This window comes from Gavia stellata, chromosome 3 (assembly GCF_030936135.1).
Source record: "Gavia stellata isolate bGavSte3 chromosome 3, bGavSte3.hap2, whole genome shotgun sequence".
NCBI classification, from domain to species: domain Eukaryota; kingdom Metazoa; phylum Chordata; class Aves; order Gaviiformes; family Gaviidae; genus Gavia; species Gavia stellata.
This window is the reverse complement of record NC_082596.1, coordinates 74,808,182-74,880,270: the sequence shown is the minus strand read 5'-3', so window position 1 is coordinate 74,880,270 and position 72,089 is coordinate 74,808,182.

The window sequence follows — 72,089 nt, the reverse complement described above, 5'->3', positions numbered from 1 at the left end:
ACAACGTGTGATGAACTGACCTCAACCCCTGTTCCCCGTCCCCTGCGTTGCTCAGGGGGAGGAGGTAGAGCAAATCGGGAGTGAAGTTGAACCCGGGAAGAAGGGAGGGGTAGGGGGAAGGTGTTTTTAAGATTTGGTTTTATTTCTCATTACCCTACTCTGATTTGATAGGTAATAAATTATACTAATTTCCCCAACCAGAGTCTGTTTTGCCCATAATGGTAATTGCTGAGTGATCCTGTCCTTATCTCGGCCCACGAGCCTTTCCTTGTATTTTCTCCCTTATATTATCTCCCCTGTCCATCTGAGGAAGAAGAGTGATAGAGCTGCTTTGGTGGGCACCTGGCGTTCAGCCAAGGTCAACCCATCACAAGAACCATACGAAAAAATTATAGATGGATAAGCCAAAGCATTTTAAAATCTGAAAAAGAAGATTCGGAATGTGAGATGTAAATTCAAGCTTATCCCATGCAACTGAAAATTGACATGGTTTTGAAAAATACCTAATTGAAATAAATCTTTTTGTTAAAACACAGTCCAAATGCCTTGTGTATGCAAGTACTCCTTGTTGCTAAGGAACAGGATTTCTAAGAACGTAGAAAGATTTTTCTGGGCTTTTAAAACCGATGAAGTTGAGTTTTGTCCTTAGCTTGGTTCTGACAGCAGGTAAAGAAGCTTAATTGAAAACCTGTCCAGGATTTACCTAACAGCAAGCTTCTACATAGGTCAAGAAAAATTCTTCTGGAGTAACAGTTCACAAGTTACTTCTGGCCTTTCTTATTTCTGTACAGAAACATAGTCTCACTAGTCTTTGCTTATTTTGCAATACAGGTTCTAATTTCAACACATTTTAGCAGTCTTCTCTTCTATTCTAGCTTAAGTATTTCAAAGCTGAATATTGAAACTCTCAGTTTCAGAGATACACAGAATAGCTAGGTAGCAGCCCAAAATATTAACAAGCATCAGCACTGAGCTACAAGAGGTGAGGGAGAATTTTGCATACTTTGGCTTAACTTCCATCAGCCAGTTAGCAGAGTCTCCCACAGACTTGTACAACACTCTCCAGTACCTTCTTTCATTTAAAAACAAGTGTACTTCTTTTGATAAATAAATGTTCCTATCAGTTTAAGAGACAGTTGCCAGTTCTTGGCCCTAATTCTGAGGACACTTTTACTGCATTTTATTTCTGTGTCGTCTTTCATCTACAAGGAAAGTGCTCCTGATTACCATGAATGCTGCTGTGATAAGAATGTTTATATCTGGATCTTCACTTTTTGTTAAAATGACAGGAGATGTAGCTTTGAAGTAGATCTCCATATACCCTTTGTTTTACTTTTTCTCTGCTCAAAACAAAAGATTATTTTATGAGTTAACAGAATATTCTAGCCACTAATATCTATTTGGGATTTGTAAGGTTTCTCAGATGTGGGTAAGTTGCTTCAGAGCACTGCATGTGTTTTCACATTAAATCTCTGACCCTTTTGAGGTTTCCCTGTCACTAGTAATTTTTTCTGTGGAAAAAAAAAAACCACTTATTCTTAGAAACACAAGCTTTAAAACTTTCTCTCCTCCCCCTCACCCCTAAAACAGGTTATTTTTTTACTTTGTATTTCTCAGAGATGTTACGTTATAAAGAACCATGATTCCTGAGGTGTGATCAGTCTCATATTTCTCATTGCTCGTTCAAAGAACACCCCTGAAAGCTCAGCAAGCAGATTCAGCATGTACACAGGGTACAAACTCAGATGTTCAAAATAGCAGCTTACCAATGCAAATTTTAGTAGACCACTGATCAAAGTGACCCATAAAACTCTCTCTTCCTGCTTTTCATATTTTTTTACCATTAAAAAAAGCTTTCAAGAAGTGTTTTCTCATAGCTGTACTTTCACCTTCAGTAGCTCTTAGCGGAGGAAAGTAATGGGAACAGCATAGTTGCTTGAATCAAGAGACAACGTGTCTAATACTGCACTGTTCAGTCAAGCGGGTGAACAAAGAACGATAGATTATGATGAATTAACTCTATCGTGGTGCTGAATTCCTTTTAGCACTCCAACCAGTATTTCACAAAAGCTTACAATTTTTCACCACCTAGGGACAGAAACTGCTGTATTGCAACAAAACAACCAGCATTATCAGATGACAGACACCAATAGGTAACTCTGGAAACTGCCTATAGACTGCTCAGCTGAGACAAAAAGTTGTGAGAAAAGGAGGGAGCCGCTAGGCTCCCTGTCCTGAGACTCGACACAGGAATATCCAGTGACATTGGCAACAGAATAGGAACCATTGGGTTTGACAGCTAGAAACACGAAGTGCTGCATCGAGATGAGAAGCGTTAAGTTGCTGATTTTATGCTGTTTGGGAAGGAGAGGAAGATAACAGGCTTCTTGTGTGACTTTTGGGGGACTATTTTGCTGTTTGGATATTGGCTAACATACAGCAAGTAGTCTTAATTCTTATTTAGAGCCTCTAGCTGCCAGCATAATCTATGCATTAAAAATTATGTATGCTTATTTACCCAGAATTAGGCTACATAATTACTTCTTTTTTTTTTTTTAATTTTTTAAGGCAAAGAAGAAAACAAGTGATAGATAGTACTCACCTTGTTAAAAGAGTACATGCAATAATACACAGATTAACCCACTTACTTGTCTGAGCAACCAAGAAAAGGTGTTTGTGTCTAGCAAATGATACTTAAAGTATAGGCAGTTTCTGCATTGCAGCAAGAAACCACTGGAAATTCAATTCTTTGGAGGTACTTCATTCACTCATACTGAGGTCAATGTAATAATGGAACTTGCAGAGAAATCCCTGAAATTATGCAGTCTGGTTTTTCTAGGTAGTTGCAAAATAAAAAGGAAGGATGACCTTTTAATAATTGAAATAGTTATTGTTGCAGTTGGCAATCTGAAGTGTATCACAAGACTTTGATGATACAGGCTCATCATTATTTATAATGATAGCTTTGTTGCACAGTGCCTCTACCAAAGAAAAAGTTACCTTCATTGCCCTAAGCCAGTTTACAAACATATAAAACAAGAAAAACCCAACTAATGACTAGGAGTAGCAGATCAGCACACTCAAACCACTCTTTTTGTCTAGAGTCTCTTCACTGCAGACAGCTATTATGACGGAGTTGATTGCATTTTCTCAGCTGGAGACCTGACCTTTCTATTCTAGTTCTGATACAAGTTATTAAAGATAGAATAAACTGTGCTTCCCAGCCCCCAACTCCTAGCCTGGTCTCTCTTCCTAAAGCGTCCCAGCTGGCACTGGATCTCCTTGAATTGCCCCAACTCAGGCCCTCCTTCAGCTGTCAGGAACAGCAGCTAACAGAGCAAGGACCCAGAACCAAAGTGTGGATCTGGTCATGTTTGTCTAATAGATGTCTCAGGTGTCTGCTGAGGTGCATTCACTGGCTAAATTTCCCACACGGAAATTACCAAGCTAAAAAGTCCTGTGTTTTTACGAATTAAAATCAAGATGAGGGTTTTTAGTGTGGGGTTTTTTTTTAATGAACTACTGATGCTATCATGCATACTTCCCTAGTAATTTCTTATGGACCTGACAAAGCATTTACATGAATAACTGTAACTGGGGTTTCCATATACAGCTACTAAGCACTAGGAACCATCAAAGAGCTTTGGGCCAGAGTTGACACATCAGTGGTAAATGAATGGCCAAGCTGAGAACAAAATCATGTATTGTCTTCCTTATTTTCTAGTCTAACATGCACAATAGGACTTTGCTCTGTAAATCACATTTCAACACTTGTAGAACTAAAGAACCCAGGTTTAATTCAGTAAGCTGTCTGCAGGAGGAATTACCGCAACAGTCAGTACACCTCAGTTCATGAGAGCATGCAGATCATCTCTTATGATTTTCACTGTCACCATCTAGATACCCATGAGGTCAGATTCTCAGCTAACAAAGTTAAAAACAGCTGCTGATGTAGCTGCTCTACTCCTAGGGAATTCAGTCTTGAATACACTCACTAGTGATTCTGAGTTTAACTTATATTATGACTATTAATTCTTTAAGAGCTCAGAAATATGGTTTCTTTCAAATGTTTGCACAAGAAAATGCATAAAGACACCCAGGGTAAAGATAACTATAAATCAAAAAGTAAATCTAGGAAATGTAACTGCCTAGTATACCTTCATATGCATCTCCTGAGAATGGTTGTGTAGTAGATTTAACTTCCTATTACTAAACAAGAGGAAATGAAAAAGTCTGCAGGAGTAATTGAATTGGCTCAATTATTAGTGAAACAGTCAGAAGATACTAATCTTCCTTAATCTACTGAATTGGCAAAGGAGCTGAAGAACTGGCAAATTTGAGCTGGTTTGAAAAAATCCTCTGTTGCTTACAGAGTTCAGGATTTATTTGCTTATTTTCAAATATCCTGTGGCTAGATCCAGTAATTACAGAATAGAAATACTCTCAAAATCATAGGGAAAAACAGCCAACAAAATACCCACCTCCCTAAAACTGTCTTAAGAAAGAAAATGAAAGCATGCTTTGATTCAAAAAGAGGCTTCACAGCTCTCCAATGTGAACATCTTATATTAAACTGTTAGCTGCATGTATAAGCACCCTGAAAAAAAATGCGACTTGACTTCAAACATGCCAGGGACTGCCTGTTCATTTCATAATGTCCAACTCATGTTGGCTTTTGTTTCTCTTTATAAATGAGTAGGCCTAATCACACAGCTAAATTTTCATTAGCTGAAGTAAGAGCAGCAAAACCAGATTTTTTTTGCCTTTCCTTCCAGAAGAAACAGCTGAATTCAGGAGGGGAACATTTCCAGACAGGACTCTCCCTCTTCTATGGCTGTAAACCACAGTGCTGCTGAATTTGGGCAGGGTTGCCTACAGAGGCTAAAGCTGAACAAACCAATTTTTGGTGGTTTTTCATTTTTAATTTTTTTTTTTTTAAACTGTTCCAGAAAGCTTTTCCATTCCCACAATCCCAGAGCTTCAATGCCACCTGTACTATAAAAAAACTGTAAGTTGAAAGAGCATTGTGGGTACAGACACACCTGTGCCTTCTGTGTAGGAGTATCCGAGGCACATGACAAAAGTTCTGGGGATGAAATGGCTTGGTACTCCCCACATGTGGGTAACAGAATATAGGTTGATAATTTGCCCAAGAGACCAAAAAAGTATGTGCCTGCTCTTCACCACAGTCTGCAGAAAGGTATGAGCTTGTTTGTTGTAAGAATGGCAAAAAAACCTCAAATGTAGTCTTCTATGGCTACCCTCAAAATTACTTGCATGAACGTAACGATGTATCATCTTCCAACATAAGAAAACAAAATTTAAAAAAAGAAATCCACACAAATGGTTAATAGTCAAAAAGGGCATTTTTCCCATTCCATCAAAAAAAGCCAGATTCATGTATTACAGGGGAATCAGGAGAGCCAGGTAAGCTATAGATAAGCTGCGTGATATTAAGAAACAGACAAGCGAGAAAAGTACATCACAGGATAAAGTGAGTGAAATCACTGTTAAATGCTGCCCATGGAATACGGAGGGATAATGAATTACATTTCTTTCATTACAGCTCTCCTACCATATTCAGATAGGAAATAAAGTTTCCAACCCTAGTAATTGGATTGTTTGCAAGACACTAAAGATTCAGAGATTTCATTTCCTCTTCTTCCTGTACTGCCATGCTCTGAGAGGGACTCACCCCCAGAGAAGTGCAGATAATATTGTTGACAACACCCTCTCTAAGAGGGATTTGTGGTCTAACCTGCTTACAAAGTAAGAATTGGTGCATCTTCAAAGTCCTTCCCAGCCACAGGCAATATGCAAGTACTTGCCCTGCCGCTCTCGTGCTTATAGGAACTGCTGGCAGCCCTGTCACCAACAAGAGCAGGTAAAACCCTTGGCTGTATCTCTGATGTAAGAGCTTTAGTTGTATCAACCACTCTCACTCATTCTCCATTACTGTCTAAATCCTAAATTAATTATTTTTAAAATATTACTCATAGTAGAACAACATAGTTACAATTAGCAATATTTTTCAGTATTTCAGAAGCAGCGGAACCTCCCAAATGCTCTCTAACTTTAGAGCTGGACTGGTTTTAGAGTAGAAGTCACATGTCTAGCTGTTTACATTGCACCAAATCTCATCAAAGCCTGACCTCTGAGGACAGCTCAGAGGAGTTAATTTTCTTTATTGAGAAAGAGAGCACAGAAATGTATTCACTACACACTGTAACCACACTCAATTTTTGTAGACTTGATACGCCCACACAGAATATGGAGAATTAATAGTTCTTCTTCATGACAGGAATCAAATCAGCTAAAGCTTCGAAGTAGATTTAACTATAATTCCCCCCCCATCAATTAAAAGACCACTACAATAACATTTGTAAAGACAACCAAAAAGCTTTTAAATTCCAAAAGGACAAAGTTTTATTTAAAGGCTAATGCAAAATACGAATAAAGGTTCAAAATTGAGAAATCTCAAGTAACTTGTTCACACGGAATAGAACTACATGGGAGATAACGGCCCCTGCTCTTGCCCACTGTGTCAGTGTTGGTGTCTCCTTGCTTTCTGGGTTGATTTCAGATGAATCAATGACTTCAAGTTGCAGCAAATGCTACACAGTCCTGTCTTGTCTCTAGAAAGGTTATTTTCCTTGTTTGTGAAAACTGGCTCCCTAACTCTCAGCAGTCCCTTTTTCTCAATCTGAGAAATTTCTCAGTCCATAGGTTTCCAGACCCCTCTGAAGATGTTGTCCTCTACAGCCTGTGAAAACCTCTCTCTCTTCCTTAGCAATTGCTTCCACAGATGGAGAAATCCCACCTTCTTTCCATAGGCACTGACATGACTGTCTTTAATTTTTAATTTAAAGGAGCACATCATATGAACAGTGAATGAAGCATAAAAAGTCCTTTTTTCAGTTCCCATAAGACAAAAGGTCCATATATTCCCATATATTGCTATTACTGGCATCCAGACGTTCGAGACTTCTTTTTTTCTTTTAAGAACTTGCAGAATAACCTGTCTTGTCTTTTATCTTCATGACTTATTGGCCCCTAGAAGCACAGGTGCATGTTGGACTTTTTCCCCCCTAAATAATTTCTTCTTCAGGTTCAGACTGGTTCATGACATTCACCATAAGAAGTGATGTAGCTTCCTAAATGCCTGAAACTCTCATTCTGAAATCAAGTTTTGATGGCTGATCAAACCATTGTTTACTTTAATACACATAACACAGATAAAAAGCACCTTGCAATTTGCTTTTTCAGTGAAATCAGTTCTGGGAAGTCATCCTTTGAGAAGTGAGAGAAAATGCCTGATAGCTACTACAAATGAAACTTCCTACTACAGCCTTTTGATTTTTAAATATATATCAATATATTGCAGTACATGTTTCTTTTAAAAATGAGCTTAGTGTATTTGTTGACTAAGTGCAAATTCCAGTAATAATAGAACACGAAGGTGAACTTCAGGGAAGTTTGAGTTAATGGGGTTGGGTATTTCTGGGGGCTTATTTTTTTTTTAATTGTTGAGTGTATTACTTAAGTAAATAACAATAAATAAATAAAGAGTTGTATGGCTATCTCCTAGCCTTCCCCAGGCAGTATTTGCATGTTTGTTAATGTTACTGTAGATAGGATTTCAAGGTCAAGATCAGTTCAGATGGCAACAGATCAAGAACTAAAAACTGACCCAAGAGCTGTGTGATGGCTCCTGCCTGGATACAGTGACATCTGGAATATATGGAACACAGTACTCTTTTTAGGGGGCTGAATAGGAGTTAAAGTAGAAGATAAAATTGCAGGAACATATAAAGAACATAAAGCAAAGTAGACCATGCATAGATCTCCATGTCTTTGGTTAGATAAGAGAGTTTCTGAGGTGGTTTCTGAGAGACCTCACCAGGAAAAGAACCAGATAGGCTGTTGGAGGCAAGCGTGGAACACATTACAATACAGGAAAGTTGAAAAGAAAATTGTGACCAAGCTAGGAGTCTACAAAGTCCCTCTACCATTTTCATTAGTGATGTAGAGCTACTGGCATGACCGTCAACCAAAGATGAGCAGCAGCATCCAGAGCTTATCTGAATCATTAGGTGACCAGAGATTTATTTGAAGTCATAAATCCTCATACTCCATTAATCCAGTTTTACAGAGCAACTCCAGCAAAGTCAATGTCTTCTAATAAGTATGAAGCTGTCATAGCACAGTAGAGAATCAGGCCCTTTATTGTCCCTCACATTCTGACAGTCGGGCAGGTGGGGGAACTACTATGTTGCAGATTGGAGATTTGATATGCGGGCTTTGGCACATGCAGAGCATTTTTGTGAGGAAGCATTTTACTGTAATTCAACTTTTATTGTAAGTCATGACACATCCTTTCCAGCTAATTGCTCTATTTCAGCTTTTAAAATGAACAGATCTTTCTCTCTTATGTTTCAGCTCATATATTGTAATGATATTACTGTTACTGTTAAAGGTGACCTGAAAATGATTTTAAATGATTTGCTTCTTGCTTCTTCATTCATTTACAATGAATAAAAATGCCTAAGAGATTCTAGACTATTTCTAAAGCATATTTCCCCCACACACTCCCCCTTTCTATTTTTACTTTATATGTGTCATCTCTCACACTCTGCCTTTACTCAACTTAGGACTGCACATGATATATCCCTAACAGCCATTTTAAGTTGAAGAAGTAATAAAGACTTTTGGGAAAAGTCTCAGCTCTGTTCCATGACCTGCTATACAGGATCTTATCAGTGTTGTGCTACTCTGGGGAACTATTTGGCCTTCATCTTTTCTGCATTGGGCCTGAAACTCTGCAGTCGTGCTACTCACTTGTTAGATTCATCATTTTGTGATTGAAGATTTTGATGTGGATTTGCCTTAGAGACCAAGAAGCAAGAGTTGCTGTCAGAAGACCCGCAAACCTCTGTTGAATAGCAGGCAAGTGGAGCACCCATGTACAAATGCATCAACATTTAAAACAAAACAAAAAAACCCCACCAACCCAAAACCCAATTTACACCACAAAATAATACCTGTGAGCCTTATTAAGATTTTTTCTTTTTGTTTTAGGAAAGAGATTTCGATGCATTTCAAAAAAGAAGAGGTGGATTCTAACTTTGCAGGGAGAAGAAAACATCCAGAATCCACAGTTTTAGAGACTGCCATGCAAAGATGTTCTCTTGCCCAAAGCCAGGTCAGAGAAGCAGCTGCATGTGGGAATGGTGAATACTCCTTAATCTTTCATTTTATGTGCAGAATAAAGAGTTCAAACCAACTTCTAAAACACCTGAGCAACAGTTTTATTCTGCAAAGAAGAATAGAGTCCTCTTTTTCATATCTGTTAAACTGAAGCATTTACAAGATGTAAAGTCCCTGCTGGGAGTGTAATGTGAAAATCCACTCAGTGGTGCATGTTTCTTTAGGAAGTTAAAGTGCTAGCAACTTGATTAATTTAACTTCTCTTTTCCTGTCAACCCGAAAAGATGAGAACATTCTGAAATGTACAGTGAAAAACCTTTATACAAAAAGGATTTTATTTTGTGCAAAACCAAGTTAGGTGACATTTTTTCGATCAGGAACTATGCATGCTGTAACCATGGTGTATCACAAGAGCATGAGGCTGCTGCACTCAGGGACTATTTGAAAATCCACAGGTCGGCAAACATCAAAATGCACCTTCAGTTGCATAGAGGTGTTGCAGAGGTGAGTGGACAAACAGGTCAAACCACTGGAGTGGTGAGGAGATTGATGTATTCAGTATGGCAATTGGTATATTCAGTATGGCTGGTTCCACCAGTACAAAAACATGTAATCAGTAAGAAAGGTTCATCTTTCTCAGAAGAAATTGTTATATCCTGTTCCCAAGGATCAGACTTGTACCATTTTAAAAACTGTATCTTAATTTCAAAGGAACTATTCAGAGCAGCACAAGCAAAACCTTGAGCAGTAATTTTCATGACGTGAGTCAGGATAGATAAAACTTAGATGCTTGGCTCAAGAACAGGTCCTATCAAGTTCTAATGAGCTTATACTGTCATGACACAGTTTAAATTGTGCATCCTTTACAACATCCCTCTTCACGTTTTCTGGAGGGGAAGGAAGGCTTTAGTAAGGCTTTTGACACCGTGTCCCATAACACCCTCATGGACTAACTGATGAAGCATAGGCTAGATAAGTGGACAGTGAGATGGACTGAAACCAGCTGAACAGCCAGGATCAAAGCATTGTGATCAGCTGCACCAAATTCAGCTGGAGGCCAGTCACCAGCTGCATGTCTGAGTTCAATAATGAGTCCATTGCTGTTTAAGATTTCATTAATGACCTTGATGATGGGACAGAGCAAACCCTCAGAAAGTTCACAAATGATACAAAATTGAGAAGAGTGGCTGGTACACCACATGGGTGCACTGCCATTCAGAGGGACCTCAACATGCTGGAGAAATGGGCTGAAAGGAACCTCATGCAAGTTCCTGGAAAGGAACAACACCCATGTACCAGAACAGGCTGGGAGACAACTGGCTGGAAAACAGCTTTGAAGAAAAGGACCTAGAGATCCTGGTGGACAAGTTGAACATGAGCCAGCAATGCACCCTCATGGCATGGAGTCAGTCCCTGCCCCAGTGGGACCACAGCAGGGCTGGTCTCCAGCTCCACACAGCCCTGCCTGCTATGAGCCCCACTGAGCCAGGCTCACAGGCTGGCAAGGTGGCCCTGCCCAGCCAACCCAGGGCTGTCCCTGACCCCAGTTCCCTTCACCAGGCCTGATCCTGACCCTCACTGAAGGCTGATGTCCCAGCCCAGCCTCAGCTGTCCCCTCAGAGGTGTTGGCCTCATTGTGCCATGAGAAAATAACAGAAAAATAGAGGTTTCCCTTTTAGCCCAGCTTTATGTACCCACTTACACAGAGTTATCAGCTAGAACATGACTGCTTAAGACTGCCTAGACAAAATGCAAGAGATTTTCCTGCATCCTGAGTAGAATTCTATGATGCTCAACTTAATCTTCTTTTCCTCCCATTTACATCAAGCCATATAGCAAAAAGCAAAAACCCCTTTACCTACTGCTTATAATAAATAGGCTCTAAATATATTTACTGGGCATAAATAATCCTGCAGTTTTTACCCCAGAAATTAATTTTCCACCTATACTGGGAGGAGGAGAAGTCAAAGAAACAGTGAATATGGGTGAAGAACAATTAGACTTCAATTAAGGACATGTAGAATGGAAGATAGGGGAGAAGCGTGACATCCTTTACAAGGCGTGCGACTTCTTTTTCTCCAACATCAGTTCCTGCTCTTATGTTTCACCATATTTTTACCTTTGTGGGTAAGGTAGTAGACAAAGTTTAGCAGCAACTGCAGGTGCATTTAGAACCCTGTTACACTACTGGAGAGCTCAAAGCATAAGTTTTATTAATTTTTGCCCCAAAATATGACAGAAGGAAAAAATGACTGAAGTGTTTAAGTCATGCAATACTCAACAGTTAGAAAGAAGATGTGCACTCTCAGTCCAAAGTACAACACTGCCTTGTGAGGAAATTCAGTTGCAAAGTACTCTCTGAATACTCTCTCACTGTTTGACAATCAACTGAGATGCAGCAGCTGAGTATCTCAGACCTCTAATGAAAGGAAATGCTACAGTTCTCCAAGTCCTTGCACAGCCCCTGAAGTTGCACAGACACAAAAAATTCTGCAATAGTGGTGTTTGAGGACATTATTTTATTTCTCTAAACACTTCATAACTTTGATTCCTCTCTTCCAAAATACAAGAATAGTTGAAAAAAACTTCCTATAGAGTGAAATTTAAAAGTAAACTTTGGGTCATCAAAATGTTTCATTTCACCAGAAAAAGAAAAAAGGCACCCATTATTTTTTTACTAAACTCTTAAAAAACATGCACCTATTTTAAATGAAGCTAAGGTTCAGTTCAACGAGAGAAAACTGAAAATGTACATCATAAACTAAAAGTCTGAAGTTTATTAAGTATTTGAATTTTTAATACAATTAGATTTCTAATTGAAAATATCTGATAAGCTTTATTTCTATACTTTGCGATTTTAAAAGTGATGCCATGTATCTGTACAAAACTTTTCACAGTAAATCTAGGCATCTTCTAGAAACTAAAGTAAGTTGTAAATTAGAAATAGTGGTGATTTAGTACTTCTTAACTGGCCAAAGAAGCAGAACACACACACACACACCCCTCCATAATTGCTACACCTATTAACTACCACTAGGCAAATTTTGTCTTATCCTTAGCAAAATGAATAATAATATTTTTCTTCTTTTTAAAAAAATAACCACTAGTAAATATCATTTATTATAAAAATAGTACAATAGCAGAATATCCTCCTATGAGACGTATTGATGGCATTTACTGGAGATGGTGAATTCTGTTAACAATCATTTCTACTCCAATATGGACCTTTTATACTTCAGAACCCCAGGGAAGGGGGATGCATTCATAATAAAGACTAAAAAGAATGAGAAAACACTTTTTACAACCATTGAGATAAGTGTTGCCAGTCTCTTACTTACATTTAATTAGTTTTCCAAATGCCTTATTCAAAATCTCAGACAGCCTACCATCATTTAAAATCTATCATTTCCTTAAAGTATTTATGGGATTATACCGATGGCAGAGATCATTTGTCATCAAAGGGGTAAGATTAGACATGGAAATATAGTGCTGTCAAAACATATTTCAACAGCAATACACAGGAGTGCAAGTGCATAATAGAACTTTTAACACACTTCATTTTGGTTTTGATCTTCCTCTACTTAGAACGTGTTTCTTTGCTGACACTGGTAATAAGACTTTTAGACAGACCAGCAGTGCATTATACAAACAGTGATTGGAAAGATGGCAAGCTTTTTTTTGTTGGAGCATTTCCACCTATTTCTTTCTGACAAGGTCAAAAAACTCCTTTAATTCAACTTTACACTTGGCTGATGATGAGAAGTAGCTGTATGCTTTGACATAAGATAACCCACAGACGTCAGCATCAAGTAATAAACATTTCTAAACATTCCTGCTGATAACTGAATTCAGGGCAGTAACTGAGCAGAAATATCCATCTCTGTCAAACACTGTGCTTCCGAAGTGTTCTGCTAATCATTTGTAAGCACTGAGCATACAACTCACCAAAGTCTAATTCTATTGTTTGCATTTCAGACGAACAGTGATTGAAACAAACAAAAAGACATTGTAGAAAGTGTTGCAGAACAAATCTTTAGAACACTCCCTTCTAAAAAAAACCCCAAACAGACCCCCAAAACCAGAAACCAATCATGAAAACAAATACATGCAAATAATGAGTTCCTTTTCTTAAATCCTGCCCTTAGTGGCTGTTAAGAAAAGTTACCTGTAGAAGTGATGCACAATACGCATTGAGGGTGACACCTGAGGAAAAAGAACAGCAACAGAAAACTCTCTTTCCTCTCTGCTTCCTAAAGACTGACTTTTCCTATGTTCTCTGAGGCACTGTGATTTGCTTTATCTTACAGTTCTATTGGGAACAAAAATCTACCAAATATTATCTTCACCTTACCTTTAATATTACTTTCATAACCATTAAATCAACTGATTATTCTTAATAAATCTGAATCCAGGTCTTGCAGTTTCAATTTACTTTTCACTACCAAGAGAGTCCTTTCAGCTGAGCCTATACCATTTGCTAAGCATGTCCTTTGATGCGTATTATACTTTAGCTGTACTATGATCTAAATTATTAGCTTGTTTTTAATTTTCCTGATGTTAATTTTTTTAAACAGATAATAATACTATAGATGTAATTCTTAGCTCATAAACCAATATTGCATCAAGAAAGCACCTAAGACAAAGCTGCTATTTTTAAAGAAAAATCATTAACTTGTTTAGTTGATTTCTTTACCTAATGAATAGGGTGAGAATAGTCTTTCAGAATTTATAATGTGTGGAAAAGCATTCATGAGTTATAAAGAAGTGGAGTTTTCCAATACATTGGTTGCTAGCTCATCTACTTTCTTCTTTGTTAAGTAAAGAATTCCTTCAAATAATGAAAATAATGCACAGCTCAAAATAAGTTCAACAACTGCAATTAAAGTAGTCCTTAATTTCAGTATCAAAATCTTCAACTTTATTAAGACAGTTCATACTTTGTATGGATCTACCTTTTTTGTTGTCAATGGAGGTCCAAAAGCATATCCTCTCTGCACATAATCTTTCATTAAATGGAAAATCAATAGCCAGCTCCACACATGACCTGATCAGAGCAACAGACTTGCTCACCACAGAGGGGCATCTGAAAAGCAAAGCTGTGTGTTTCAGTCTGAGCATGGAGAAGGGCTCTGATACATATGAGCACAGCCCCCACATCTCACAACTGGGCTCATACAGCTATCAGTGCCAAAAATGTTTTCAATATTGGGTCCACCAGACCCTGGGAATCTTTGTCATTCCTCTGTTGGGAGTGACCATGAACAGTAATCTCATAAATGCTACAGAAACCTAACTAAGTTAACCTAACTTCCTTAAATGGGTGCATACACTCTTAAAAAACCCCGAAACAACATACCATACAGGCACAAAAATTGAAAGTTAAAAGTCAAAACAGTGATTCTGGCATTCTTTACAGCTGATAAAAAAATTGAGGATTTGAAATATTTTCATACATTTTCAGACTAAATTTTTTCTGAAAGACCTCTTCCACTTTTATAACACTTTGCTCCCCTAACTCTTCTTTCCCTCTCCTTTTCATTTTGCTATGGAGAGGAGGTGCAGTTCAGAGATGGGAAAGATAAATAAGGGAGAATAATACGACAAAATTAAAGATTGTAAAATCCTATATATTACTTTAGAAACCATCTTTACCTAATTCTGAAGTAGTAAAAGAAGCAGTAAATCAGAATTTGACGCAAGCCTATATGCCATGCATCCCAGCCTTCGTGTTAGGGTTCTTTCCCTTTAATTGTATTACAAAAGAAGTCTTCTATTTGATACATTCTTCTCCATGCAACAGCTGCACAAGTTTTAGACTTCTCATTCATTTACAGTGTATAACAATCGGATTTATGTAACAGAGGTTGGGAGAAGCAAATGAGAAAAGAAAAATGCACAAGTTTTGTAGCTCTTCTCCTATCAGAGCATAGCTAGATCAGTCTTGCATAGTCTCACAAATTCATTGCTATTAACTGTTTTACTGATGTTCTCCCTTTCCTAAGAAAATGATAAAACAAAGAATTATTTTCTCCACTCTTGAAGAAAAATAAAATTTTTTCAACCCTTTAAAGGGGGACCCATAAGTGGCATCTTGGCTCTAGCACATAGTGAATCGCAACCAGAGCTATGATTCCCTAAAATACAAGTAATTCTCTATTTTACATTCCACCCACTCTGCAGCAACTCTACAGCACATCCTACAGAAGCCTGCATCTAGGGTAGCCCACCAACTATTTTCAAGTTCCAAATATTACGGATATTTAGGTGTATGTAGAGTGAGATTTTAAAAGATTCTACATTATTCATTACATTAGTAACTTTTAATCAAGGAACTCATCAAGGAAGTAGGGCAAGGCCAGTCCAGTCAACCTGATGCTGATTAGCTCACGGATGTGTTATCATGAACTTTCTCAAGAGGTTTTGTTTGGATTTGAGAGCAAAATTATTCCTAGCATCAAACCATGTGTGTCCTTTTTTTCCTTGTTCAAAGCTCAAGCTAGCAACTGTGATTAGAAAATGCAATACAAATACTTCTGAGGAAACAAGATGAGGGGAACAATTTCATGATTTCTCACTGACATCAGCAGGCCTACACAGAACAGTGCAAACTTAGGTGAGCGAGGCTAGGTAGAAATGGGGGATCTTTGCCAGGCAAAATTTCTGTTTAGATAATTCCATTCTACATAAGCATCGACACTTTCCAGACCAAAAGAGTTTCTTCCACCTCCAGAAGGACAAACTTCTAATGTGCTACACGACTGCAGACAAAAATGAGATAAAATAAGATTCTGTCCTCAGTCTCCTAAGTTTTTAGGCACCTTGCAGATATTGGCTATATTAAAAACATTTGAAATTGTAATCATATTTATTGGATGAACCTCTTCAAATCACATGATTATTTAAAAGACAATGCATACAAAAATATTATTAAGTCATCTCATGACAGGTCTACAAAAGAAATCCTTTCAGCAATATTTACAAGTGTAAAAAAGGTAAGGAAATTGGAAAGGTAATAATCACTGGCTGAAGCAAGGCTTCAGTGTAGTTCTGGCTGTAGTTCAGCAGACTTGACTATTTTCACTTATCTACTTGCCATAGCTTCCCTTTCAGGTTACCACTCCACCCTAATAACCTAGCATAAATAGTGGTATAGTTGCTCCCTGACCCCTCCACCAAGTGAGCTGACAGAACTGAGCGTACATAATTCTAATAGTAGCCGGACTGACAGGAAAGAAGTACGCACCCAGGTGTCTTGACATATCAAGGCAGAGGGCAGGCAGTAACCCACCTGCACTCAGCTACAACCGCAACAGGACACCTGACTCCAGTCTTGCAGAAAATAATGCAACTCTCCTCCCAGTCACTCCAGGCTCTGTGATCCAAGGCCCAGTTTCAATGCAGCACAACTGTGTAACCTTGGTTCAGACTTCGGTGACAAGCTTCTAAGTTGCAAGAGTAGTGAGAAACCAAACAGACTAGAGCCACACCAGGTAAGAAAGGTAAAACTAAAGACAGATGCAAGAGTGCTGAGACAGAGGTGGTCATTAGCTCAAGGATTCCAGAGGAAAAACTAACACAAATGGTACAAAATGCTAAGGAAAAAAGCAGATAATTGGAAAACTGCTCCTCAGCAACAGTGATGTTCAGCCTGTCCCAGGGATCAATGGAGACCAGGGATCAATGGAGACCAATCTCCCCCTCTGACTGATGACTACCAGGCTAACCAGACTCATCAGGTGATTTACTGGAGGATGGCAAGCATAATAATCATTATCCAGTATCTCAGAAGTACCTATTAGGTAAAAATTAGTTAATTACTTATTGTATCAGATAACAATTATTACTTTATATCCTTAAACTGGGAAGATCTGCTTTGAACACAGTAAAACATTTTTAAGAAAGCAGATAGAAAGGGTAGCAATAAATAAGTTATAGTTGCTATTTGTACCTATCCAGCTGTGAGGCTGCTTAATGTAAACTTGGTTAAAATTGCCAGTATCAATAGCACTTCATGGTTTGAACAATGAGGTTGAAAACTCAGTTTCAAGACAATCAAAAACTAGCAGCCTTTGTATTTACAGTAGTAGCTTTACTTGAGAATTTCTTTTCTCTTTTGGACTGCTGGAAATACATTCCATTTTTCAATTACAATATACATGAGCATTCGTGATAAGGCAAAAGGCTATATACTTAGAGAATCATAAGAAAAGTCATTAATTCAAAAGGGTCTTTTCACATCTGCAAGTTGCTGCATCTTTCAGACATACTGTAAGAGGGCAGAAAAACCCAAACCCATGAAAAAAACCCACACACACTTGGCCACCCTCCCTAATATTTTTTATATTCCAGAAACATATTCCACCAAACAAAAACTTTTCCAAATGTCACCAATACTTCTTACTCAGGAATTTGGGGGTGCTGAGAACTGTAATGCTTGGCCCAGAAGCCATTATCAGTCATTCACAGCAAGACAAATCCATTTCAGTAAGCAGAAAATCAAGGGAAACCATGGATTTGTATAGCTCCTGCTACATCTGTTTAATTAGGATTGCTCAAGACAGGAAGCTGCACCATATACACATGATGCAAATTGAGTACTTGGCTCCATCCCCTCCAGTACTTGAGCCTCTGCTATTAAAAGCTCTCAGCACCCAGAGAAGTCAGTCTCCCTCACTTTCAGGGTGATAGCTCCTCTGGTACACTCTTTTCCTTCCTGAGACAAGGCACAGGGAACCGCATTGTATTCCTGATGAAGAACACCACATCCATTTTCCTCCTTTTTCCTGCTTTTCACTCCATCCCCATTATCCCTAGTGCTGCTCTCATCTATGAGCAGAACTTCAAGATAATGAAGGAACAAATAACTTTAAAAGACCTTAGTTAGTGGTTTCATCCCTCCTCCTTCTCCCCTCCATGCTCTTTGGATGTTTAAGTAGTTGTATGTTCTGCTTAACTCTTTGTTGCCTGTGGTTATCTCTGTCTCTCACTGTCAAGGACAAAAAGACATCTTGCAAATATGAAAGACTGCTAATACAATGTTTTTACTTCCTTTTATTCTACAATACTTCCCCCTCTTTAAAGACACAAAACCTGCTTGCTCCAAACGTAAGTCTTAAAAGATATCGACAGGTCGTTCTTTTGCCTTTCAGCTATAAGTACACTAAAAATATGAGGCCTGTATTCCTCCGCTCTTTTATTTCAGTGCTTTAAGTGTTTCTCATGATAAAGCAATAAAGTTTTATTCTTTTCGCAATTTGTTTCTGGTCTGCTGAGAGAAAATAAAATGTTGCAATATTTACCCCAAATTAGCTGTAATAACACGGTCTAAAGACTGTTTCACCGTAGTCCATTACAAAAAACTATTTACAGTATTTTATGTGCTACACTGTTATTCTCAATTCTCCCCCTTCTCCAGAAACCAAGCTAACAATCTGCATAGCTTTTTAACTTACGAAACCCTATCTGAAGGAGCACAGAGCTAACTTTGTCACAGTACCCCACCATGAAAGTCCAAATCGAGCCTAAATAGCTCATTATATCCCCAAAATAGCACGCAAGAAACCATGAGCTAGGATCACCTCTAGCAAATCTGATCACCTGGCCCAAATTAGAAGATAACACATTTACAGCTGGTCTGACAAAGAAATAGCCTTCGGCAAGCATCTGGAACACGGCCTCAACTCGTATTTCCAAATGATCAAAGCTACTCTGAATGCTTTTGGTAGTAAAAGTGTTTTATAGGTTGTTTTCATATGAGTTGTCAAACATGAAAACATACATAAAGAACTTCTAAAAGGGTGTGGTACACTAATGTAGTTATTAAGGATACAAAAGTAGATACAAAGATATGTTGAGCAAGAAAGGGATGCCTCCACATCCCTTCCTCTACAGAGATACTAAACCACTCATGACACATTTACATGTATGGCATGTTATATATATTATAAACCATTTTAAATCACTGTCCCATCTCCCTTCCCAGCACCTTTCTTCTAATGACATATCCTTCCCTTTTGCTTATCCTGCCCTCTCATTTCATACATATGCACTCAATTTCTGAATTGCCATTAAAGTTTTTTACACCATCCTTCAGCTGCTCCCCTGGCTCTCTCAAGTGTAAAAATCCATAATCTCCATTACAAGCCTCCCACACATTACACAGTTTTTACTTGCCTGCATCCATCCATCTATTCTAAACCAATCCGAGATATTTTTTTCATCATTTTTTCATCATTGCTTAGCAAGCTTCTTGCATCAAGGTGGAAATGCAACACTGTCCTTGCACAGCACGTGCTCCCCTGGTCTTCATTTTCACATCCTCTGTGTAGGCAGAGGTTGTAGAGACTGGGATTCCCCTGGACAAGCTTGTCTTCCAAGACCCAGCTACCCACAGCTGCTTTGAATAACTGGCACACCTAGCCTTCTCCAAGGAAGAGAGAGAACATTTCTCTGCCAGACATGCTGGTGTCAGTGCCAAGATGAACGCACAGTTTGGCTCCCACTGAGTGGCTGGACCCCCACTTCCTGGACTTCCCCAGCCAGACGTCACTCCAGCTGATACCTCCAACAAGTCATAGCTTTTGCTGCTCATCTTCTTGGGCTGGGGTTGTTCAGCCTGGAGAAGAGGAGGCTGAGGGGAGACCTCATCGCTCTCTACAATTACCTGAAAGGAGGTTGCAGAGAGGTCGGTGTTGGTCTCTTCTCCCAAGTGATGAGTGACAGAACAAGAGGAAATGGCCTCAAGTTGCGCCAGGGGAGGTTCAGATTGGATATTAGGAAAAATTTCTTTACTGAGAGAGTGGTGACACACTGGAATAAGCTGCCCAGGGAAGTGGTGGAGTCACCATCCCTGGAGGTGTTCAAGGAACGTGTGGACATGGCATTGTGGGACATGGTTTAATGGGCATGGTGGTGTTTGTTAGTTGATGGTTGGACTTGATGATCTTACAGGTCTTTTCCAACCTTAGTGATTCTGTGATTCTATTCCCCTGGTATCAAGTTGGCAAAATAAATTGGCTGCAAGAGACATGTTTTTCCTGAGAAGTATGAGCGAACAGCAACAAAAACAGAAATAGAAGAACTAAGAGACACTGGTTGGACAGTGGAAGAAACAGAAAGGCCAAAACCAGATTTGTCTTGGAATTTCTCATGCGTCTTCAAGTTATAGTCCACATTTCCTTCCCACAGGGTATCTACAAATTGTTCTTGTTCTCATCTCTCTCTTGAATATTCTCCAAGATAGCAAGGAATATGTGCTCGTGTGCGTATATACACCCGTAAGGAGTACTTCAGAATAAAAACTGAAACATGAACGCTCTTTCACAACATGGCAGTTATCCTCACAGACTGATATATTGCCTAGAAACGTAGATGTTCTGTGCAAAGGGAATTCATGTAAAAATTAAAGTGCTATGCACAACCCAAAGGAACATGTCATAACATCACCCATAACCAACAGTCAGAAGCATAATGCATTAGTTGTAATGTTTTATGGAAGAAGTGACTGGGAAGATACTCAGGGAGCACTATGTATGGTAATGTAAGAATAAGTATTTCAGTGGAATGCTCGGTGGATGAAAAAAAATGCATGGGCTCAAAGTGACAACATGCAGGGCACTCTTGCATCCTTCTCATTTCAGGAAAATTTAGGTTTTAAACAATATTCTGGGTTGAATCCCAAGTAGATGAGCCTAAGAACCACAAAAAACCAGGAATATTTTGCATAAAAGATTTCAAAATAGACATAGACAGCAATACAAACTTTAGATGCTAATCTCGTAATTTGTTTTGCCAGGGCCTCTAAATTCTCTTACTTGGTTTGTTTTTAAACTAAAATTTAAGCCACTTTGTGAAACCTTAATTTATATAGTCAGTGAATTCTCCTCCTGAGTTAAGTCAAATTTCCTCTAGATTCAGACGTATATTTCCTGAAGATGTCTCTGGGACCCATCTCTATGCTTTAGTAAATAGCATTGGGGGTTACTTGATATCTCAAGAGGCAAAGCAGCAAAGTGCTAAATCTCTGCAAACGGAGACAGTTGCTCTACCACAGAAGTAAAGGCCAAGTTTAGCACTAAAAATCCAGTTGGTAGCCACTTTGTGTCTATTCTGCAACTCTACTGCCTTGCTGTCTCTTCTCGCAAGCATGTAAGACCACTGTAAAGAAGAACAGAAATATCATGCATATAATCTTTGCCACCATAACTTATGGATGCTGCTGTCATCTTTCTGACTTTTAATTTACTCACTTACTTAGGAAAAATTAGGAGAAATAAACACTCTCTAAACAGTCAGTTCATAACAGAAATAGATATTTATGACATCTCATAAAATCATTATGTGATTTGCTAACTTGAAATTTAGATGCCAATTTGACCTGAACTAAGCTGAGTTAAAAGCAATACCATAAACCCACTAGTTCAGAATTCCATTGCTGCTAGCATCAGCACATGTCCAAGGGAAAAGATTTTTTTAAAAAAAAAAATCAAATAAAAAAAATATCTCAAGTTTCAGAGTTTTTTTTTCCCCTGGAAGTAGCTTTGATGAGTAGTTCATGTTACACCACAGGTCTTATCAAAGATAAAACTGAACTTGGGGCCCACAAATCAGTGAAAAGCTCTTTTGCTAAATCTTGAAAGGTAGTGGTAACCCAAAGAAAAGCCTTAGTCATCACCAGATAGTAATTTAGAGCCACACAGACTGAAATCTAATTGCTCTCAACACTCCAGTAAGAAACAAGTATTGCAAGCAATGCATTATTGTTTAAGAAGCATTTACTAAAATTATTTAGGCACCGTTATTTTGTCTCCTAATAGATGGCTGATTCATCCTGATAGAGAAGCCTTTTTTTTTTTTATTCATTTATGAACTCTTTACCTTTGTTTTTATTCATAGGCAGATTTTGTACATTTCTTGAAATATGAACCATCTAATTTTATTGAAGTATTAATAGCTCATGTAGCCACCCCAGCAATCTGTGAAATGGGTGACCTACATTGAACAAGGAGAACTATGAAGAAAGGAGAGTTTTGCCACCTAGATCAACAGGGGATTAGCAGTGCCATTGAATCATTTTACAGCATGGTTTTGAGTAAATAGATTTACTTTGGGAATGATAAGTGCTCTTTTATTAAAAGGGTACTAAGATATCCTTTTAAAAAATATTACTTTCAAAGGGGAGTGGACTGGAATGCTTACAGTGAAAGGTTTTGTGAACAGATTAAAAGGAAATTCTTGAGTTTTTAAATTAGTCCTTGAAGTACAGTTAAGTTACTAGAGATTCTTTAGGGAGTTCTTCTGAGGATTTCTTTTATTTCAAGTCATTCCAGCATAAACATAGCATTATGAGTGGATTAAGTGAGTGTTCTTTTGCAGATAAATAAGCATAACAATCTCCAGTTGCTCTTAGACAGAGAAAAAACCTGTTCCATATCAAGTTTGTACATACGCAGGAAGTGATTATGTCCCACAGAGTTCATGCCATCTACAGTCTCATTTACCGTAAGCCCTAACTATTAGACTATTCTGAAGGTTGTTTATTGTAGAAAGAGACAGTGCAGCAAGTATGTGATTAACTAAAGCCATAGCATGAGAGATATCATAAACACCCTTTTAAGTAACATGCTGAAAATTGAAAAGATATTGTTCATTGAAAGAAAATACAGCCTATTGAATAAATCACAGAATCACAGAATCACTAAGGTTGGAAAAGACCTGTAAGATCATCAAGTCCAACTATAAAAAAAAAAAAAAAAAACAAAAACAAAAAAAAACCACCCACAAACCACAAAAACACACCACAACCCACACCAAAACAACCCACCCACACCACAAAGCACCATGCCCATCAAGCCAAATCCCACAATGCCGCATCCACACGCTCCTTGAATACCTCCAGGGAGGGTGACTCCACCACCTCCCTGGGCAGCCTGTTCCAGTGTTTCACTACTCTCTCAGTAAAGAACTTTTTCCTAATATCCAGCCTAAACCTCCCCTGGGGCAACTTGAGGGCATTTCCTCTTGTCCTGTCACTCGTCACTTGGGAGAAGAGACCAACACCCACCTCTCTGCAACGCCCTTTCAGGTAATTGTAGAGAGCGATAAGGTCTCCCCTCAACCCCCTCTTCTCCAGACTGAACAACCCCAGTTCCCTCAGCCGCTCCTCATAAGACTTGTGCTCCAGACCCCTCACCAGCTTCCTTGCCCTTCTCTGGACACGCTCCAGCACCTCAATGTCTTTCTTGTAGTGAGGGGCCCAAAACTGAACACAGGATTTGAGGTGCGGCCTCACCAGAGCCGAGTACAGAGGCACGATCACCTCCCTGCTCCTGCTGGCCACACTGTTTCTGATACAGGCCAGGATGCCGTTGGCCTTCTTGGCCACCTGGGCACACTGCTGGCTCATCTTCAGCCGGCTGTCAATCAACACCCCCAGGTCCTTTTCTGCGGGGCAGCTTTCCAGCCACTCGTCCCCAAGCCTGTAGCGTTGCATGGGGTTGTTGTGGCCAAAGTGTAGAACCCGGCACTTGGCCTTGTTGAACTTCATCCAATTGGCCTCGGCCCATCGATCCAGCCTGTCCAGATCCCTCTGCAACAGCTGGGGCAGCACAGGGCTCACTGCAGAGCGAGAGCACCACAGCGGAGGCGGCACAGCGACTGACGGCACTCCACTGCCAGATAAAGGTGTAAATGCAGCCGGAGAAAAATGGCCTCCGGAGGGGTCTGAGCAAACCCTCCCGCATGGAGGCTGAGAGGAGGCATGGCTGTGGCCTCCCAGTACTCCCCCAAGAAGGGGGGATAAAGATATTTTTATTCCATTACTTTTTAATTAGAAACTACCAAGATTTCCAAGAACCCAGACCCTTTCACAATGACACCAAAGGCAAATCTCCTGTAACAGTCAATGAAAACAAGACCAAAAGCAGTTATGTTATTTGTGGCTGGTATGCTAGGCCACAGGCTGATAACCTTCAACAGTTATCTAGACAAAACTTTGCTTTGATTTCATAAGATTCAAGCTTCAGAAAACACCCTGCGAACAGGTCCAATATGCATTAATCTAACCAAAAAGCAATACTTATCTCTAAACAAGAGTGTCACAGCCTTAAAATATCAAATTCTATACCTTACTTATTATTATTATTGACATTATAATTAATATAGACTACGAATCAAATCTTACGTAACCACAGTCGTAATGTTTACAGAACAGATGAATGAAGGGCTATGGGACAGCTGGAAATATTTCCTTTTGCAGTTGAAAGGCAAACTCTTTAGAACAGATGTTGTGCCTATGAATATTGGCAAGTGAAATTAAGTAAAAAATATCCCATGCATCAAAATATTTTCAACATTTGTGGTATGACACTAACACAAATATAACTTAATCTTTTATAGAAGACACTTTCTAAATATTTAAGGTACAACCTCTGACAGGTTGAGAATAATGGTTCAGGAACAGGTTGACTGACAAATAACTCCAACTACTTTATAAGCTTCTTGGGATGCCTTATGTATCTTATCAAAGAAAGCTAATGAGATTTCACACATCTCAAATAAATGGGAAGGTGTGGAATCAGACCATATAAATAGATAACTTCGTTAATGCAATCCACTTTAAACAGCATGTAGTATGATAGGTGGTGTTTGGGTTTTTTCTGCATGACTACATTAATTACAGGATTTGAATACGTAATTTATTGTTGCTGCTCAGGCATAACAATTGCCTTTAGTTTTGTGTCTGTTTATCAAATATATCTCTTGATGATCAACCCATATTGATGGATTCAAACCAAGTGGTTAAGTTTAAAATTTGGATGATATCTCAAAATGGTGTTCTTTGGTATTGTCCGTGTCCTTTGTCATGATTGATGAATTTACTTCTATATCTTTCTCGTGTACTCTCATGCTAAGTTATAATAATGATTTTCTCCTTAGTGAATCCACTGAAGTAACCTGATATAGCTAATCATTTTTCCACCCCTCTAAATTGAACAAGAATCTGAAGGAGGTGGGGAAACAAACCCCAACACCATCACCAAAATTATCACTACCACTTCCCACCTACATCTGGCTTTGATCTTATACTGAAATAGCTTCCTCTGGGCCGCTAAGGTTGGCCAAGTTAAGCCTTTTTGTGAGCTCTTTTACATACAAGCTCTAACTTTTCCTGGATAACATCCTGGAAAACATTCTGGAATACTTCTATACTCTGTAACCACAAATTCTGAAGTCACACAGCTAAGAAGATAACTAAAGATATTCTTTTTCTCAGTAAGCAAGCCACATTTTCACCTCACTGTTCCTTGTTTCCTTTTGAATCCTTCAATCCCAGGACAGGTCAGTCAGTGCTGCTGAAATCTGGAGTTACTTCTGATCAAAACAAAGTTAAATGAGACCATTTCCTGACTGGATGAAAATATGCTTCACATCATAATAAAGTTTTTGGATTAATTGAAAACCCTTGCTATATCTTCATTAAGAAATGCCAAACACCTGGGGCTACTGAGTGCAGTAGCACTGAGTGCTCAGCACTGAATAAAGCATATATGCTTTATTGCTAAGTGTGGGTTTCAAACTCTAACCTATCTGATAGTCATAAATAACTGTGCTTCTTGCAATATTATCAAGTTTGCCAATAAAATACAGTGTTAGTGAAAGGGGGAGATACTGCAGATTGCTAATGTTCAGGATTAAAGGAGTCCTGCTGTAACAAATGCATCCCCATGTTCAATGAGTAACAAGCACAACAGAGTTAAAACTGCCCTACATTGATTCTACCATGAAGGCAAAACAACTACGTTGCAACACTGTAAATCCCTGTCTGGAAACAATTGCTGTCTGGAAGCCAAAGCCACTGCATTCTAGTGACTAGAATTCAGTTTAGCCTGAAGAGACAAAGGCTGAATACAAATTTTACACTGCCGGAGCTCAATACTGAGTATAGTCAGCCATGCACACTTTTGCTAATACATAAAGAGGAGGGAGGAAGTGTGAAGGCTCATGCAAACATCTTACATCTATTTTAGGATATCCAACATACAAAAAAATTCCAAAAATCCCACACATTTGTCAGCTGAAAATAAAAATCCTGGACTTGGCCTGGTATTTGCCCAGAAACATGAGTTTCCTTGGGATCAAATTGTGACTTTAGACATAAATTAGAACCATGCCTAAACGAGTCTTCTTGTGGTTCATACATTATATCACTGTATCATATGAATGGTTGCTGCAGGGAGGCACTCGTAGCTAAGCTCAAGCTAAATAAGGCATCTATATTGTCTTACACACAACTGATCTGGAAAGATATTTCACCCTTCTCTATTCCCAAAGTAGAGACCTTCCCCATCCACTTATGTTCATTGCTAGATGTTCAAAGCCATTGTTGTTTCCATGACTGCGTAAATTTTTGAGTTTTTGGAACATTTTTCTTTTTTATTTCTCTCCGTTACATACAGCATTTATCACTGATATATATGAATCATAGAAGTGCTTATAAGTCTGAATGAGAGATACGCACTCCTTTTACTGGTCAGTTTTCAAGCAAGACTCATCTTTTTACCTAGAAAAGCATGAAGTTTGTGAGACAGCCAGGTACAAACATACAGGTGAGGAACCACAACGAAATATTGTTAATGGCATTGTGGCAACTAGTCAAACATTTTAAGCAGCGGTACAACACAGAGCCAAAGGCAAAAGTTTAACTTTTAACAGGAGTAAAATAGGAAGAAAAAAGAAAAACTGTCAAACAGATAGGGAACAGGAAATAAAGAAAAAAGTTGACGGTATTAGGTTCTTCACAAGACATACAGAAACACCTATTTTTAGCAGATACTAAATACTTAGTTTAAGAATTTAAGAATTTTTTTTTTTTAATGGGTAACTTTGGAAATTTTATCCTGTTTTATCATGAGATTCTGAAAAGAATTCCCCTTCCCTCTCTGCCAGACCTAAAGGATATTGAAATAAAACATTGAATAGAACAGGTAAGTGAATTGCTGTTTGGTCATAACAGATACCTAGTTAGTCTCCAAAATATATAGAGATCTGTGAGTTATTGATAACTGGAAAAACTGGCTTTTAGAAAACACACTTAAAAGCAAGATGTGTGAGGTGTCTTTATGAGAGGTAGGCTCTTGCATAAACTCAGGATTTTCTTAGAAAAATGTAATGTTATTGTAATTAATTGATATAATTGCTCTTATAAATTATATATTAGTGTAAATCTCCATATCTATATCAACATTCTTATTCTTAGATCAGCAGATCTTAAATTAAGCTAATTTGGCAAAGTGGTACAAACTCTTCCAGATCGAATTTCCCACACAACATCTTTAATGCTGTAACTGCAGCTGCAGAGTAATACCAGTCCATTTCTAAAGCAGACAAACATTACCATTTGTAAAGCAAAACTAGGTCCATGGAATTACTCAAGATAATATACTTTCATCTCAACTCAATCACAGTGAATCTGGTCAGGCCTGCTCATGGGCTATGTAGGGTTTTCCTTCACTGCTCTAAGACTACTGTGAAGACAGTCAAATTACTGTTTTCTTAATAAGTAAGCAAAAACAGAGGAAAGAAGATTTTCTATACGTGCTTTGCTCCCCATTTAACTTTCCAAAAGATAACTGTATCTTTGGCTTACTTTGGAATGGCAATTAAAACAAACATCATATGTTTATACTAGAAGAATGTCTTTAAAAAAATTAGATTTGCAGTACCAGTCATACCCTAACAAAGTTGTATTTTAATGACAGTAAGTTATGTTATAGTTATGGTACATTAAGTTACAATATTATTTAAATAAAGCTAATATATTTTTCATTGGACATAATGCATGCATATTGTTGAATAGCTGTAAGAAACAATTCTTCACCTGGGGAGCTATTCAGCAGATCAGAAAGTTTCAGCTACATCCAGCTTTAGATAATGTACATACAAGCATGCTGAAAGGAAGTAAATCACAAAAGGTCAGTTCTACGAAGGCACAGGTTTTTTTCTGTAAATTGCATAAATTTTCTAAAAGTGCCCATTAGTTTCCATTGTTTTGGTAAACCACTTAGTACAAAACTAAGTATTTTAGGACACAAGTCTGAAAATAGAAAGTCAAACATAAAATTTTAAATAATGCAGTTTCTGCATTACATGCAGACTTAAATAGCATTAATAGAAGATTTGCAACCAGCCTCTTGTTTGATTTTTTAAAGCAGTTTGTATCAATAAAAATGAAAGTGAGGAAGCAATTAACCAGTTAAGCAGTGGGTTCTGGCAGAAAGAATAATACTGCAACAATAATCCCTTCAACAATAAGTTTAAATATTAAAACCAACAGCCATCCTAATGATTATATTTTTCCTCATTAGAGTAGAATAAATGTGGCCGCTGAACTCCCAAACTAGAAGCTTCACACGGGTTTTGGCAGGTGAGGCTTGACAGAGAGAATGCCAACAGGCACACATTTGATGCTAATCAATAAACATTTGCTTTCGAATTTCACCATTAAGGACAACTTAAAAGCCCAAGAAGTCTGAAATTAACATTACCCAGATAGAAGATAGAGAGGTTTAATTTACTATTATAGCACCCTAAATGATGTTAAAAAGGAGTCTTAGTTGATGAGAACAAAAAGAATTCTGCAATAAACATTACCAATACAAAGAAGAAAGTCTTCAAAGGTTTAAATAATTTTCAGGTTCTGAGATCCCAAACAATGGAGAAAGTGGAGATCAGAATATTTTGCTGACCAGAAAAGACATCTGACATAATAAAAAAAATAATCTTCAGTTAAAAAGGCTGATCCAAAGCCAGTTCATGTCAATGGCAGCTTTCCCTATGATTTTGGTGCAGATCAGAATGAGTCCCAATCATTCTTCATCTAGCAGAATCTATGGAGACCACTACAACATGAAGCTAACTGGACATACAGAACAATATGCGAGTGCAAAACTATACTATAGTTAAAAAAAAAAAAAAAAAAACAATGTTTCAACTTAAATAAAATGTTTGCAACAATGTCCCTAGAACAGCCCTAAGCAGTTTTGCTTTTGGAAAAGAAGATAACAGCATATGCTATAAAAAAAGGAAGGACCAAAATAAAAAGAACAGGCACACATTTCTGTGAGTGTATCTGGGTGAGAGAAATGGCACTGCACAGTATGTTTTTGTAGATTAGGTTATTAAAAGCATATGAAATATTTAGAAGCAATGAATTTAAATGATATTTCTATATTAGGGCAAACTAAATGTAGAATTTTTGAGACAGTTTAATGAATTTGTATCTAATTCTTTGTCATACTCATTTTTCAGAGTACTTTTTCCTGATCTCCTCATAATCTTAGATGTTATGCTGAATAAGCACTGTCCTGACCAAAGAAATTAACTATAAAATTTAGTTATGATTCACACGTATGAATTATCCCTGGGCTTAAACCCAGCACCTAGCTCTATTCTATCATACTGCACAAAACTCCTGCAGTGCCAGGAAATAGTATGTTTGTTATATTAATGATGCACCATTAAGAAACATATTCACACCACCTAACATTTTATGTGAGCTGCCTTACTTGGCCAAGATGCCCATGTAGTCTCCCAAGATTCATTCACTCATTATTGCAGAAGTAATCTAACTGAGGTGCCCTGGACAGTCTGATCTCCACTACCAACAGGGAGAGCCAAGACAACAGATTTTGTTTTGTGTTAGGTAGAGCAAATAACTCCCTGTCACTAATCCACATCTGATGCTACGTTTATACGCTGAAGCCCAGAAATGTGAATGAGGTCTGCATATCAGAAACTAAAAGTTCAACCAAAACAAAGCCTTTAAGAAGTCGATTCTCATTCTGAACAAGTGTTTCACTAACAAGTAAGTGATCTTGGCATTGTGTTTGTTTTCTGCATATCATGCCAACTTCTTCCTGCTGTATCAATAAGTATCTTAAAGTCATTGTAAAAGAGATTTTGCATTTCTGCAAAATCAATTTCTTATCATTAAGTAGTGCCTTTTGCAGGCTTTCTGGTGAATGCAGTTAACACCCTTTTACTCTAGGGAAAGATGCTAAATTACTTTTTAGTTAGGAGCTATTACTTATCTCCTTATATCAATGTCAGGTGAAAGCTCAGAAATCCTGTGCCAAAAATCTTCCACTCATGTTGCTTGCTAAATGTGTCTTAATTCTTGTTAGAAATAGCTGGATGAAGAGCCCTTCTCCCATTCTGGTGAGGACTGTATTGACAGTGTTCGTGCTCCTTTGCTCATTAAAGGCTCATCCTGAAAAGCCCAGGACAGTCTCCACCACACTGGATGTCAACAGAAACCAACAGAAATGAATCTTGGAGCAGCACGTTGTAGAAATGAAACTCAAACAAGGCCCAAGGTTGGTATTGCATTTGAAAGCATGAGTAACCTTAATCAGTAAAGAAAATTCATAAGATTATGCAAATAGGGTCATGGAATTAAGTACCTGGAGCAACTGATTTATAGTCAATGTGATACTAGTTTGTGAAATCACTCTTTCTTTCATTGTTCAAAAACAGGAAATCACATATGCTGAAGAAGCTTCCTGAACTAGTTTCCAGAATAGACTTTTCTCCATTTCATCACTTATACTAGAAAAGTCTATAGCATACAATACAACACACTCTTATACTATGTATGTCAGTTTTCCAGAAGGGATGGAAGTCTCATACACTGCATAAGACTGAATCAACTGTAAAAAAACATCTATCAGATATTTTGTATTTTTAGAAATCAAGTTGTTTACCAAATTCTTCAATAAGTCTCCAAGGACTAGGTGTTTGAAATTCTATCGACTTATTTCTTTGGGGAAGAAGTGTTTTAACAAAAAAACCCAAAACAAACAAACCAAACAAAACAAAAGGAGAAAGGGGGACTGTACACCTTACAGCCCTAAGCAATGTTACATCCTGGGTTTTTTAACTTTGTTTTCCCCTGCTAACATATGCTTTTCATTTTATGTCCCTTGCATTTGATTTTGAAGAACCCAAAATTTCAGGCCCAGACTGGGCCCAAACTTTTCCAATGCCAAGAGAGACAGAACTGCTCTCTGGTTTCAGCTGAATGCAAACCAAACAAAACACACTAAAGAAATTTATCTTGATTTCTCAAAAAAGAAAATCAACTAAGAAGTGGGAAAGCAAGATTAATTTGGACCCATAAGTGAAGAGGGCTGAGCTCTTAAAAACCTTGCTCAAGTTCACTAAGACCTCAGATTCAGAGATAAGTCATGTCAGGTTTGCTTTTTAAATAAACTATGAAATACAGCAATTTTTTCAACTAAATTTAATCTCAGCTTTGCAGAAAAAAAAATATTATATTTATTTACAAGATTACAGCATGGGTTTTCTTGGCCCTCTTGCTTGCCTCCCCACATAGTCAAAGAACAGCTGATCTAGCTAAACCATTTCTTTTAATTGTGGTTTGACATTTTCACTAATGAACGTAAAAGTTAAATGATTTATCCAAAACAGAGAGTGAATCCACTGCATGTGTAGGATTGTTTTTAAAATGACAAACTACTCTTTGCTTGGTCAGTAGACAATATGACTATTTTTGAAATTATAAGTATTAACATCTGTTTCCAGACACCTGCAGAACATTTTTTAAAATAAAGAAGGCTCTTAGAACAGATCTGAGTGTAAAATTAGGCCTCCTATCTAGAAAGCAGAGAGCCTTTTGTCCTAAAAAGCGATATGAAATAAGTTACAGGGAGATATTTTGTTCACAGAAACTGAGGGGAACACATAAGTAAAACAAGCACCTCAGTTACTTCCAATGTAGTTTTCTATGTTATTGTACTCTATTTGATATCGGACCAATATTTTTAGATACTTTTCTGCAAAATACCAGAAAAAAAACACCCATCTTTCAGATGTTTTTCCTCCGGCAGATGTAAAGCGAGAAACAGTAAGAAAATTTTTTTCACACATTTATTCTTCCTTCTATAACTTTTCCTTTGCATTTTATATAGTCACAAAATTCATGACAGCATACATTTTTTTAAAAAAATGTAATACAATCAGATGTGCAAGTGAGGATGTAAACTTCAGGAGGACAACAAAGAACACATTTTTCTTGCTTTATCTGTTCATGCCCTTCCTATTTCTGTTATTGCTTTTGTAGTTTTTAAATAGACTATATTGTAAGCATCTGTGACAACCCAGGATTGTTCACCACTTTTGACTAATGTTAAGGTAGGAAGCAAAATAGCAGCACTGAGTTTTCTTCTCCACACTTTCCATACAATGTCAAATATATCCATTAGCACTTAAGTTCTACGTGCAAAGTTACAATATTCAAAAGCCTTACTCAAGTGCTTTCAGGTAACTAAAGTCTAAATTGTCAATACTGAACATCCATCATGAAACAGAAACAAGGAGAAGAGTGTGAAGGTATGTCTGAATTAGCACAGCGCAGTGGGAGTCCACAAAAAGAATGAAATGGTTGCAGCTGGGGGCATTTTGAGGGTTTCACTTTTCACCAGTGAGTCTATCCCTGTGGACTGAATCCCCTGTAGCAGTTGAAGGACATCATCTGATTTAGCTTCATTCGAAAGTAACCCAGTGCATTCACCACAGAACTATGTCAGGATGCAAAACAAAAATGCAGTGTATTGGGGACAATAGGGAGACATTCTTCCAAAAAATCCAAACTTCTTTTCCTAACAACAATGTTGATGTGCATAGTGTATGCACATTTAACAGAGGAGAAGCTCAATCCAGTTCTTCAGTATACAAGTTCCTAATAATGTTTTAATGTGTGGTGCAGGACAAAGATAAATCTAAATATCCAGGATGCAAATACTCTGAGATGAGATAGGGCAATATCACTACTATTGCCAGAAGGAAGGGGAAGACATTTAAAAAAAAAAAATCAGATTATGTAGAGACTGACACAGAAGAATCTAGGGGTGTTCTGTATAATTTGAATTAGCATGCCTACAAAAACAATTTTCTGTATGTTGTAAAGCAAAGTAATTTTTCAATGTATTTAAGATGAGTTTATCCACACCAAAAGATCACACAGGTGGAACTGAAAGTGAACAAAGAAAAGAATGAATACATTGCCTTCTAGAAACAGTGCCTTCCAGAAAACTACATTTCCAGCATCTCAAGACATTTACATCTAATATCTTTCCCACTGCATAAGCCAAGATTAACAGTTATAGATCTGTGTACATGTAACTGATAGCTTGCAAAAGAAGATGATGCATTATGTAATATCTTACTTTCAGTAGATGCACCACACAAATTCAAAGGAATATCAAAATATGCACATTCAAGAAAAAGCCAGTGGCATATTGCCTCATTTTAGCACATACCGTCTATTTGCCACTTACTGCTATTAATAGTGAAGACTCAGCTGCTGGTGATGATCCTAGAACACAGAATCTATATATAGGATAATACATTGGACAAGGGTGATACAAGTTATTCAGATGAAGATTCACTAATAAATTGGTTTACGCTATCACTTAATGCTTATGATTAAAGTGATTATAGTTGCACTTGACTTCTTAATGATAAATACAAAGAAGCTCTATGATCTATTGTACATTGGCAAACTCTCAGAAACAAGTCTTCATTATTGTTAGGTTTTTAGCACTCAAAACCCCAAGTTCAGTACTCTTCTGCAGCTATTCTAAGAGATTATTGCATCTTCTGTTCAATTATCAACACCTTTATTACTTTGTTCACTGAACCAACTTCTCCTGCACCTGTTGCTTTGGAGTCAGATCCCCAGAAGACATACCTGCATTAGTGGAGTTATCACAGTCTACAAACCTTCAAAAGATTCTGCCTTTCCTATATAAATTACATCTTCTCATCCACTCCCCACTATAATAGTCATAGATCTTCCTTACCACATCTATATTTGAAAGGATGAAAATGACCAATTTTAACTACCTCTCCTACACTGGAAGCCTTTAGAGCAAGTTTTCCAAAAAGCTGTAAGAGGGTATTCTACAAACTTTTCTCAAAAAAAAAAAAAAAGAAATTGCTCCCTGTTATGGATTTCCTCCCCACTCACCCCCCCACTAATTCTGTGGCTCTGGTATAGGTGAGATGTGAGTGCAGCTTACTCAGACATTTTCTTTCATTGAAATACAATGTTCCAATTTCTACATTTTATTCTAGAGAACAAACGTGTCTTTTGTGTCTGTTCATTTCATGTATAAGCCCATGGACACAGCCTTTTTAAAGGTTAAAAAAAACCAAACCCAAAACACCAAGAGGACTGCATCATGCTTCCAACCTACTGGAATAGGCCATAGATCATCAGAAAGATGTAAGCCCAGCTAGAAATAGTTAAAGGTAGATATTTATTAGCTGGTTAAGTTACCAGTTGAGTGCCTCAATTTTGTGTTAAAGTTTACTTCTGTGTGGAATCCTTAAGATCAGCCATGATAAAAGCAAAGCCCAAGTACCCTTGGACTTTCTGGGACTGTAAAAATATTTGAAAACACCATAGATTTTTCTTTTATTGTCCCTCAGCTTTGAAGAACATCTTCTGTTTGATGATTGAGCATTACGTGCAGTGCAATGGCTCAGAAGGAAAGGAAGATGGAGGGGGACAGCTTTTAGTGGTCACTGCATCAAGGAAACACTTCTCACCCTTTCCCAGAGATTCCACCCTTTTGCCCAACACAAACTGATTTTTACTCTCTCCTTCCACTGATTGTAAAACAAGAATAGTGTTACGCTGTTTCAAGAATGAAGCCAACCAGACAGTCATTCAGAGTATTTAATTTCTCTAAAATGCTACACTACACCACTGCAGACATTTCATATACTTATGCTTCATAAATCAAACTTGGATGTGAAAGCTGTCAGTAAGAACTTTATTTTCATCACAACTATGATATAGCAGTCCTGTATGACATAACTTACACTTAAAAAATTCATAAAATATAAAGTTTCTCAGTAACATTTCCACAGCTCATGACCAAATTTACCCTTTCATAATTCTAACTACTTTAGAGACATCATAATAAAAGCAAAGATTTCCCATTTAGCCTGTCATCTTTACTCTTTTAAAGCCTACACAGCTGAAAAAATTGCTTGCCACTTGCTGCAATTTTTGCTCCAATTTACCAATTTTTTCAGCCTATCCATCAAGTTGTTCTTTTGATTACTTAATCTAATTGATATTCATTTATCCCAGAAGTTCTCTCAAATGCTCTTTTCTTTTTATATCAACTGATTCCCAGTTGACTACTATGCATGATATTAAGTGTTGGTAATTCAGTTATTGGAGTTCAGTATACACATGGGGATCTATGCTCCCAAGTTCCTCCAGTACTTGCTTTCAACCCCAGCAGAGCTTAATTGTTGTTTGGCTGTTCCTCAAACTTTCTCCATTGGTAAGTGATCATTTCTATCTGTTCTTATTTATTTCTTGTCTGTTATACTGGTAAGTTTTCATCTTGCAACTCTACATTAGCACTGACTTTACATTGCCCATTTGTAATTTCTATTTTGTTCTTGTACCAAATATTTTGATTTCTAAATACTGTTGCATTTAGTAAATACTGTGGACACCCTCCCTAATCATTGTATCTTTATTTCTTGTGGTCTGCAAAGGACAATGAGATGCAAAAAAAATACTGAACCATACTGTTATTTCCTTTTCTCCCACCCCCTTCCCCCTCTACCCCCTATTGATTTTATTCCCTATTTCCTTTTTTGTCTTGTTAGGATTTTTGTCTTTATGGGGAAATTTAATAATTAATATAATCAGCAAAGACTAGATACTCCAGAAATTCTGACTGCCCTTCTGCTGTTGGCATTACCTGTATATTTCCTCATTTCTCATCTTGTGGCAATACCAAACCGTATCAAAGAGAAACACACAGTCTAGTTTCATTCTAGTGCCCATATTGAGCTATTCCACTCCACAATCCTCCTTCTGTATTTGCTCATGGCCATGATTATTAAAGCCCTAGCTGCAAATCCAGAGTTACATACAATCCTCAATATTGGCTGTGAAATGCATTTCTAGACTCACAAAGCTGATTAGAGGGAAAAAGTCACCTTACACATTCTCCTATGAAAGTTCTTCAGACAGCTGCATTTTGTATTAATAAGTCTTTGTCCATGATTGATTCTCCCTTTAAGTTTTGCCCACTTTGCCCCTTTTTCCCATCAGCAAGGAAGAGATGGGCAAAATGGACTTTTTCAGTGCTACAGCCCAATAGTTCAGCAGTAAAATGTGTTGTCATCCTGTTGATGAGATTTCAGGTGGGGGAGCCAGAATGTGAAAGTAGAAGTGCAAGAAGAGAAGCACAGCAGTGAGTAGGAAGAAAAGTAAATAATTATCTTACCACAATAGTTACTCATTTTCCTTCTTTCCCACCCAAGAATAGCGCAAAAAAAAAAAAAAAAAAAAAACAAAACCAAAAAAACCCTAATTAAAAAATCCAAACCTTCAAGTAATGTCAGTTGAAAAGTTGTCAAGAAAAAAACAGACCTCATTTGGTTTCAGTCACTGCTCCATTTTGAGAGGCTGTATTAAACCCTGACCCCAAGATGCCTCAGGCTCACCCATGCAGTTTCCCAGATGGCTTGTTCTAGGCACTTCACCCCCACACATGGACTCTGACTCACTGTCAGCATCCGACTCATCCATCTACCCCAAAGCACTGAACTCTTCCCCACCACCACCACCGCCTCCACAACAGAGGCACCAGTGGCCTCACAGAGTTTTCACAGTTCTGCTCTGGGACCTCAGAGTGCTGTGCTTTGTACTGGTAGCTAGAAAGGTGCTGGTAACACACCAGTGTTTTGGCTGCTGCTGAGCAGTGCTCACACAGTATCGAGGCTGCCTCTCCAACATTCCCACCTCACCAGTAGGCTGGGGGTGGGCAAGATCTTGGGAGGGGACATAACCAGGACAGCTGACCCAAACTGACCAAACGGATATTCCATACCATATGAGATCGGCTCAGCAATAAAAACTAAGAGAAGAAGGGGGAAGCAGGGGGCATTCTTTATTTATGATGTTTGTCTTCCAGAGCAACTGCTACGTGTACTGAAGCCCTACTTCCTGGGAAGTGGCTGGACATTGCCTGCTGATGGGAAGTAGAGAATAAAGCTTTTGTTTTTCTTTGCTTACATGTATGGCCTTTGCTTTTGCTGCATTAAACTGCCTTTACCTTGACCTACAAGATTTTCTTATTTTCTCCCCCCCATGTCCTGCTGAGGAGGGGATTGATGGAGCAGCTTGATGGCACCTGGCATCCAGCCAATGTCAACCCACCACAGACACTAAGGCATCCATGGCATTTACTGGTTATCTAAGTCTTTCAGCCATGGAGTAAAAACTGCTCAGAATGGACACATTTTTCTGGTCTTAGTATTAGGGTAGGAGTTTTTATGCATTTGACTGTTTAGATGGCTACGTTTCTATCATGTCTTTGGTTTGCAAATACTGGCAAACGTATACCATAGAAGCCTTCCTTCTCTTCCAGATGTAGGTATTAGTGCAGCTAATAGGTAAGAAAGGAAGAAAGATGAGAGACCAACCTCACACCTGAGAATTACTCAGCTACACAACTCTGTCTAGGTAAAAGGACACACACACACTGAAACAAGAAAACTAGAAAAAGTGGCCAAATATGCAATTAGCATGTAAACTTGTAGGAAGTTAATTCAATTCTCTGTTAGATGGGATCTGTAAGGACTAGCTATTGAAAATAATCCCTCTCTTTGAGCCTCTCTGTTTGAATGCAGGAGCTGCTGCTTAATAGTCTATGGTCCCTTTCTGACCTTAAAATCTATTACTCTAAAGCAGACACTTCTCTCTCTGGTACCTGAAAGTATGATCTAATATCAAATATTGAATTAAAAGACACAGCCCTCAGAATATAAAAGAAATTAGTTTCATTACTACGTACCCCACAAGATACACAAGTATTTGCATGTGAATAATAATAATATTAGGAAAACTATAGCATAATCAGTTGTGCTTCATTACACAATCTTACTGTAGCTGCAGCGGTATTTCATTTTGATACAATTACAGAGACACTTAGCTCTTTGAAGCAAAAAACAATTTTTCAGTTTATGTGCAAAGCCATTTTTTACTTCCCTGTTGGCTATGCCATTGGAAATACTACTAAATCTCAAATCAGTCATATACAATAAGAAATATCAACATGAGAGTTACAAACCCCATTTCAAACATCTTTCAACAGAAAACTATTCAATCATTTTATTTTTTTAGTAAAGACTCAAGGGTAACAAGTGGGTAATGCTGCACAGACCAAGCTTCCCTAGAAACACTCTTCACACTAGCATATATTCAAGTTCAGTCATGCCTATGAAGGTGAATTTACAGTCAGTATCATAACTACATTCATACTCATTTGGTCTTGGAATAAAGCAGTATGACAAAAACTCGCAAAGATTTTCTGGCTCCCCCACAGTCCACAGAGAAGGTTGTTTGGGATTTGGTTTGTTTGTTGGTTTGGTGGGTTTTTTTTTTGAGTCTATCTGCAACTCAAAAAGCCCAACAAAACAAAACCCAACACGAACATAACTTTTTCCCTGCCACTCTCAACACAGACCTTCCTCTTCTGACTCCTTCCCTACCAAATACACACAAGGTTAGTTCATTAAGTTAAAGTTAGCCTCTGTGACTAATTTGCAGTTTGTTATATTTGTTTAGATCTTGTATTTCTCAGTTCTGTGTAGGTAAAACAATCTAAATGTTTTCAGTAAGAACTTCTGAAAGTAGACTTATAATGAACAAATACAAGAATAACACAGACATAGATTCTCAAAAGGCACAAACTCCACCTCACTTTTTTCAGTTAACTAAGAGAAAATGCTTTTTTGCTGAATTTTCCCTGACAAAGATATTTTTCTCCCCCTCCCCTATTATTTACCACTTCTGTGAAAATCAACAGTTTTACACTGGTGAAAATTACTATATAGGGTGCAAAGAAACATCTATTCAAGTATAGTCGCAATGGACTTTTCGGAAGCAGCAGATTTAAAGAAATAGAATTGACAGAAGTAACATTCAGAGTGCCGTGGAAAATATGGTTTACCAAATTCAACTTGAACTTGAGACACCTTTCTGGATATACAGAATGATTGTGTTCAGATAGAATACAGGACCCACTTATACAGCAGAAAGGGGGCCTTCTGTCTTTTATCCTGCATTAGCAGGAGCTGCTGTGATGCAGTTCCCACTGAGAAGACTCAGTTCAAAAGCAGAGATGAGGTGGGGGGCTGGAAGAAAGGCACTTCGTGAACATCTCTCCTGCCAGGACCGATCGTCCATCCTTTATTTTATAGAACATGTCATACACTGATGAGAATAATATGTCCTGTGTCAAATCAATGAAGCACTTTGTCCTGTGCTTCAGCAACCATCATGAAAGATTAATCGGCGCAGCGCATAACCACACTTCAGTCCAATTATATTCCCAGGGAGCAGATTCTTGATTGTGTCTCAACTCCAGGCAACACAGGCAGGAGGCACCTCCAAGCAAGCTGGGGCCAGCTGGGATGCTGTAGCCCCAGACAAGTTCAAACCAAGGGTTAGGGGCTATCCCACCTTCACACAGAATGCTACAGTGACTTCAGGTTTATTCTCCGAGAACTTGTCCCATTAGTTAGGGCTTCAAAACTGAGTTACAATGGATATTATTTCAAACATTTCTAATTTTTCTTATTATATTTACCTACCAAGTATTCACTAATGAGTGGCTGAAAGTACAATGCAGGTAGTAACACATAACTGTGTCATCTTCAGGCACTTACTGTGGCAGCTGAATGTCTTCTTTTTTTTAAAAAAAAAAGAAGAGAAATTATTCACTAGCCAATTGCACATTACCCTTTCCAATGAGTGTCACATGCAAATTCAGAGATTGCTAGCACGTAAAACTGGTATTTTGTTGTTTATGAAGGGGACAGGAGACACAGTTTGATAGTCTGGACATGGAATCACTGCTTGAAAAAAGAAAAAGGACCTTTGGACACTTCTACAAACCTTCTGTGTTTCCTTACGTATTAGTTTCCAAAGTTCAAAGACAACCGTCTTGAAAATGGAATATTTCTAGTTGTGCTTCAACAGTAAAATCTAGTAAGTTATTTTCTCCTGTTGCTGCATTAAGCACTGGGAATTAAAGGGCACAAAGTTTTAAAAGCTTAATTTAACTGTCAAAGAGAGTCATGGACAGAAAAATGACAATTCAGATAAGCAACCTGGAGAGGTTGCTTTTAGTCAATCTTTTAGTCTATTTGCATGCCATTGTTTATAAGATGTGGTTCTGGTTGTCTATATACCCATCATCATATCCTTTTTTAATGACCTGACCATTATTGACAGCTAATGACTGCTATCAAAGCAGTAAAGTATCATTGTACAAACTCTGCTCCTGAATTTTGACTACCAAATGCTTGCCAATAATGTTAACGTATGGTAGTTTGTAGTTCTCCTCTCATAATCTTCCCACCCAGGGTGAACCTGATCCTCATTAATAAAAGCTGTCTGCCTCCTTGATTGCCCCATCTGCTCTGCTACTGTCAACTTTGGATTGCTTTTCTAGCACTGTAGGAAAAAATAATATGCCAATGCTTTATAAAACCAATTCAAAGTATTTTGGGAGTAAGAAATCAAAACTGTGTACAATGTTGTGTTAAAAACTAATTGTCAGCTCTGAAAAGATTTTAATCTGAGGTAAGCATGAGATTGCCTCTGCTTATTAAATCTTACAAAATATTTGACCAGATCTCCATTTTTTTGGATGTGTTAGTTAACATGTTCAGCTACCTTATCTCTTTGGTTGAGTTTTTACCTTATTCTTCTTGCCATTCCTTTTGGAGTCCCTAAGACATGCTTCCTTGCCACACAGTAATCCTAGGTGAAGACTCTTTGAACATTCACTGACATATAGCATGAAGAGAGCCTCAGATAAGCCTCCAGCTCATCTCTATTTATGACACAGGAAGTGGCAACTGCCCGTCTGGAGCAGTCCTGATGACCCATCGTGTTTGCCCAGCACAAAGGTGAATTGCTATTTCGGGCATCCTGGGAGCAAGGCAGTAACCATGTACCTCACTGTTTAAGTTGCCTGATGGAAGTTAGGTATGCCATTGCTGCTGCTCCTGCTGTCGCTTTACTGACCTGCCCTAGAGAAACACTGACAAAACCTAGCTGACAATAATTAGTTTCATCACTTCAAAAATCACCAAAACCCATTACCCCAGACAAATAAAGCTGTCTTCTCAATTTTCTGAGAGAGAAGGTTGTATTTGGCAGGAGCCTGAATCAAAATGGAAGCCATAACTAGGTTATACACAGGAAGAAATTTAAGAATCAACAGTAAAGCAGATATTTTCTCAAGCTTTTCATATCCACACTAGCACAACAATTGCCAACTATGGAAATATAACTCAGTAGACTTCTGTCAGGGGTATACCGGAAATGATCCACTCCCACTTTCTCTGATATGCAGGAATTATATTAAACCAGAAATTAATCAGGTTTGAGTAGGACTTGAATTAATTATTGTTTTCATCAAAAAAGACTGCTGGATACAGTCTGCATACGGCTCTGTATGCACCACTGTCAATCCTTCCAGGAATAAGGCACTTTCTCCTGGAGATGCTCCCATAAGTGCTTTCTCCTGGAGATGCTCCCAGCTGCTTTGCAGACAGAGACACAATGCTGTCCGTGCATGCAACCATCGCTCTATGCAGTCAGCATTTATATGCTATATACACATCCATTCTATTTCCACATCAAAGCATATGCAATTATAGTTCTCTTGACTGGGGCACATAAAGCAAAGATATTGCTGCTCAGTACCACAATACCACAAACTCCAGATGTTTTTTATTAAAGGGCTCATGCCTAATTGTTAAGTGATGACAAAAAATAAGGCCACAGCATACCTTGAATAATTTGCTGTTCTGAAAGTTTCCCAGGTTATGTAACAGCAATGCACGTAAGAGTTACTCTCATATGCTGGAATCTCTTCCTTAAAGCATTAGGTCTCTGCTGTGGCATGTCCCATCCCACTGCTTTCTCCCTCATCACCACCCCTATGTCCAGTGTTACCATCCCATAAAAATCAGTCAACAAGAGCACACAGGAGCATACAGGCACTCCATAGTGCCTGCCATCACATAGCCCTGTCAACAATTCCTCCAGGTACTCACACAAGTGCAGCCCTGATTGTCTTCTGATCAGCCTCTGGAGATTCTCTCTTGCTAAGTACTGTCACTTAACTCAGACTGCACAATTGCAGGTGTCCCTGAGACACACTGGGCTCACGAAGTCACAACAAACTCAGACCACCAGCTGAGTACCTACACCACCTCCAGACTCATTCTGAGGTTGCAGTGGTAACTTACAGCTAGCCGAGCATGCTGTAGGAAGTTGCATCAGGCACATCGCACCTACCAAGCCTGATATGACAAAAACAACACTAGAATATTCTAGAAATGACAGAAAGCCATCAACAGCTAACCTGGGACTTCAACTACTGCTAACAGATCAAGTCCAAAGCAGACTGAGAAGCCCTTACACAACTACTCACTAGTTCTGGAGGCACTTATACACTGCAAGTACTTTGCCTTTCCCTCATTAGTGCCTCTGAATACACCAAGGTTTGAGTACCACATGCTTACTGATAAGCAGCTCAACGCCCAACTTACATTTAAGGCCAACTTAAAACCAAAAAATAAGGCCCTTCACCACCTAATTTCTCAAGGGAGTCAAAATAATAATTCTTAGCACCAAAGACACAGAAGAATGAATTCCACAGGGTACATACCCACAGCCACAGAAAGCCAGAGGGGAAGTTAAAAACACAGGTTCAACACCTACCTCTAAGTTCCTTCCTGAGAAGACTCAAATGCAAATCAGACAAGACAAGAAAAATGATTATTTTCTGACACTGTTCTGCAAGCGGTCACCTGCAAAAGAGGCTTCTAAATTATAGTTTTCAAGAACAACCAAAAGCAGGTACTTATCTATAAGCTCTGAGTAAAACACGTACAGAAGAGGACTGAAGATTTACCCCTTGCTGCAGCCCTTGTAATTAGCTGGATCTGCTCATCACTTCCAGGTCCTTTCTGTCACTTCTTCACCTTGCTGAGTGAGCAGTTCCTCCTTTAATTTCTATTAACCCCATTATCAAAAGGGGCCCTTTTCTATTTAGTGCTGCAGCATGGGTGCAATCTTAATCTTCCTGGAAAAGGCAGCTATTCTATTCCTGCACTAGCTACCAAATACTTGCTTTTACACCTCCTGGCATTGCTTTCTGGCAGCAATTGCTGACTCTAGCAACATGGTCTGAAGCCAGAAGTGGAGCTGGAAAAGAGTAAAAATCTAATGTCTCCAATTGTGATGCTAATTAGAAACCAGAAAGAATTGTCTTTCTTTGTAGGCCATGCCATATTTTAGATGTGAATGCAGCAAGCTGATGGATGTGAGCAGATCCCCCTGTGACTTCCCAGCACTATAGGAAGGAAAGGAAAATGACTGTGCAGAGCAATTTGAGTAATTAGGGGCCTTAATTAGAAAGTAGAACTATGCTTCCGGCATCCATATAATTTTGCCTGGTTTCCATTAGGAAATGTGTCTTACAGTTTTTCTCCAGGTTGTCTTCAAACAAAGCTTTCTGCTTTTGAATGTGACTATTAAATTAAATTACTGTGTATTTAAGACTTAAAGCTAAATTCAACACACTATTTAAGTATGAGTTAATTCTAATCACATGGCTTGTCTCATTTAATAATGTGTTAACAGGATATTTCACCTGGTCACAGTTAAATTCTCTTTAAGTGCTTACCTTAAACCTTTAAGTCAGGTATAAGATGAGAATCAATCCTTATTTTTCTCCTCGTATTTATAATATTTCATCTTCTCTCTTTACTTCAGAAGAAAATACAGTAGCAGTAATTTGTTGGCTGTCTAGAAATTCCAATTTCTGTTCCTTTTTAGATCCTATTGATTTCTGTTGCCCACTGCTTGCCACTTATATTGTTATTTAAATTCCCTTTTTTTGGATTCAAAACATAGCAATGAGTTATAAACACACATTTTAAAAGAATTTTGTGGGTAGGTAGGGTATTTTTAAACTCTTGTGACATAACAACATACCGCCTTAATATCAAGATAAGACATTTACTAAGGGAAACTGATTTGTGCTAAGATATTGCTGTGCATTTGCCAATGTCTTAATTCTTTAATGTCTGAAAAGCTGAAGAAAATAAAATAAGCGCTCTGAGGCAACTTCTTGGTATAGTAGATCTGATCTTTAGTGGTTGTGCTATTCCAAATCTGGGAATGTCCAGAGTCTGTTCATTAATTGAGATCATTGTAAAAATATTCTGTTTGCTTCCTTATTGAATAAGGACAGTGACATCTATCATTCAAAAAAGTTTGCTGGTAGTACATAAGGAAGCTATCTGAAAGTTAAGCTACTAAATATTTTATACTGTAGCCTCTTTGAGTGTCTTTCAAATTCTCAGACAAGCACAAAATCAAAGTATCAACCTATCCAAATGGGAGCAAAATATGTTTTTAAGCTTTGCTCATACTTTCAGAAAGAACATTGCTCAAGGCTGTTTTTGAATCTATGTACACACACACACCCACATGCGTATATTTCTACCATGGGTCATGCAAGAACTCCAGCTGTAAGGAGTTAAAGCAGCTTAAAGTAATACAGCTACGAAAATATATGTGAATAACCAGTGACTTTAATGATGTTTTATTTTAAGTGTAAGCATTGCCAATACATCTGTGGGATAAGAAAAAAAAAATCCTTCATGAATACTTTGTCCTACTCTAGAAAACTACTAGATATGAAATCTTTCACTGAAATTAGAGCAACGATAAGACTTATGTAATTGGTGTTGGCTAAAAGGATTGTCACCTAAAGCTGCAACTTTAAAAGAGCTGGATGAAATTAAAACAGAGTAAGATATGGGTGCCTATAATCTAAAGTCTCCTTTGAAAAATCCAGAGTATTTCTTTTTCAAATTGTGTTCAGCCCTAAATCCTGCTGTTCTGTCTCTCATGTTGCTGAGAATGAAAGATGGAAAGTAGATAAAAATATGGGACTTTCAGAAAATACTCAAGAGTTCCAGTATCTGAAGTGTCCTATTTTTAACTAACGCTGTTCATGGAAAATAAAAAAAAAATAGAAAAAGAACTATCCATAGCAACCACTGTTAATTAGATAGATTGAATAGCATACATTTTCAAAAGCTTTTCTATTTATAAATGAGTTCCGTAATTTACTGTACACTGGTAGTCAATACCACAACCCAGAAATCTTTTTTCATCTCTACATGAAAATTGGCCTCTCAAGACAAACTGTTTCTCAAAACTGATAAGCGAAGCGAAAAAACAGATCATAATGAAAGTCAGCCTTTAATGTATACATATATACTTTATGTATTGCATCACAGTAGTCATTATCTTTCCTCCTATTGGAACATTTATGTTCTGAAATATGCCCACTAAGTTTACAAATATTTTCCCCCTAAGGTATTACAGACACACCACTACTGGAAGCTAATGATAGGCTTTGTGTTGGAAATAAGACAAATAAAAAACCTCTAATGTAATAACAAACTGGGAAGTGGAGTCTGAGAAATGAATACTTAATACTAGTTTTATTAGAGTGGGAATGGAAGAATGTATTTTGAGATTACGGTGTTTGCTTGCAATATTTCTTTATCTCCTTCTAGCGTGTTGACAAGTAAAAGCAACTTGTTGCATTTTGTCACCATGTCACCACTAAGGCTTAGTCCTTAGAGAGCGTGTGATGTGGGCCACCCACAAGTGACAGTCCTTGCACTCTTCCAAGAGTGCAAATTACCCTGGAGCTGCTAGGAAGAACAGCCAGTGTGTATTTCTGCACCTTCCTAAGTCAGCAGAGCTCCCCAGCTGTGAAGCAGAAACCTTTACTCTCTCTGAAGTCTTCAATCCTGCACTCCGGATTTGTCCTGCGCACTGAAATAGGGGAAAGTATGAGCCTGAAAAGTAATGTGCAATTTTACAATTAAGCAAGATATCATATTGCAGGGGCGTATAGGAAGCAAAATCTTGGCATTCTCTTTCAAGTGCATGTTAATGAAAATAAATACAGCTTGAAACTTCCACCAATTAAAAGTCATGATGTCAGCTAAGAGAGTCGTTTGTTCTTCTGCTATTGTAAATGCATGGTAATGTGACTTAGCTGGACCTTCCTTTGTCACAGGCCATGTTAAGTGCCATTACCCTCTACTTCCCTTGAGCTAAGAATGTAGCTACTGTGTCTCAGCTGATGCATGGTAAGTAACTGCAAGCAGAAGCTTGAATGTGAACTTGACCTATCACAACTGTCTTTTAACGCCATTCTTCACAGTTATTGCTGTGGGATTATTTTAATTTTCTGCAGGGACAAGAAGAGTTATGCCATTTTCTAGTTTTTATTTTCACAGGAACACAAATGCACAGCTATTATGTACAGCTGCACTGACATGTGTGTCATGCTATTTTAACTAGCAGCAGAAGGACTGTTATTTTAGAGAGGAGAATATGTTCACACTGTGCACTGGATTCAGAGGAAAGGCAGCATGGGCTTCCCAGGTCTGCTAGCTTAGAGAGGGTACAGCCCACGCCTTTTTGGCCAGACACAAGAGTAGGCAGTGCCGGTGAAGTACCAAGTGCAGGGATGTGGTGAGGGAGGCCCTCAGGCTCTCAGTTCTCCTACCTCGTTTCTCCAACCTCAGTCCCATGTGTGATTCTTCACCATGAAGAAGAGATCGGTCAGCTTGCAGACCTCAGATGCCCATTCTGCCTGCCCTGTGAATGCAGGAAAATTTATCAGCCATGAAAGCTGTGCCAGAAAAGGTTGTGGCTGTCTGACATGGAGTCTGACCATTCAGCACATCTCTGCCTGCTATTTCCATAATGTTCTTTTTTCAGTAATGCACACAACAGAAGGGATAGCTACATAGCTCGGATGGAAAGGAATTTCATGTGGCAAGGTAAAACCACCCCAAAGGCTTGTGGCCATCACTGGAAAAGCTGGAGTAACTCAGAAATCAAAACAAGAATCTGTTATAATGGAAAATGTTGTACAACTTCAATGTATAGTCGCCATCCATTATTCCTACCATTATGTAACAATTTTCAATTGGTCTCAGGTATTTCAGCTTCAAAAGTGCACTTTTCACCTTACAAACTAGATATTATATGACTTTTCCTCCAATGACACGATGATTTGTTTGTCTTCAGTACTGTTCTTCAGTCATTGTTGTCTTTCCTTATCATATTAAATTTTTATTTTTAAAAAAAAAAAGAGTAATGTTGGATGGCTGATATGGCTAGAAGTTATTCTTTTCTGAAAATGAAAGGTAATTTCATTTTAAAACTCATTGTGGCATTTACCCCAAAGCTATTGAAATGTGTGGAATGAGGAGGGGATAAAATTATCTTTGTAGCTTCATAGTTTCATTACTACAAGTTTAAAGAAAAATAAATAAACTTTAACAGCTTTTTACTATGGAAACAGGACATTTAGTCTCAGTGGGTATCCTGAGTGCTGCATTTTAAGTTTGATTTTATTTTTTTTAGAAGGGCCTGTGGGGGAAAATTATTAGGATGAAAGGATAGGTCTGAAACTTCAGAATAATTTGAACAGCAGTTGCCAAACTTTTGAAGCCTCCATGAAGCACAGCCTATTGGGGGGTACTCTAGCATTGCTGTCTAATATGAAAAGAATTATAAATAAACAGCTGAGATAACTGTAACCCTGAAGAAAATGTGATAATATTGTTAATATAATATAGAGGGTAGAAGATGCTACAGCAATGAAAAAAATTTTGTGCAATGTAACTGCAAGCCCATGATGCAGGAGGCAGACAATGAAGTCCACCCTCTAGCACGGCAAGGGCCATCCAAGGCATTAGTTACAGTCTTCCCCTTCTCCTGGTAAACTTTGGTCTGCTTGCCATAAACCGCAAGGCTAGAGCCAGGTGGGTTTGTGCTCTTATTGAACTCCAATCTAATGTTCAGTACTGGAGTGCTCTTGCTGCTACAAAATAATTAATACGAATAATAAAATAAATACAAAATAATTATTACTAAAAGGACAGAATCCCTAAACTCTAAAATTTATGCTGTTGTGAATTCATTCTAAATTTGCTTATTTGTTTTCTGACATTCTTATTTCTTTGTCTTCTATGTTCAAGTATGAAGGCTAATTTGGTAACACAAGCCATGCTGAAGAATCAGTGCAAAATCTAACAGGGCTCTCCAAATATGTTGACGGTAACAAATTTTAATTGCTTCAGAGTGTCAGCTGCGTGTCAGCAATTTCCCTAGGCCTTTATTTACACATCCAGTGTTTCAAATTATGATTTTACAGATAAGGAGAGGAGGACTCATATTGTGGTTTCTGAAATGACAAATGGAGGTATCCTTTTGAGAACAAATATTCTGGGAGTGCTGAATAGTATTATACTGTCTTAAATTCAAGAGGCAGAGCATTAGGGCTTTGTATCTGACATTTCATTTTAAAAATAGCCTGTGCCAGAGTAGAACAAGAAAGAAGAAGGCTGTGCTTAAAAGTGTAAGTAATGATTCAGACACTTCTTCCAATTTCTTTTCATTGCCTACAATATTAGTACCTGGTCAAGATACATATTGTGGTTATGTGTCTTTATAAAAGCTGAAACACAAGAAGTTTTAGAGTGACATAAAGAATCCAGTTGTCCCTTTCTATTCAACATTTATATGACCCGCATTAAAATAACAGCCTGTAGCATACAATAGAGGTACCTGAGCTAGATCAGATACTGAAGGAAAGGTTACATCAGTACAGAGCTCAGGGTGAGCTACACTGCCTTGTTTCCAGGGTTAAATCCAGTGATTGTCACATGCCTGCATAAAGGAGTCCTATCTTTAAGCAGTTTGCCAAAAGTCACAAAGGGCTGAGGCAGCTACTATGTGAACTGAGCTGATGTTTTACTCGCAGTGCTTAGTTGGTCTAAGTGTTTTCACTGTCCCTTGCTCAGCCCCTTAAGAATGGACCTGAGCTTTCCATGTCTAGTGCAAATGTCATCGCCTTCAACTGAGCTCGCACTCAATGGCCACACTATGAAACTGGCATGCTAAAAAAATAATAGCTTCACTGAAAGTCAATGTAATCTTAATGGCTTTTCATTTCTTCATGATTCCTTTTGTACCAGTGTTGCCCCATCTTAAGTACTTTCTTCATAACTAATGAAGGGTTGCTGGGTTATTTGGCAAATTGAAAAAAAAAAAACCTTTTGTCTGGGATGAACAATAGCTAGACCAGGCATGTGCATTATTAGTTCCATATCAAAGACAAGGTTCTTTATTTTTCCTCTTCGTCATCCCTTCCTTTACTTCCTAGCTACAGGGGGAAAAAATAAAGCAGAACACAGTTCACAGACTGAAGAATAAGTATTGATCAACAGAGTGAGAAAGATTGTTACTCCAGAAATTGTTTAGTTCTCCTTATGGAGCCCTAATTGAGAAAGTATTGAATAAGACCATATTTCCACTGCAACTTCTTTAAGGCACAACACTGGCCACTGGGTAAGAAAACTGCTTTTTCTGTTTTTCTGCAGAAAGCATTACTATCCTTGTCCAGCCTTCCTATCCATCTAAGGGCCGAATATAGGTCACTTTTCTACAGGACACTTTGTTCAAACAATTCTGTGTAGCAAATTGTGTTAAAAGATTGACATTTGGGCTTCACTGGGAAATTTGCTGGTTCAGTTCAGAAAAACGACAATGCACATAAAGTTCCACAATAATAATATTTTTGCTTCTGACTCCAACTAACATCAGAATATCCAGGATAAAGAATAATGAAAAATGCTCTTCTCTCAGTTATCTAAAGTGTTTTGGTTCAAGTCTGTTTTGAATTTTAGATTTAAAGTTCAGACCAGTTCTCATTTTATCAGCACTGGTTCTTCTAGCTGTAATCCCTTTGATTCCTACGTGTCCAGGGTGCACAGACAAATCCCAGAAAGTTCAATAAGAGACAAATTGGCCAAGGGAAAGTTGTTTAGCCTCCTCTCCTCATGAAAAGGATTTTGTTTGTCTTCTCCTTGCATATTACAATAATTTTTTATATGGTATTCACATATTTTCTTCCTGTGCTATTGTCATCCAGTTTTCATACAGCTGCATAATATCTTCTCACTGTGAGCATTCTACAATGAAAATTGCATTTCAATAAATCAATAAGGTATTTTAGGCAAGCTTCAACTCCCTGGATGAGCCAGAATGTCGCACTTAATGTAAGAGCTGATTGACTGCTAACAATGGATTAGGAATTATGAGTGAAATCAGTTTTAAAATTACACGAATTAGCAAAACTAATATACTCCCAATGCACAAGTCTCTCATAGCTCTGTTTTCTAAAGCCCCCAATACAAAGAAACACAAAATATATTTGATACATCAGGCATTTAGGAACACAAATATATTGGAAGACATCAGCTAAGTTATCAGATCTATTTTTCTCCTAAACAATGAAGCAGGATTATTTCTTCATTCCTATGATATAAATAATACTGCTGGTTTCTCTTATTTTTTATCAAGAGAAAACATCAGAAACATAGGTGATTAGGCCTGGAGGCAGAATTAGTCTTAACAGAAAAGCATTTTAGAAATCAGTAATTAGCAAATTAAAAAAGGAACTTTACATAACAGTTCCTTTAATGGGTTAGGAATACTCTTGTGTAGTTTTATATGTAGATGGCATAAATGCTATAGGAAACTGATAAATCAGTCGCATGCCTATTTACTAATGCACTTCTGTTAATTGGCTTAGTATGTCTGTGACAGTTCTTCAAAGTAAAGCTGCAGTGATGTTTTATATAAAAACCCCCAAAGTTATCTGATATTTCAATCCTGTGCAAATCAATTTTAAATTTGGTCAGAAGAGAGAAAATTTCTATTTGCTCATGTTGTTAAAAACACCTGTATTAAATTTAACTCAAACAGTTTAAAAGTGGCTAATGAGACACTAAATAATTTCATAGTGGGTTTTATTGTAATATGTAGTATTTCAATTTCTGTAAACTTTTCTATGTAAAACTATAGCATATAATTCTGTGGGAAAAAGATAACAATTTTTGTCATAGTCTATATACATCTGTCCATTTGTCTACTGCTAGGAAGAAATCCATATTTTTGTGAATGTTGAAGTCAGTAGTGAAGGTCTTCCCTTTCTTCCTCCAACAGTTGCTGACCCGTTCTCACATGGGTGACACGATACACAGCTTTTCTTCCATCTCCTTCGGAAAAAACAAATGCCTTCAACTTTATATAGGACTACTGAAAGAGGAACAAACACTGAAACTGGGAACGGTTACCCCCACAGAAAACCAGTCAGATTTTCTTCCTCTCTTCCTTTGCCATACACAGCTTAATACATGTGTCTTTTGCCCTATTATGGCACACCAATTGAAAATAGATTTCTTGCTTAAAGGTGTCAGTCTGCAAATGTTTTCTAGAACATGAGCTACACATGGTGGAGAAGTACATACAAGATTAGACAGGTGAGTTTTGCTCAATCTGGACAGTTCTATCTCAACGTGATGGGACAGACTTGCTGTGAAGATGACATCTCTTTTGTGGAAAATTCCAAATGGAGAAGCAGCAGCTGAGACCTGACTAGTCATACCAATGCAAGTGTTTAGCCCTGTGGTGAACAAGGCCTTTGTGCCGCAGTTTCAGAATATAGATATTGGCACCCCAGTTTGAAAACATTGCTCTGTATATACTGGATTAGAAAAGAGCAATTGCATGCAATTGTGGGAAGTAACTGTGAAAAGGCTTAACACGTATTCCCACAAATATGAAAACCCATGCTGTAGTTACACGGTTACAGTGATATTTTTGTTGCAGATGGAGTAGAGCCAGCATATCAAACTCTACAAGTAAGTCTTCGCTGATCGAATTGCTGTACATACGTTGTTCCAAAACCTTGGTGAACAAAAGCAAAAGTCTGCACAAAACTGCAGGCATTGACTGTCCAGGGAATTTTTACAATGTTCTCTGCTGTTCTCCAGCTCCTGAATTTTGTGGTGAGAGTCCCTGGGCTGGTCGTCACTTCTAATCACAAAACAGTGTCTTGATGAGAATATATGCCAGCCTTAAGAAAATCTGTACATAGAAGAATGAACTATATCTCTAGAAACCTGTTGGATATCTTTGTTTCTTGTTAGGTCAATCACCCACTCCCTTTTTTTTTTTCCTTTTTATCTTAGGAGCTAGCCAGTACATTTAGCAATATAATCATAGATCAACAGTTATATTGTAGTATTATTCTGAAAAACCAAGGAAAAATTAATAACTGCTTATAAACAGATATATTACATTTGGATGGAGTGATTCAAGGAAGGTAAGTTTTTATTTTCTTTGTGTCATATAACACTTAATAGATCATTTCTTAACTTAGTTTTTTGGGGTTTTTTTACCTGTCTAGATATGCTCAGTCCTCTTATATAACAATGGGAATTACTAAGTGTGGGGTTTTAAAAGTCTCACTAAAAAGATTTGCCCTGCAAATTGTGTTTACTTTATCCCAGGCAACATCAGAAAGAGAAAGGAAGCCAAAAGCATGTGTCCTATCTAGTGCACCTATTGCCTGTGCAGCCATAACAAATTAGCACCAGGACCCTGATGTTAGAAAGCAATTGTGTCTTTTCTGAGTGTGGTTATAACACTACCCTTCACTTCTGTTACTGACCAGTAAGTCTGTCCCAGAGAGTAGTTTGGTTTATAATCCATCTCTTACCTGTGCCCACTTGATGCTCCTATCAGAGCAGATAGTAGTTTACAAAATTATCTGCCTAAATATTCCTCTAGCTCTTTTTCTGTTCCTCCTGCCTGTGAAGTATATTTTGCCCTGTGCTCCAAATTTACTTTTTTCTTCCCAGAGGTGTTTTTTCCTATGGTATTTTAATCTGTTTTGAGACACCTTACCCCTAGCTTGCTGCCTCTGTTCACAATGACCTTTTTCTTTTTTTTCTCCTCTTGAAGAGCATTCAGATGGTGGAGGCTCTGTTGCGCTCTTCTCTGCCTCACCCACATGTCTTTACATGTTACAAAAAAGCAGAGAAAGGCATGTTCCTTCTCTTGTCACAGTTTTTAGTGTCACTCTTTAAATGGTCAACATGGAAGCCTGAGCCCACACAACCTGTAAAGAGCCAAAGACCTCCTCTTCTCAACTGAACCCTTCCCATTTCCTGACAACATACCCAGGACACATCACGCCCCTACTCTTACAACAAGATATAAAATACATACCATGTCTTCCATCTTTAAAAATAGCAGAGACTACCAAGGAGCTATCGTTGCTTTTTTTAAAGCCTTAGTCTTGCAACAGGTATCTCTTGCTGACAGACCAGTCATGTATAAGAATGACTTTTTCGTTGTTGTTTTAAATACTCACTTTAATCGCTGTGTGTAAGCTTGCCAGAGGACTTTTTCCTGAATTCAATTAAATATAAAAAAAGAAAAAGTTGCAGTTCAGCTGCTCTTTCAGACAGACGGATCCCTCCCACTACCTGGCTGAACATGCTGGTTGGAAAGCAATAGACACTAGATGTGTTATGCCAACTGATCGGAGTTTTGTACCAACTCTTTTTGCTATGATACACTTTGTTTACCAAGAACCAGACTGATTGTGTTTTGGGGATGTGCTGAGGGCTATCTAGAGTGGGACAGATAAAACCATGAAAAACTCTGATCAGCTGCTTTCTAAATTCTACACATGCTTTATTTTTTGAGTTTAAAATTCAGGTGACTAGCTAGTGTCTTTGCACATGTCCATTCTTGATGGGGCAAAGCATTGAATTGATCCTTGAAATCCAGTTTTATTCCAGAAATAGAGCATTCTTCATTATATGTCCCCTTGAGGACACGCACTGCTAGGGCATACCTGACCCTCGGGGAATGCTGAGGCTTTTCACATACTGCAGCTGCAGCCACCACTTCCATGTAAAGCGTGGTTGGAGGTGATGGAGCTTTATTAATGGAGGTTAGTGGTTCAAACAGTCAGCTGGAACTGGGAGATCCCCAGAGCCGCAGTTAGATCTTTCTCGTCGCCCAACCCCTTAAGCCCGCACAAGGCAGCTCCTGCTAGGGATGTACTGGCCTTTTTAGACCCTTGCCATGAGGTGACTTCACATTGTGTGGTAAACCCAGGCTAGAGCTAGGGCTTGAGCCCTAACTTGACTCATAGATTTTTAATATTCTGACTCAGGACTTTGAATCCCTCAGGGACCACAGGACCCTGAACTCAGCAAAGCAGGATTAGTCACCTCTTTTTGGTAGTCTCCATCAGGGTTCAAGGCCAGCAGGGCAAGTCCAAGGGGGAAGCTCGGCCAGGAGCCCAGGTGGTCTGGGAATAGGTGGTGTCCTCACCCACGGTCTGCCATCCCCCAGAGGCTGAGCTGGGGTGGGTGATGATCACTCCAGGAGGCAGGGCTGTGCCCCAGGCAATGACAACATAGCTCAGGGCAGGAGAATCTGGCCTGGCCTGAGCTGAAATAGGTACCATAGGCCCCAAGACAGCTTTATTAGTGCCTTCAGGACCATGAAGAGACAAATTTTGGACGGCTGGCTCCCTTTCCCCATCTTTCCCTCCATTTCTCAGCTCTGACATTACCCCAGCAACTTCTGCACCACCAGCAGGGAGCTCAGCTGGCTGAGATCGGTCCAGGACCCATGGCTCAGGCTCAGACCAACCACAGCTCAGGAGACTCACCAGGCCAGGTTTCACCAACATTTGGACAACTTATCTGCAGAGTTTGACACTGTGCTCTGAGGCCAGACAGCCAAGAATTAGGCTCTGCAACATTGTGGTCCTAGGCACCTGAGTCCTTTTTGGAGCTTGTCTACAGTTATTTCCAGAAACATAAATGGTGGGCAGAATAATCAAGCCATTCAGCCATCAGTGACATATGGAAGTGGTTTTGGTGTCTTTCCCTTTCCCAAGTGAAAATAAGAAAGGTTTATGTTTGCTTATTTTCACAGACCTTAACAGTCACTTTGCAAAACTATTAGTTGTCCATTTTCTGTGCACTAATCACTGCTATTCATCTAGGTGAACACAGGATGGATAATCAAACTAATGCAAACTGAAACCATATTTAAGAACTAGAAAGACTGTTTCCATACACATTACTGTACAAAGCTTACATTTTGACAAATAAGAGGCAAATTTATCAAGGTTGTTAAATAAGTAAAATTGTTTTCCTCTTTTCCTCAAAAACATTAAACATCTACAAGCAGTTAATTGGCTACCTCTGAATATAATTTTAACTTTCATCTATAATTGAAATTCACAGTCTAACAAACTCCACCTAGCAGAAAAATTAGTCACTTATAAATATATTGCACTGCTATTCTCTTTTAGGAAACAGTGTGTTTTGATAGTGTATCATGGACTTTCACTTCATTACTGGGAGCCATTTTCTGGAACTTATTCTGCCACTAGTTCAGAGAGAAACCCTATCAGCAAAGAAAAGCACCCTTCATCCTTATACAAAACACAATATGAAAGTCTTCCTCTTCTCCAATGTTCATTGTTAGACCATACCTAAAGTCAGAGTTATTTTTAAAGTTACAACAGGAGTATGATTCTGAGGTCTACTCTCATAAAATTATTAAACAGAATTTTAACACTGATGTATGTATCTAATCTAAACAGCTTGGGTTTTAAATTGTAAATGTAAAATACTTCAAGCAATACTCTTAGCAAACAATTTGTCAGTAATCTATAGGTTGAAATGCATTCACATAAAATAGCTGTTGAATAATTCAAAGGAATGAAAATATTGTGGGAAGAAGTAATCATTTGCTTACAATTAATGAAAAATAGAAAGCTCTGTATTTCTGAACAGAATTGTTTGCTGCAAATAATTCTCCTGGATCTAATAAAAAGATACCTATCTATTTTCAGAGTATTTCAGGTGACAGTATACAAAGACAGGCTAGTCTGTTTCCTGGCCCTTTTAAGAAACATGATAAAGGGTTTTCAATTCAAAATAATAAGGGATTACACTAATTTTGTTGTAATCACAATTCAAGTCTGATGTGGTAGGAAGCTGTTTTAGTTCCTTCTTTCTTGTGCAGCACAAAGGAAATAGTAACCTCTGTTTTATGGAAGAGAAAAAGAAGCAAATCCAGCAATCAGGATTCAGTAGCAAGCTTCTTGGTACAGTGGCCTTTAGCTGTTATAAATCGTTTAGTGTGTATTTTAAATCCATGGACTTCTAAGGGAACAAAATAAAGTGCTGTCATTCCTTTTTCCTGGCCTGCTTTATTTCCTTTGAGGTCTGTTTAGGTTCTGTGATCTTGATTCTCTTACCTGGTGGGATTCAAGTTTATCAATAACCATCTGTAGCTGCCATTCTCTTTCATGGTCCAAATCTAGCTTCTCAAATGCTGGTCCCAAAGTTTGCTGACTTATTTTCTTTCATTTGCAGTTCTCGCTGGGACTTTCATATTCAAAGATCAGGCAGAAAGTAATGTCTTTGATGTTTTCAAAGGCTGGAAAGATATTTCTCCCCCCAGCATTCTGAGTTTCATTTGAACACATGGAAAGAAGTCTCATTTTTATAGGAGTTCTCTAGACAGTGATCCCCTTGAACCAAATAGGTTCTCAAATTTTTAGCACATATAACTTTTCCTGGTTTTCCATATGCTGGTTTGTTGTGAAATTATTAACCCCTTTTGTACTGTGAACAGGGTTTAGAAATAAAAAAACCTATAATCATCATAAATGTAACCCACCAGTGAATATATTCAGGTCTCTGTTCCCAACCCACAGAGCATGTGTATCTATTATCTCCCCAGCAAGGTAGCTCAGGGAAAGGTGGGAATTCATTGGGCTTCTTGCCACGTTACAGTGGCTGAAAAATCTGTACAAAAGCAGGACACATTATAGCCTCTGTTTGCATGAGCGTCCCAAGGCTTTGTTAGGCTCCTCTCCAATGTATCTTTCATGTACCTAATCTTTCTTTGACCTCACCGGGATTCAGCACAGCAACACATTTTTGGTGCATAAAACACACTTCCTGTGTGTTATGATGGCATAGATTACCAAGAGCGATGTTGTTACACACTACTGTACCTCCCTTTCGAAGACTGCCAACAACAGCTTTTACAGACACTTCACCCAGTTTAACATGGGCACGTACAGCTATAGTCCCTGCACAGACTTCATATAGATTTCTGAAACAGATCACCTTTTCCCCACCACAAAATGTACTAGTCTCAGCAATATAATAACTTCAGCCTAAATTCCTATTTAACTTTTCTGCTTTCTCTGTGCTCATGCAGCTTCCAGTTTGCTTTCCTAACCATGGGGTCACTGTCTGATCAAAGTCAACCTAATCTTGGTTTATCTGGTTGAAAGTACAACCTTTGCTCCAAAATATTATTAGTTTCTGCATTGGGCCCAAGTCCCATAATCAGCAATAACAGATCTGTCCAGTACAAGAGCTGAACAAACATTGTCTGAAGCAGAAGTGAGAACAATCGTCTCATTTTTATCAAATTAGCCAATGAACACAATGTAGAGGTGTACCTTTATACAGCATTAAGACATGCAGTGTGTTGACCCTGGCCAACACCCAATCACCCACACAGCCACAGAAAAGATCCTAGATGCCTTAAAATCAGATTTGCTGTTTGCTTAAACCACAGTCTTGGGGTCTTGCTTATGCCTCCAGGAACTTGTTATCATCTCCTTACCCAACGACACCCCGAAGTATGTATAACTTACCTCACTTTACCTTGCCTTACCTTACCTTACCTTACCTCACCTCACGTCACCTGGTAATCATTAAGGATGAGTAACTGATGTTGTCCCTGGTCTGCCAGGGTAAAACTAGTAAAACTGATAGCACTGCATGGATTCTCCACAGTCAAAGGTCTCCCTTGATATCCTGACAAACTGTGGATCATGAGTTGTAGATAAGACAGGTCCTTGAAGGCACAAAAATAGCTTGAAATTTAATTATTACAAAAGGCCAGTTCTTGAAACAGTCACAGAATAAGCAACGATAAAGCATATTGTCTAGGATGACTGTTCTGGATCTATATTTCCTTTGAGTACTATTTTGAAATCCAAATATGTAAGTTTCTTTGGAGGCATATTTGCATGCATGGATCCACACTGATCTTTTCTGAACTCTTGCATCATTGCATGAGTTTGGGAGTCTCAGAGCAGACCTGGGGTCACAAGTCCTCAGTGAAAGTTTACATCATGAGACTTGAGCAAAGCCTATGTTAAAGTTACATGCCCAAGCAAACTCTCTGCCTTTCATATGTCTTCAGTCTAATTCATGCACTTTTCTATCAGTTTATCATAAAAAGTGAATGTATTTATAGAAATTCCTAAACGTGAGGCTACTTCCATTTTTGGGTAAAAGGAAAAGGTCCATTCACATAATAGTGAGTTTAGCGGAAGGTGTCAGTGCTAGTAGGAAACTCAGGGAGGATTAATATGCAAATTTGTATTTCCAAAATTACTTATGTTAGGCACAGTGTAGATAGCTTTGAAAAATTAACTGTAGCATAAGAAATATTAATTAAGGTTTAAAGAAGCTGAAGTCTGTGAACATGTTTTGTGACAGGTCAGTAAAATTAATTACAATTGACTAAAAATCTAGCTATAAAGTAATTCCCAGCTTCCTACTAGGACTCTAGTTCCAGCTACTGTAGCACAGAAATGTCAATATGGGGGCTACTGACTAAGGACCCAGGTCAGGATCCTGGCTACGATCTGTAGTGGTGGTATTATTGGGGCTACACCTCAGGACCAAAACTTGGGCACTTAGCTGCTAAGTCAGGCATCTTCTGGTACTTGACTGTCCAGCCCAGTATAGCTCCTCTTCCTGGCTTCTTGTTAAATCTCACTTTCCCCACCAACTGTTGCTATTCAAATTCTCCATGAGCTTTGCTCCTGATACCGCTATGCCAATCCCAGTCCTTATCAGACTGAACTTCTGTGCTAGTCTACTATTACTTCCATCCTAACACCGTAGTACTAAATCTTTCCTGTGCTTTCTGTGCCAAAGTCAAACTGGTTTCCTTTCAAGCTATCCAAGCCTAGCATGGCCAGCTGATTTTTTTTTTTTCTTCAGTTTCTTTGTATATGTCCTGAGCAGCCCACTGCAAATCTAAATAGCAACTTAACTTGGGAAATTCTGCCCAGCTCTTTCTGCCTTGTACTGGTTCATACCCAGTTACTTCATGAATATAATGCCTGCTCATAAGAGTTATGTGTAGGAACCATATAAGATAAGATGCTGCTCAGTGCAGATGGATATTTTTTTTCATCTGACCAAAACTTAACAAGCATCTAAAATTTATTGAAGATTCAATGTTTGGACAGGAGCAATAAAATTCAGAACCCTAATTCATTGCCAAATTTTCAGTTACTCCTTCAAAGAAATGGAGAAGAATTTTTTGGGGAAAGAAAAGGAGAAAATATTTTTGGTGAAAGCTTGTATAAGTTTTTCTTACCATAGCCAAAGTAATATTTTTTTTTCCTGATTCCATTCTCCAAACTATCTGAATAATTAGATGATGCTTGCCCAAAAAATCATCGTGTGACAGACACCCAGCACAGAATATTTCAACCCAAATATCTCAAGTTTGGCAGCCATAAGCAATTGATAACTTGATCTTACAAACAGGAGTGTCAGCCAAAGTAAAGACTGGAAAACACCATCAGTTCAGTTTCTAAGAATTACTATAGCAATGCTTTTCACACTCCCCATTCGCAGGTTAGTTGTGTGATACTGAGATTCAAGTTCATTTAAAAATAATTTATATTTAAATAGCTGACTTCTACTGTTTCAGTCTTGAAAGCAACATTCAGTTCAGTTAATTGGGAAAAGCTGTTGGATTCATTTACAATTCAACAACATTTAATTCAAACTATGTTAAATATTTGGATTCGATCACTTGGATTCAATAACGTGATTTAGAATAAAAACCAAAGAGCATGCTTGGGGTGAAATGAATAATCCAAAATCAATCTAAAAGCAATTTGATTAAGCTAAAACTGTTTAAGGATTAGTGGTTGGTATTTACATAGAAACATTATAAGAATTACTTTTACCACATTTATATTTAAATTCTATTAGCGGAATTTTTAACCAACTAGCTGTTATTGAAAAGACTAAATTAGAAAATAAATACATACAATTAGCTTTCTCATCTGCATACCTGTTTGCTGCTCTGGATGTCAACTTATAGGTTCAAACATTCTAAGAAATATTAACCTCTGGAAAACACAAAGATAATTTAATAATTCAGTATATGTGAAACGCAACACTGAAAACATAATGTTGTTTATATTTTAGTTCTGATTCTACGCAAATACAGATATACAAATATAGAAACTATATATACACTCATATTCAATTCATATACAAATATAGCAAAGTGAGTTACATTAGATTCTGGCTGAAACACTAAGCTCTAGATTCTTGTTACAAAAGTGGGCAAGTCTGATTAGAACTCAGGTCATTTTCAAGGAAAAGACTGAATGACAGCAAACAATTTAAGCATGGAAGCTGAACTAAATGCAGTATTTTAAATCCACTGAGTTGCCACTAGTGATTCTTTAAATGTAGTATAAGTAGCACTGATCCAAAGTAAGATGATTTTCCACATGTGGCCCAAATACACTGTAGTATAGCATCATTAATGCTGTACCTTCAGAATAAATGCTAGTGTTAGCTAGGGTGGAACTTCTAGTTTCCTGAGCCATCTAGAAACTGATATAGGGTACAAGAGGGGAAAACTGTCAGCCTTGTGTCAAGGTTGGAAGACTCTGTTGCCTTTTGAATGCAAGAAATCTGAAAATCGTTTGAGAGGAGAGAGAGGGACAGACAGGAATAAAGAGATAGAGGGAGTGAAACAATATAATCCTACAAATCACAAAGCTTTCTTCTTCTTTTAACTGTCATATGGCCTCTGTATTTACTAAGCCCAGGTTATAAAATTCCATTTTATAAGTAATGATCCAGCTCAATAAAAGCATGAAAATGCATGTCGAAACTGAAAAAACCCAAGATTAATAAAGTGGTAATTGTCAAGCACTTTTGACATTAATCCTCAGACTCTCAAGGACAGCAGGTAGAACTCAGGGTGTGTATTGAGTGCAGGTAGCAAGGATTTGGTAGCAGGGGGTGGGCTGGGGGGTCTGCAGGGGTGCCATCTACCAGAAAAGGTCAAGGTCTGCCCAGTGCCACACACAGCCTATTCCAACCTGTGGCGATAATAAAAAGGGAGGAGAGGTGCTCAGAGCAAGACTGAGCCTCGGTAAGGGAATAGGTATTTTAAATGTTTTTGGGTTTGTTTTTTTCCCCCCAGTACCCTAATCAGTAATTAAATATTTATGCTAATTGGCAATAAATTAAACTAAATTCCCCAGATCGAGTCTCTTCTGTCTGTGGCAATACTTGCCAAGGTATTTCTCTGCCTTTATTTCAACCCACAAGTTTTCTCTCTCTTGCTCTTACTATTTTCTCCTCCATCCTGCTGGATGGTGGGGGTGGTAAGCAGCAGGTTGGATGCCCGGCTGCCAGCGGGTGCCACCCCAGCACAGGATGCTATTACATATATCAGTTCACAGACAGAACGAGCAACACAAACTATCTTCTCTCAATAAAGAACATCAGTAGCAAGGAAAAGGGACTCCAGAAGGCATATTCCTTCACTATCACCCTTCCTCAAAAAACTTCAGACCTGAATCTCCTCAGTCTTTTAGTTACATTTATTACTGTTAACAGTGATGACGACTTTTGCCTTCTGCCAAGGCCACTTCTCTCTGCAACTCTGAGGACTAGAATAGGTTTGGGGTTTTTTTTGAAATGTGATTTTATTAATGAGGAAGCTAGGAAAAAACCCAACTGATTTTACATATCTACTGTGTGTGATGCCACATGGGATAAAAGAAACACAGATTAACTTTTAATGCTTTTCTAAAATGTAAAGATGTAAGTATTTATCAATAAAACTGATTTTGAATGCAAATATCTACATGGCATTAAAAAGAAAACATTTTCATAGACAAAATTAAGGTCTATTTAGCTATTTGAAAGTCTTTTTCTATACTGCTTATTAACTTCCATGTGTAATGACATATATGGATATATAGATATATATGTAAAAGGCAGTTTATTTACTAATATATAGAGCACTCATGACATTATGTGCATTATCATAAAATAAGGGTTAATATTTGGGCACTTTTACACCATGCAACAGAGAGCAGTGCAGAAAATTTATAGAAAGCTGAGGCCATGCCTACTCCAGAAACAGAAGCACTATAGCTGTTTCAGCACAGCTTTGCACCTCATCAGATAACTTAGGTTGAGGCAGAGATCCAGGCAGATACACTGCTATAGGGACCAAAATACGACTCTCTGCACGGTTGCACACACTTGCTACCTCCAGCGGTTATTTGCTGAGTTATTTCTACATAGTTCTCCATTTTGCAGTATAAGCAGGTCTAAGAATGCCCCTGGTGAGCAACAGACCAGTGGAGCACCCCAACCTCTTCATAAGTACAAAGCGTAGCCACTCCGATATCAACAGGAGATGGAAGTTTTCACAGGTGCCGTTCTCAGCAAAATGCAGAGCTGAACTGCATAGTAAATCTCCTTGTACAGAAGAATTGTCTTGATGTATGTTTTGGAGAGCAGTAAAGAAAGAAGCCTAAAAATCACACAACTCCATTTCTGTCCTGCAGTGAATCAAATGTCTCACCTAAGCATATTTGAGTGCTGGGCTGTGAAGAAATAGCTCAGACTGCATACAGTTCAAATCCAGTGTGATTAATTTACCTGCTTTTTCTTTTTCAATATGGTAAACAGAGTGACATATCTAGATAATATATGCATCCACAAGCCGGGTTATAGCCAGAAAACATTATACAAGAATATATTTTGTGTTTTGCTTTCATAAAAAATTGCCCTAGTGTCTTGCTGGAGATACGACATTTTGTACAGAACAAATAGCTATGATTAAGGAACAAACAGTTTCTGCTTAATTTAGTTTTAAGGCTGATGACACTTTTTTTCTGATTACATGAATTTTCCTCAGCTGAAATTTGCAAGAATAATCAATGAGCACTGTACAAAAAAGATGTTTTTATTTCTGTGGAGTTATATTACTATCTAGAATTGTGCATATAAAAGACAAGTAAGATTTTAACATCAGAAACATTAGAGAACCTCCATCCCTCTCCTTTGTCAGAAGGCTGCCTGCTCTTTGCACAGTTCATATATGGTAATATGAAATATAGGCAAAAGTGCTGAAACATCCCTGAAACCCAAAAGACAATTTGTAAGGTTATTCAGCATGATCTGAACTGAGAATGGGCCTTGAGCTTAACACTGCGACCCAGACCGTGAGCAGAACTTCCCACCATTTCAGTTCCACTTACACTGAAGTCTTGTCTTGGACCTTGTGTCAATAGACATCAGCTCTAGACACCACGTCTGTGGTGTCTTCCCAATAGTGAAGATGCTTGGGTTTAATACTTCTTTTCTGAGTCTGTGTGTGTCCCATTCTCTCCCCCCCCAGCCTTTTCTATTATCACAGTACATTGTTGTAAGTTTTTTCACCAGATTGAAGTCAAGTCACATTCCTAAAAATATCAGATCAGTTGCCATTGGTTCCTAGCTACTCCAACAGATTATATTTATTTTTAGTGGCTTCCAGGCTAAGAAACAAACTGGCTAGTATGACAAAGCTGCTTTTATAGTTAAGATGGAAAGCCATTTTTTTCTGATACTAGTAAAATTTCTAGAGGTGAACATTCAAGACAGAATCATGTGATATTGATTGATATGTAACCCAGTGACCTTCAGTTATGTAATCCACTTAAACCTTTCAGTTATGTAGGGTGGAAGAAAACAGATAACTCCATGATTTTCTTCTCTTGTTTTGCAAGCTCTTCTAACAGTAACGAATATAGCTGGAATCCAAACTTTTGTGTAGTTAAAAGCTTTGATAAGGCAAATTTTGCTTGTTTATAAGTGAATATTCTAGAAAAAGTATTCAAATTGTAAGAATGATGCTATAAACTCTCCTGATGAATAGTGACACAAGAAAAGGATTAAATCTTAAGAGTACTACAACAACTAATTGAAAGGAGCAAGCTACAGTAGCCAGGCAAAAACCAACCATATTGAATTTATGAATTTTAGTTGCTATGCAATTGAAAGAATGAATCACCAGAAAGGCATCTTGGGAAAAAAAATATTTCTATAAAAAGTAAACTTACATCTAGAATGTAGGACTCATGTTAAAAAAAAAAAAAGTACCCTATTTTTTCCTATTTATCAATCTCATTTACTCATCATATATCACAATAAACGACTACAAAAAATCCTTCTAAGTCTGTTTAATAGAGATTTGCTAAAGCTTCAGAACAAAATGTAGCTAAATTCTTACCTCTTTTGTGATATTACTGCTCATTTTCTCTGCATTGTCTGATCAGGCACATCAGGTCTTTATGAGGATAATTTCCACGTGGGAAGCATCAAGTGTGTTGCTGAAACACATGTAGTAAACTCCTTAAGAGAATTATCTATTATTAGAGATAGAAGAAAACCTTAGTTCAAAGTAAATTCAAAGTGATGGGTGCTTCTGCTTTAAAGTCTCCCTGTAACATTCTACAATGCTCTGCTAGTCCTCCCTTCTTCTAGGAAGAAGAGTCTAATCATCAGCCCCTTAAATCAGCACAGTGCTAATGGAGACAATGGGACTCTGCTGATTTATACTGAGGCAGGGTCAGGCCCAAAGCTTCTGTCATATTCTGTTCCGGATCAATAGCCAGAAATACATAAAGGAGCAGAAAAACTCTTTGTAATGTAATTTAGCATAAAGGAGAGGTAAAAGATTTTGAAGTGTTGTGTTTACTCATTTACTGTGTTAGCTTTCTTAATATTGGAAACAGTATTTAGGTTTGCTACTTGCTGGGGAAAAAATGGAATTCAAAATACCAAGCTCTCACCTAGCACATAATTCACAAACCTCAGTCACAGAGGTATTTTTTGTTAGTCATAGTACATAAGTGTAAGACATTTGAGTTATTTGAGTCATGTGCTAGTGTTACAGGACTCAGCTGAATTTCCATCCCAGCTATAGGCCCTCATCATCTGTTGTCATCATTCACCCACCATCAAAACTGCTATCAGAACTGACACTGCAATCTGCAGTAACAGAGGTGAGAGTCTGAGACAAAGCTATCTGTAGCGTAAAGGTCTACCTATTCACCTTTAAAAATGTCAAAACTCGCATACTCTTAGTATTTAGCTTTGCTTGACAGTTCCTGCAGCATTAGAGAGAGTTTAAATAATTCTGAAAAAGATTGATCGTTGACACCCATTCTTTGCACTAAAAATTGAGCCATGTTTGATTGTGTGGCTTTAAAACATCTTAACTGGAATGCATATTCCTGTATTTTCTATAATCTGTTATCATCCAAATTATCTGCTACTAGGGAAGATGCTCAGAAGACTCCCATTTTGGACTGACAGTTCTATTTCCAAGTTTTGTCACCTGAAGTCCTCACAAGAGGAAAGAGAAGAAAAGAAACAAAAGGATAACCTGCCATCTTGAGAGTTCTTTTTAAGGTAATATTTACTCAATTATTTTCCCATTGCATGCTTACAAATCAAAAGCACTCTAAATACACTAATGTCAGTGGAACTATGCTAGCAAAAAGTGTGAGAGAAGAACCAGCCCCTGTGGATAGCTCTACTTTTTGCCTGGTACGTATGGACAGTCCAGTACAGAAAAACCAGACAATGTGTAAACAATTAATCCCTCAACACAGATTGAAAAGCATTTAGAGTGATATATAGTGCTGATTATGGAAAGAAAGTTAACTAAAATTGGGAGACATATTCTGGATAACTTCCCAAATGTGTTAAATTGTTAAATTGTGGCCTTGTTAATGCACATACTTTCTATCTTGTCTGGGATGCTATTGTTTCTATCATAGAAGAGGGAAAACAACATTTCTTTTTTGATGGACCAAATGCTGATCTCATTTACATCACCATATACCCAAATAAATTCACTGACATCAGAACATATTCAAACTGGAATCTGGCTCATTTTCCATTCTTTCATAACTTGGGATGGAAACAGCTTGTTCAGAGCTCTCTCTTGCTATTCCTTTGTCAACTTCTGTCATTTTTAGAAAATTCTCATCCTTTTTTCTTTTTTCACATTGGTTATCCCTGCTAGGAATAGTTCCTTTTTTCTGTACAAGTGCAATCATCTTTCATTTTCTGATATTCCCTCACTCACCAATTTTCCACCACCAGCTTCATGTATTATTTTTGCCAGCAAAATTTTTCATTAGCTCTTGGTGAACTCCTATTTTTGAGAAAGAATTTTCAAACTGTACTGAAGCCACTTTGTTGGTAAATGTCTCTTTTAAAGAACTGCAGTTCAGGGACTTAATATCCTTAGAATTTTCTTTAAATTTTGGCTATTGCTTTTTTGAAGGCCTACTTAAGGTCTATTCCTGCCATCTTTTTCTATGTCCAGCACTGCTTAAAAATAACAGAACTGCTGAGGCTTTACCACAATTTTTTGCAACAATATTTTTTTTCATTTAAAGCCAAGATGTTAGTAGCCAGTACTATTTGTAATATATTCTTCCATTCATTAATAATAACTGTTTCATTTTATTTATTAACATGTAGATAACAGTATGGTACATGTGTATTCATCTTAAGAGGAAGGTAATTGAAGTATCTGCATTATATTACTACTGAGATTTTAGTAAAATATGTCTATAACACTGTCAGGCTAGGATATCACTGTAATGTAATATAGTTTACACTCATCAGCCTTCTTTTGATAACTCTTTATCCACGCGAACATTTTCAAACACATGAACAGAGGTAGTGCTATAGTGGAACTGCTTATGTTCACAGTGTATTTAAAATGGGAACTTTTGCCTGGTTTTAGTAATAGATGGGCTTATGTGTGTAATATTACCATAGTTATCAGGCTTTTTGTTAACATATGCATCTCATACTGAATTAATGGCTTGAATGCTTATTATTTTAAATGACCAAATGGTAAAAGCCATATCCTTTAGTGAACCTCAAATTCCCCTTCATGTCTCCCCCACAACTGAACTAAGCATCAGAGGTATATTCTGCATGTTTCCTGTGATTAATTAAAATATTCAATTACTCCAGCTTAGCTGCCTCATTTGTGTGATTTAATTAGTTCGTCTGTTTTCTTCTTTCCTTTTACGTTATTAAATGCAGTGACAGAGCTGACTGTGTGTCAAGGCAAAGAGCATTACCACTCCTGAGGTATTCATATAGTTATAGTGAAAAATATAATTAGATGGTGTCAGCAAAATGAATTAGGTAGGCCAAAATATCTTTCTCTCGTCTCTATATAACTCCATCACACTAAATAATAGCAACTGATCATTATAGGGGTAGTTTTTTCAAAAATTACACTTTCTCAAAATTACACATCTAATTCCTTGGTAAGGAGTGCAATCATGTGTCGTCATTTTCAAGAAATCTCTCCCTTTCATAACAATGAGAGCAGTTTGGAGTTTTAGTTCGGTTTAAAATCCCTGTTTCCAGTAGCAGTCATTGTTTTTTAGCGGCATAAGATGGAAGAGTTTCTCCCTTTAGGTCCTGCATTGTTTTTTTCAAAAAATGTGTTACTGGAAGTTTTTTGGCTATCCTGTAGACAGAGCAAATCAAGCCTTACTGGTAGGACAAAGGAACGTATTTCCTACTTTTTTACTTTTGGCAGATCTGAATAGGGCAGGTTTATAAAAATGTATCTCTTTTTGTGCACGTTATGCACTTCAGCTTTTTAGATAATCATTTCTAAAGAGAAGGTGTTTTGAGATAAGGAGAATTATAGTGAAAATGTGGTGTCCTGACCCCATTCTTTCCTTTCTCTCTGTCCTCTACCTGACCTCCAAGGAAAAATTGTTGAAAAAGAAAGAACAAAAGGTTATTCAAATGTTATTTTATTTAAATAGGTTGCATTGCTTAAAATTATATAAATATTTCATTAGTCTTGATATTTGTTTTGCAGATAATTAAAATAATTTTGAACAAATACCATTTTCACCCCAAATAATATATACTTTCTATTGCTTTTCTTAAGAGCATCCTAACTGATCAGTGATCAGGAGAGTATCTTGTACTCTCCTGCCAGATTTGAGTTCTTTCTGGGTCTGGTATTTGGTCCATGGATTTTGGCATAATCTTATTTCAGCTGGTCTCCAGGGTTTTTATGGTATTCATGTTACTGAAATTATTCTAGAAGGCCATGATCAAATCTGAATGCAGTTCTACATATATCATGCTGTCTTATTTCTTCATACCTCAGAACACGGATGAGAGATCAAGATTATAAATGCACATTGTGGAATAGATCATATCTTTTTTAAGGGTAGGATTCTATCTACAATCTTTAGGAGAAAAACATATATCGAGTAAGCATGAACTCTTTTTCCACTTGACTAATGCAGAATGTTTCAGCTCATGTATAATTCACAGTTTATGGTTTGTTTGTTACTTTTCAATGAAAAATTCAATAAAAACTTAATTAAAAATAAAAGATGTAGTACCATAAAGCTGAAACAGAAGTGTAATCTCAGAGACTCTCATATTTTGTAAACTTGTATTTGTGTGATTTATAATTAAGGCAAGTGGTAGAAATATTAAAACTGATTTTTTTTTCTAATGAAAGATTAAGTTACCTGAAGAAAAGATACTTCTTTATCTCAACACATGACAATGGTGAATATGAGGAGAAATAAGATAATATAAAAGATTCTGAAAATGTAAAACTGGAGCCATGTAGGAAAGAGGAAAAAAAAAGAATTATTAGCAGAAAAGAGCAATTGCATAAATTATTCCAGTAATGTTGCTATAAAAGCCATCAGAGTAGTATCAGTAATATGCACATTTTATGAAGCAGGTGCTACTGAAATGATACTATAAATTGAACAGAAAGAGTCAAATAATGCACCAAGTGATTAAAGTATTGCAATTTATTATACTTTTAATGTAATATTTTTGTGGGATATGAATAAGTTTTACAACATGTAATATAGCAATTTCACTCCTTGTGATCAATACCAACTTAACTGTAATAGCCTATTCTAAGATTGATTATCATATTTTGCATCTCATACATAGATAAAATCAGTTATGAGAAGAAAAATGGAATCACCTTGTTTTAAAAAAATTTAAGAGATTCTACTGAGGAAAGAATGCTGTTCCAATATGCGTTACATTTCCTCATAAGGTCTATCTTCAGTGTTTCCTCTCTTGTTCCACTGAAGTTAATAGCAAGATTAAAAACAACTTCAGTGGAATACTTCATGAATTTCCCTAGGATCTGATTTGTAATTTTTTGTGCCCTTAATACTACAAATATGGATAGAGAGAGAGAGAGAGAGAGAGAGAGAGAGAGAGAGAGAGAGATAAAAAAATTTCAAATGGCCCTGTTACATTAACTTTCATTCTAGATCCAAAATTTTTCTGGTATTCCACATTTTGAGTCAAACTTATCTCTTACTTTCATTGTAAACACTGAAAACACACGACTTGAAACAAAACTACAGCCTTGAAAAGAACCAAACATGTCTGTCAATGTATAACATGCTTTATTGTCATTAGTGTCAGTATAATTTGAAGATGTTGAATACCTCACACAATCAAGCTATAATGTGGAATTGGATTGCTACCTTTACTTCTTGTGATTAATATACTCTACAGAGAGTTTTGTTGATTGATATCAGCCAATTTAATTAGAAAATGGGGGTGACATCTCATAGTAATCAATTCCCAAAAAGAAACTTTCAGAAGAATGGCTGATAGAGCAAGATCATGGTGCAAAGTTTCATTCCATCTTTTTTTTTGGTAATATCACATTTTACAATCCAGCTGTGTTTTTATTAAAGAATGCAGCCGCCATACACATTATACTAAAGTTTGTACTACCCAAGCACCCTTTTTGTTTCACAGAAAAAAAAATCCTGAGCAATGATGCTGACTCTTACATGATGACAGTTTTTCAGTGAAGCTCAAATGGGGCTTTTTTCGACATGATCAACCAGATGATCTTTTACATCTATTTTTAAATAATCATCATCAACTCATCCACACCTAATTTAGGAAGCTAGTCTGTCTCCCCTGCTGGTATAGGCACTGGAGACAGATAAAATCCTTCAGGTGTCATTCAGAGTACACACTCAAAGCAGTATTCATTGTATTCAAACCTGGTTATTTGCATCAGCCATCTGATCGCCTAGACTCCCTCTGTAGTCATTGAAAAGGAATAAGCACATAAACAGGGTATATCAAGCATCCTCACGTCAAGCTGCTGCTCCCAATCACTCTCTTTCTCTTTCACTGGCCTATTATGAAGAATGCCCTCCTCTAATTGAGGCATAAACTTCTTCAGAAGAATAATCTTCCCTCACTTTGTTAACTTCTTAGTCAATTTTTCTCAACAACCTGGACCTAGATATATTCCAACCGTCTATCACACAGTTGCTATACTGTCCTTTTATAATGGAAATATACCTATTTTGGAAAAGTAATTTTGTTTGTGAAAATAAACAGAGCTTTCAGATTCTATAGAGCTTAAGTATACATTTGAATACATCCCTGAATATGAGCTTTGGAACTGAGCATACAAAGTCAGATTTTAGCAATAGGCGATTCAGTAGTGAATAGGATTCTTGCAGTATGCTGTCTTCCGGTATCTGATATTTTAAAGATTTTTAAGGCTTTTTCCCTAAGAAAAGGTAAAAAATACTGATTAACTTCACATTACCAAACCTATAAATAGATTATTTTTTTTAAGAAATCATTGCTATTCTAGCAAATGGAACTCAGAAAATGCACTAGGCATAATATGCAGAAGATATCACTTGGCTGTTATGTTGAGATTTTCAAAATAGAATTCAAAGTGCTTTGTAGGAAAGGGAAGTCTCAAGTCTCATTACTCATACAGAGTGCAGAAATTGAGGTATACAGATATAAGGTGACAACCTCCAAGAAAAAATAAATGTAAATGATGCTGCAAATGCTATCTCAATTCCCTATACAATGAATTAATGTCTACCTCTTTCCTAGATTTGTATTGTCTTCTTGGTAACAAACATATATATAAACCATGTGTATAAACCTTACACTATGTTTCCCCCTCTGCCAGTGCTTGTCTTCTCTGACTTTATTATTTCTCTGTTTCTGTTAATAAGACACAGTTAGAATAGCTGATAGGATAAATCACCAGATAGGATAAATCAGGACCTCCACGAAGTTTTGTAGAACCTAACTCAAAGTCATAGCAACTGAAAAGAAAGCAAGCAAGGAAGAGAGAAAGAGGAAGAGAAGGGAGGGGGGTGGGGAGGCACAGAGAGAGAAAGAGAGAGAGAGAGAGAAAGCAAGCAAGCCCACAGATCCTGAATTTGATGTTTTGTTGCATTTCCAATTTCCACACCTTGAACCAACCTCTAGTCAAATATAACCTGATGTTTCTGTTTATTGCTACAGGCTATATTTAATGAAATCTTTAAATTTTGTAGCTATTTAGGGATACTGAGTACCTCAGTCCTTGAGAAAATAATTTGAAAATCCATTAAGGAAAATGGACTTAAAAAAGCACTACACTGGTTGAATTTCTGACTTCTTCTGCTTATTGTTTACACTTTTTCTCATTAGAGTGAAGATCAGTTAGACAGTGGTATCTTTTAAAGTTGCTAATACAGTGGCATGTCATTCATTAGCATATATAGATGACTTGC